Source organism: Nelumbo nucifera, chromosome 3, assembly GCF_055504915.1.
Source record: "Nelumbo nucifera cultivar China Antique chromosome 3, China Antique-T2T, whole genome shotgun sequence".
Classification (NCBI taxonomy): Eukaryota; Viridiplantae; Streptophyta; class Magnoliopsida; order Proteales; family Nelumbonaceae; genus Nelumbo; species Nelumbo nucifera.
In genome coordinates, this window is record NC_142651.1 from 80,327,184 (window position 1) to 80,399,272 (window position 72,089).

Sequence of the window (72,089 nt, forward strand, 5' to 3'; positions counted from 1 at the left end):
TTTGGTCGAGTTACAAATTTTTTATTTAGTTTTTTTTATTTCTGTTATTTATTTATTTTTCTACAATTTTCAAATTTACCAATATTAGAATTTTGTTTTAAGGGATTCCAATTCAGTTAATTAAATTTTGTGTTTCTGCAATCTCAAATCTTGTTATTTTGTTTGGATTGAAGTACGTAACAATTTTTCCCTCACTTCCCTGTTGATACGACCCCTTTCTCACCACTAATTGCGTTTTGTAGTTACTTTGAGAATCAGAAAATTTATAAATATTGAAACTGGTGTTACGAAGTGGTTAACGACACGCTTCCGGACACACCAATTTTTTTGCACCATTACTGGGGAAGCAACGGAGAAAAAAATTTTATTTGCTTTGTTCAGATCTATTTCATTATTCTTTTTATTTTCGTTTGATTACTTGATCTATAATATCATTTTAATTATAGTTTCTCTTTGATTTTGCATGACGTAATAGAAAAAGGTGGGGCACCAGAGCGTTGCCGGATTGCTGAAGAAAAGAGAAGAGAAGAGAAATTGGGATTGCGATTTAGGTGTAGTCGTCCCAATTTATTTTTGATTTTTCTTTTTATTTTTGAATTCATCTTGGTATATTAGTGTTCTCAAATATTTGGTTATTTATTTTTATTTTTATTTCTTAATGGATTCGGCTATATTTTTTGTGGATTATTTTTTTATTTTGTTTCAACTATAGATCTAGTTTTTATTTTTGTTTCAATTCTTGAGCGAACTAGATTTCTGTTTAGGATTGTTAGGGTTTGTTGGATTAGAAACTCATTTCATTTCATTTCTTGGATTTTTATTGTTGCATACTCTTTTTTTTCTGTTTAATCTTTAGAGTAGCGAACTCCCTTCTTAATCTTCAGTTCTGTAGTATTAATTTTTTGCAAAATTAGTTCCTTTATTTTTCTGCTTTCTGTGATTAATTGTTGTTATAATTAATTGCTCCTTAATTAGTGGTTTAATTGAATAATTGATTGTTAATTAGGAAATTATTCAAAATTTGGAATTTCATTTTAAATTTCAAAATTTGAATTTGAAATTGAATTTCAAAATTTAAATTTCAAATTTTGAAATTCAAAAATAAAATTAATATTTTAAAATTTTGCATTTGCATTCCAACATTTAGGGTTTGATATGTTCAAGAGCATGCATCATATAGGATTATTTAATTGCTGAAATTATCTTATTAGTTGTTAATGTGTTAGAGTTTTTCATTCTTTCAATTGCTCTCTTTGCTGAATTAATTTGTTTTATTATTTTATTGTTGAATTGCATATTAGAGATAATTGTTAATGCATTGTAATTAGTTGCATTTATTTTGTTTATTGTGTTTTTCCGTTAATCCATTTAAGGGCAATCTAATTTCAATAAGATAAGGTGGGGATTTCATCACCCTTCCTTGGCCTAAAAACCACCACCCTTTCATGTGCGGTTCACCCTAAACCTTATTTAAAATTTGGATAGCAAGATCCTTTAGGGGGCCCCACACATTTGGTTCAAAAGGGTGCTGAATTTTAGGGAAGCTTGTAATTACTTTCCATAACTGGCGGTTGGTGTCTAAGGAAAGAGGCTAACCGGCTAAGCCTAAGTGGGTTTTGTGGTTACTTAATTAGGTGCTTACGAGAGCAAGGGGAGCCTCCCACATCCCCACCTCTCACATGACTAACCAAAGGAAGTGGCATAATTCCAAGTGAACCTAAGAGGATTCACATTAGTTGAACCACAAGTATAGGAAACCTTAGTTCAGCCCCTAGGACGTGTGTTTTGCTTGTTTATGGTTAATCCAAAAAATAAAACAAAATAAAATGAATTCTATGGCTGGAGTTTGTGGAATGAGAAACTACTTCCAACCTAAGCCACGAATAGATTGGAACCATGTGTCTCAACAATTGGATAAGATTAATGGGATGGCCTAAAAGCTTGATCAATTCTTCACTTATAACTAGCAACTGGTCCCATTTACACCTTATCCTAAAGTTTGTTCCATTTGTGCCAGCCCAACCCACAAAGTTGATGATTATCCAACGGTGCCCTAGTTTCCGCCGTTTATCCAAGAACAGGTTCAGGCAGCTCAGAGTTTCTTGAGACCTAATAATAACCCATTTTCAAATACTTACACCCATGGGTGGAGAAATCACCCTGACTTTTATTGGACAACACATCAACCTAACACATAGTCCTACCAGTACCATCCATCTAACTCCATGGCCTAGCAATTTCAGAGGCCACAAGTGCAGAGCCAATTCTAGTAGACTTACCCTAGGAACCAACCGGTCCAACCTTATTAGGTTTACCCACAACCTTCTTAGACCAATCTAGTTGGTGACAAATTCATGTAGTTTCAGCAGCTGATTCTAGATCAATAGCAGTCCATCGCTAGATTAGAAAGCCAAATAGGACAGCTAGCCGAAGCCAATGAGAAGAGAGAAGTAGGACAACTATCGAGTCAACCGGTTGCAAATCCTAGAAATCAGCCACTGGGTTTTCCTCCATAGAAGGTTCAACCACCTCCTAAGAACCCTCAGTTTAAAAATGCTAAGGCTATTACGACCATAAGGAGTGGGAGGATTTTAGAGAACCCGTACGAGAAAAAGAAATTTGAAAACATCAGTGAAGAACAAAAGGAGCAAGAAGACCTTAAGTTGGGGGGGAAGAAAAAGGAAAGGAAAATTTAGAAGAAGAACCTATAGTGAACTGACTTGTAGTTCTCTTTCCAACCACACTCACAGTCAGGTCGTTGTGAAAGACGAAAGAGGATTGCAATGAGGAGATCAGGGAGTTAATCAAGCAAGTCCATATTAGCATCCCTCTCTTTGACGCAATACAACATGCCATAGCCTACGCCAAGTTCTTGAAAGAGCTGTGTACTCAAAAGTGGGAGCCATGATCGGCCCCACAAAAAGTGATGCTCTCGGTAGATGTTAATGCGGTCCTAAACCAACTCCCCTAGAAAATGAAAGACCCTGGTGGTCCTCTAATAAGTTGGGTTATCTCTGGAATCACTTTCGATCAGGCCCTATTGGATCTTGGGGCCAGTGTAAAACTGCTCCCCTCTATTATTTATGAAAGGTTTAGGATCGACGAGTTAAAACCTACCCCGGTAATTTTGCAATTCGTTGATCAGTCAGTCAAGACTCCATGAGGTGTTATTGAGGACGTCATTGTCAGAGTAGAGGATTGTTACTTCCTAGTGGATTTTATCATCCTAGACATGACCCCAACCGAGGAATTAAACCATAACCCAATAATCTTAGGACGTTTGTTTCTAGCAACTGCTAATGCAAACATCAACTATAAATCAAGAGAAATGGACATTTCATTTGGGGAGCAGGAAGTCCGATTAAATGTATTTAGTGCCACTAAATATCCAAACCTAGGGGAAGATGAGTTCAAGGTTGATGTAGTGGATGACCTTGTAGATGCCCTGTCTACCCTTTGGTTAGCCCAACCTGATCTTTGTATGTGTAAAGAAGAAAGCGAGTCTGGAAGTGTAGATGTGAGAAGTGAGTGAATGCGTCTGGATGAAGACATTAAACTTAGCGCTGGTTGGGAGGCAACCCAATATAGTTTTCAGTTGCTTTTGCTTTTAGGATTAGAGTTTTGTTTTCTTGATTTGAGACTAGTTAGCAGACCTTGAACCCCTTGGGAAAACCCTCTTGATTGTTCTCTTTGGCTCAAGTCCCTTGGTAACATTCTAGTCATGCCATTAGGGACAATGGCACTTAAGCTAGGGGTGAGGAAATAGAGATAAAAATTGAAAAAAAATAATAATAATAATAGCTAAGCCTTTAGAAATGCAAAACTAAAAATTTTACTAAGAAAATTCCAAGTGTTTCCACTAAAAGATATTGCAAAAATGAAAAAGTTGAGGAAATTGATAGAAGAATATTGAATTTTGTAGAAATTGGTGTCAAAAGTGGTCTTATTTGAATATTGTCGAGACCGTTTAGAAATTAGAAAATAGTCCCAAGTTTGCCCTGACAGGATAAGAAGAGAAAGAATGAGAAATTAGACAAAAATTCTTCAAATTAATAGAGATAGTGGACTACCCCGAACAGTGCTGAATTTTACACACAACAAAAAAAAAAAAGAGAGAGAATAAAAGGTCAATGGACACCCTAGACATAGTAACCGGGTTTCTTGACCTAGGTGCCGAGATTTGTGTCAAACGGGAAAGGGAATTCCAAAGACAATCACCTAACACTTAGTAACCGGGTCTCTTCACCTAAGGCAAGTGTCGAGATTCTCGTCAAACGGTGGAAAGTAGCAATAAAAATGTGTGTGTATATCAAGTTTAGGGGTAGAAATCCCTATTAGAAATGATAAGAAGAGTACCCGCTAGATTTTAAAAATCAATCTCATCTTATCGAGATAGTCTGCACATGGAAGAGTACTGGTTGGGAGATAACCCAACGTAATTTTCAGTTGCTTTTGCTTTTAGGATTTGAGTTTTTGTTTTCTTGATTCGAGACCAGTTGGCAGACCTTGAACCCCTTGGGAAAACCCTCTTGATTGTTCCCTTTGGCCCAAGTCCCTTTGCAACATTCTAGTCATGCCATTAGGAATAATGGCACTTAAGTTAAGGGTGAGGAAAGAGAGAGAAAATTTAAAAATAATAATAATAATAATAATAATAATAATAATAAGAGCTAAGCCTTTAGAAATGAAAAAATAAAAATTTTACTAAGAAATTTTTAAGTTTTTTCATTAAAAGAGATTGTCAAACAAAAAAAGTTGAGGAAACTGATAGCAGAATATTGAATTTTGTAGAAATTGGTAGCAAGTGATAGGAGTCAAAAGTGGTCTTATTTGAATATTGTCGGAATAGTTTAGTAATTGAAAAATGCTCCCAAGTTTGCCCCTGGCAGGATAAGAAGAGAAAGATTGAGAAATTAAACAAAAATTCTTCAAATTTATAGAGATAGTGGACTACCCCGAATAATGTTGAATTTTATACACAATAAAAAAAAGAAGAAAAAAGGAAAAGAGATAATAAAAGGTCAATGGACACCCTAGACTTAGTAATTGGGTCTCTTCACCTAAGTTAAGTGTCAAGATTCACGTCAAACGGGAAAGGGAATGCCAAAGACAATCACCTAACTCTTAGTAACTGGGTCTCTTCACCTAAGGCAGGTGTCGAGATTCACGTCAAATGGTGAAAGGTAGCAATAAAATTGTGTGTGCATATCAAGTTTAGGGGTAGAAATCTACTGTCATAAATGATAAGAAGAATACCCTCCTGATTTTAAAAATTAATCTTAGCTTATCGAGACAGTCTGCAAATGGAAGGGTATATAAGATTTTTAAGCCAAGTTTCTGTAATGTTCAATAAAGGATGGTTTTATCCCTTAAACCCAATACTGATTTATATAGAGTTTGAGAATTCTTGAATCAGGATACTTGGCTAATTTTGTGAGGGATGTTCTTGCAATGGGAATGATCTCTTTACTTTGTATAGTTTTAAGACTGCATTGTTAAGGGACTAGTAATGGTTAAGTTGGGGAGTGTGATAACTCTGTATTTTGATGCCTGAAGGGCATCACTTCAGGGGTATTTTAGTCCTTAGACTAGCTAATTTGTACCCTTTTTTCCAGTTAAATTCAATATTGTGACATTTGAGGATCCCTGTGCAAATTCTGGGTAAAAACTAGGAAAATTATAGAGTTTCCTACAGATTTTGGGAAGTTGTTGCGAATTCCAACTGAGAGAGGGGGTGTTTCTGTGAAAAACTAAGCATAGGAGGACACTTTCTATCTGCAAACCCAGATAGGTGCCCCTTCTATTGTATTAGCATACTCCCCTCTCCATAGCAAACCCTAGGGTGTCTCCCCACTCATTCTTTTCACCTCTAACAAACCCTAGCTGCCCTAACTATCAAATCTCCACCCTTCACTCTCTCCTAAATTGTAATCTCAACCATCCAGGCCATAGTAGCCCCTCATACCCTTAGATCTCTCCCTAAATAGCATCCTAGCCTTACACCTCACTCCTTAAACCGCAACCAATCACTTAGGGCACTACATCACACCAACCAATTACATTTCTCCAACTCTAGGCACCCAAATATGTTCCCTCCATTCTGAGCGCCCAAATCTCAGACCTACATAATATTGGGCACCCTTTCCTTCTCTTCTCAGCCTTAGGATCTCCTTAGAACAATCCTAACCCTCCATTCTCAACCCTAGCACACTCATATTTCTGCAAAAACCCAACTGCCGCCCCTCTCTTTCTCTCTAATCCCAAATTTATCCTTCCTTCTCTATAAAAATGACCCAAGAGGTCCTGAGAAGGGTTGGATTCTGCCCCAGGTAAGACGGAAGGTTGTTCTTAAGAAGTTCAAGGGTAGAGGAAGAGAACGCCCAGGCAAGAGGGGTTTCTGCTTGTAGTTCGCCTAGCCACTACTGCCACCTCTTGATCCGGATCCTAACCAGTTTTCCATAGTTTTAGATTTACTTCTTACGCATGTTTTTATTTTCCGTTCTTTAATTTCCGGTTTTTTATTTTATTTCTGCAACTTATTTTTATCAAATTTAATTTTTGTCTTCCTTTTTGCAAATCTGAAATTCGGCCAAGTAAGATGGAGGCCCAACTCGAGGAGTTCGAGGGTCAAAGGATAGATCCGGAGATTGCTACCTCTAACCGATTTGCTGATTTTTTATTTCTATTATTTATTTATTTTTTGTGATTTTTACTTTCAGCATGGTTAGAATTTTATTTTAATGGATTCCAGTTCAGTTAATTACATTTTGTGTTTCTGCAATCTCATATCTTGTTATTTTGTTCGGATTGAAGTACGCAACAATTTTTACTTTCAGCGTTTTGTAGTAATTTTGAGAATTGGAAAATTTATAAATATTGAAACTGGTGTTCTGAAGTGGTTAACGATACGCTTCCAAACACACCAGAGAACCTCTGAATGTACTATAGATGAATGTATTTTTTTGATGAAGTAATGAATGAATGAAGCAAAGTTCCTCTTCAGCTCAATGCTTAGCGTGTGTTCCCACTAAGTCTTCATGACCCCTGATTTTGCGACTGGCCGAAGTGCATAGCCTCTCTCGAGTACATTACACTCATGCCAGACCGTCGCTAGGGCATATTGCTAATAGCGAACACCCTAACTAAACGCCTTGCCAGAGTATACCAGGACAACCGAGGCCTCACACGCCTCATCACCTACCTCGGCGGCAGTTGGCCTCTTGATCTTCCACACTTAGCGCCATTGGCTAAAGACGGCAACCCTGACCAACTCGGCGGTTCACCTCGGCCTGAGACCCAGACCTTCTCGGAGAGTCAGCTCAACCTCGTCGAAGTAACCACTTGGAGACGAGAGCCAGGTGAGCCTCAGCTTTCCCTCGGCCCCTCCCTCGTAGTTTGACAGGCCATCTCGAATTTTCCTAAGCAACCACAGGAGGAAATAAGCTGGGTAAGCTTCAGCTTTGCCTCAGCCTCTTCCCCACACTTTAGTAGACCACCTCAGCCTTGCCTAAGTGGACACTTAGAAGGAATTAGGCCAGGTAAGCTGCACTTCGGTCGCGCAGCCTTACCACGGCCCCTCCCTCCTAACAACCTAAGGCGTGCGTGTAACGAGCCAATACAAACTACTTTTTGTGTGTGCACTGTGGTCTCATCATTGGGAGGGGTAGGGACCCCTCGGTAAAAAAAGAAAAAAAAAAGAAGAAAGAAAGGGATAACACATTATTGCACAGAACAAAACGAGCACAGTGTAAGAAAAGAATGCTTGATTTTGTCATTACACTTCATCAAATTTTGAGTCTTTATAAAAAAATTTTGTGGCCTCTTAGGCCGAGCACATTTACATCAAGCAATAGAAAAAAAAATAAAAAAGAAAATGGAAGAATGCCCCACTTGGCCTCACCGCCAGCTGGAGGAAGGGAAGAGTCCGCGCCACCATCGGCAACCTTGGCGACCTCAGCAGCCTCCTCGGGAGAGTCCGGAATCACCTTCAAGCTCTCGACGTCGAAGTCCGGCAGCATCTCCTTGAGGACTTTCTTGGTATCCTCGATACCGTCTAGGTACATCCCAGACGCGCAGTCGGCAAGGCCCTCTGTCCGCTTCTTTGCCTCCTTGGCTTGCTTTGCCACTTCGGCTGCCTGCTTCAGCACCTCAACAGTTTTCCCTTTAGCCTCTGTCACCTTCTTCTTGGCCACGGCTGCCCGCTTCAGCGCCTCAACAGCCTTCCCTTCAGCTTCAACCGCCCGCTTTGCCACCACGGCTGCCTTTTTCTCTGCCTCGGCTGCCCGCCGCTAGGCCTCGAAGATGCTACTCTCGAGGCAAACCCTCTCCTCTTGCTCCTTGGAGAGGTCCTTCTGCGCCTCCTCCAACTTCTCCTCGGCTTTTAGCCGAAGCGCTTGCTCATCCTTGTGGCCCGCCCTGAACTTGGTGAGTTTCTCCTCGGCAGCGGTGGCAGCTTTCTGAAGCTTCTCTTTCTCCTTCTCAAGCCTATCCAAATGAACCAAGCTGAGTCTCATCCGGTCCCCCAAACCGACAAAGTGAAGATAGGCCTGCAACGAGAACCATCAGCAGAAGCAATAACAAAGAAAGAACAAAAGGACACAATGATGAACGCAAAATGTACCTCGGCTAAGTGGTGCAACCCCTCATCGTAGATGGCCCACGGTGAACTCTACATTATTCAGTAGCGATCCCTCAATAGAATCGCCCCGTTCACCAGGGTCTAGCTGACCCCTTCCTCGGTGATGGAGTCCCTCTCGCGAACTGACCACCGTGGGTGAAAAACCTTGGAGGATTGCTCAGCCCCCTCGGCAAGCTCCTGTGTAGATGTGGGGGCGGTAGAGGGCGCCGCAGTGCTCCTTAATGGGAGGCCCCTTCATCATTGCGTCTCTGGTAGGATACTCACCGTGGGCTGCCTTCTTCAGTGGCTGTTCCTTCAAGGCCTCCTAGGCCCTTCCCTTTGGCTAGGACATGTGGAGTTGTCTCTTTGGCAAGGACCTTGGCAGATGTACCCTTAGCATGAGCACGTTCTATAAACATTTTCTTGGTTTCCATTGGCACCTCTACAAGCAAAAGAAAACAGATCAGTATCACAGGACGAGGATGAGGGGCCTCCTCGTCCCGAAGCGGAAGGGAGGGGGACACCTATTAACTACTACGCTGGCCTCTCCCCACCTCAACCTGAACCTCCAACCTTCAAGGTAAGAGACATAAAAAGACTTGTCCTTCCAGCCGTGGATGGACGAAGGGTTGTAAACTGGTCTTCCCCTCTGAGGATGGAAGTAGTACATGCTGGCCTCAGAAGCATGCTTCCTCGGCACAAACATGGCACAGAACTTCTTTGAAGTCAACTCCACATCCTGAAGCCGATCCCACACCAGCATGGCTATAATGGTCCTAAGGGCGTTGGGGATGAGTTGGCTGATTGTGATGCCATACCACTCCAGCAACTCAGAGATTAAAGGAGGAAGGGGAAACCTAAGGCTAGGCTCCAAAAAATGTTGGTATATGCAAATTTCCCCCTCATCAGGGGTCCACGGCCGCTCACCGATGCCAGGAACCCTAAACCTCCTAGCTAAAGACCTAACCGGGTCCACCTCTAAGGAGTTATCAAACTTCGAGCGTGGAAGGTCAGCTACGAACACCCTTTGGGCTGCGCTCCCAACCACAGGCCCTAGGGTGGTCTTCGGGGCCATCTCCCCCTCGGCCTAACAGGACCTCTCGAGCTCCCTCAACAATACTGATGCGGCGCTCTCATGGGGAGAGCCATCGCCTCGGCAGCCGCCCTTGGCAACCTTGGAGGCTACTCTTTCCCTTAGCACCATCACCTCTTGCCGAAAGGGAACAATGGCTAGGGGACCCAATTAAGAGAAAGGAGAAGGGGTCCGAGGAGTGCTCCCCTCTGAACCATTCGGAAGTTCATAGAACACGGGACCAGAGTCTAAGAAAGACGTGTTTTCAAGGAATTACCTAGAAGATGGAGGAAAAAAGAGAGAATATGAAGTTTGTTGTCGAAGGTCTAGGAGCAATTCACTCGATAACAAGGGTGCCTAGAAACAAATGATGCCACAACTAAGCCCTCTATTTATAGGAGAACGGAAGGCTCAGATCTTGCCAAATCCAACAACTACAAATCTCCCATTGCTAGACCTCGGGAGACAAAACGATGCTCGACTAACGCTTAGCTTCGGGGAGACAAAACGGTGTCTGATGACTGACACTTAGCTTCGAGGAGACGAAACGACATCTGACAAATGACGCCCAACCTCGAGGAGACAAAACAACATCGGGTGAACCAGCAGATCCGCCTGCTGCAACCCACCAGCCCACGCGAACAAACCAAGCGGACGCACAAACCGGTTCACTCGAAGGCGATCGTCCCCCTCATGGAAGGTTCTCCCCGTGCCGGACTCGTATCAAGCACGACCCCGTGCCGCACATGGCCCCAAACTGTCACCGCATAAGTAGGAAGTGTGGAATCGGCTCCGTCGAACCCCTTTCACCCCAGGCTACCTAGTCGAGGCCAAAGCCGAGGCATCCATAGCTTCACTCCTCCACGAATTGAAAATCAGGTGAATGAAAAAGCGAGACGAAGGCAACGCCACTACAGGTTATACTCTGCTGAACAAGGCCCAATGGCACCTATGGTATTGACACTCCCCTCAGCCAAAGCCGAGGCCTCTTCTTAACCCCCACCTCGGCCTTGGGAGTGGGGGGCAAGTGATGTAGGCACATTTGGCTGACCTATACTGAGCGAACGTATGTCGAACTAGAGGGCGCCAGCCTGAGCGTACCATGGGGACACTCAAGGCTCAGGCGTAGATCGGACGGACTCAATCCAAGAGCGCCGCGTGGCTCTGGCAGAGGATCATGCTAGGCCCTCGTACGGCTCGTATCTAGACCATCCAGGCCCAACTACTCCCAGGCGACTCCAGTTATAAATGCGAAGCACCCCCCACAAGGTAAGGGGGCTAGACTCTCTGGACTTGATTTGGAGCTTGAGTAATCTCTAAGCACTACTTCCCTCTAGAGAACTTAAGTGATATTTAAGTCCTCGTCTAGACCCTTCGGCTCTAGACCTTTGACTCACTTAACGCTCATACTAACTTGATCGTCGGCCTCGGGCACCCACCCGAGGCCTCTAACACCTTTGTTCTTGCAGGACCTACTTTGGACCCCTCGCATATCGCACTCGGTACCAGCCTTCGGCTCCTACGTTATCCAAAGAGACCTTTCACCTCGGACATAGTCCTCAGCCGCAGCTTCCCCTCCTTCGGATCTTCGAAGCTCTTGGCCATCTCCACCAAAGCTTGGGAGAAAAATTAACTTGTTGTCCTTGGCCAATCCGAACATCAATAGTCACAATACCCATCGGCCTCTTAAATAGTCACAAAACCCTCTCTCTAACCCTGTTGCATGATTGCAGACCCAGATTAGCATGGGAAAATTTAAACCTTAATCTATCATTTCCAACACTTATAGGGGAAAACACTGGCATGTGAACGATGTGTAGAATTGGCTCCATGAGTGGTGAGGACGAGTTCGAAAACTGCTTCAGAGAGGCAATTTGTTGCAAACCCAGATTAGTGTCTTGGATGATTGTCAGATTGAGAAAACTAGTTTTCTAGTGAGTTTCTACTATAATGATAAGATAAATTTCATATTTCCCACCATTTTCCCTTCTGGGTTTTCAATTGCAGATCTATTTTAGGATTTATCCATGGTAATGGGTTTTCGGTTTTAATTTAATACCTCTAAGTCACTTAAATTATTTTTGTTTGTTTAGGGAGTTAACGGTTCTGTTTTTCCTTTTTTGGTGAAGACCAAGTATGTGGGAGATGGACAAGAACATAAAAGCGTGCAATGGAAATAATGAATTTAATGAACAAAGGAGTATTTGTTAGAGGTGCAAGGATTGGTTTTAGTATTTGGGATGTTGGAGGTATGTTGATTTTTGTTGGACAAGAACATTTCATTCCCAGGATACAACAGAGCCTTGGGCGAGAATCTGCAACCAGCAAAGTTGAAGAGTCTCCAGAGAAACCTTCTGTGAGACTGTAGCAGACCGAACTGAGAGAGAGAGTGAGTGAATTTCGAAATTGTGTGATTTGGATTCTGATTCATGCTCCTTAAATAATTTGTTAAGAGGTATGAAGAAAAGGTAGGTGCTGGTTTAGAGAAGGCACCTTGAATAGTCACAACTTCAAACATTGTGACTGTTTAAAAATTAGTTAACAGTTGGTGACTGTTAACTTTGAATTGTGCCTCTTGATCACACCCGATCGAATCATGATCGTTGATCTCATCAACGGTCATCAACGCACCAAAACTAGAGCCGTCCATCACGAGCCACGCGGGTGCGCGCAAAGTGCGAGCAAAGTGTGCCTCATTGCACCGCACACACGCGTGCACGTGCGTTATGCAGTATCGAATCCCCATACTCTCCTCTACTAATTCTAAGGAGTGTAAATCAGTTCCTATTGAAATACTAAAAACAAAACTTATAATTTTCCAATGTGGGACAAGTTCAAAACTGGGTTTTTGTAAGAGAATACTGATTTTTCAATCAAGTGTGCAAGTGCAATTTCTCATGTAATTGACCAATCAAACCCATTGGATTTAATCTCTTATGAGATTAAAATCCAACAATCCCCCACATTGATTGATCAATTACATAGTTCTCTCTCAATCCAAACTACTATGACATAGTTATGCATACAAAAGGTGTTTATCAACTTAAACCTCTTGTTAGTATAGTTATCTCAGAGCCTTGTCAAAGTTATTGGTGGTAAGACCTTAAACCAATTACTCTCAAGACAGACCGGAGACACCTATACACACAAAAATGTCTAGTCTCTGCAAGAGTTTCAAGTTTTGCTCAGCACTGTTATGGCCATGTGCTTCTTTCCTGGTTTCATGAACAATCCTGAGAGCAAACCCAAACCCTCATGAGAAGCGGCCCCACTTCTATGTTCACATAGGTGAAGTTCCACTATATGCTCTATTATTTAACACATTTCAGAACTTCATTAAGAGTTTATCTCAACCTCTCATCATAACGGACAACACTGTTTATGTTGTGATGGGAAAATTCTCAATGTCAGTGCTAACAGTCACATTGCTGTAACTTGTTGTTACCCATTAAACCCAATACTGATGGTTTTTCAGTTCAGGTTGGGTTACCATTACAGGTGACTAAGTAAAGGATTTTAATCTCATCTCTTTGGTTGTCATTCTTACCAATTCTCTGGCTAAACTCTTGGTAAGAGGATCAACCAAGTTTTTACTTGACCTCACATAGGTTATAGTGATGACTCCATCTTGAATCAGTTGCCATACAAATTCATATCTCAGACTTATATGTCTGGACTTACCATTATAGGTACCACTGTAGGTCCTTGACAGGGTTGCCTCACTATCACAGTAAATGGAAATTGGAGGCATAGGACTAGGCCAAAGTTTTATATCTAATAATAAATTCCTAATCCATTTAGCCTCTTTTCCAGCAGCCGCTAAGGCTATGAATTCAGATTCCATGGTCGAGTGAGATATACAAGTTTGTCTCTTGGATGCTCAAGAGATTGCACCCCCACCAAGGACGAAAATCCATTCAGATGTGGACTTGTTATCTCCATTACCGGTAATCCAACTTGCATCAGTGTACCCTTCTAGTGAATCTGGATAATCACAATAAAACAAGCCAAGTTCTAAGGTTCTCTTGAGATACACAAGAACTCTCCCAATTGCCTTCTATCTACACTGGGATTATTTGTAAATCGACTGAGTTTACTTACTACAAATGCAATATCAGGTCTGGTACAAAGCATAGCATACATCAAGCTCCCTACTGCACTAGCATACTCAAGTTGTGCAATTGCTCTACCAGTATTTTCTACTAGCTTTATACTAGAATCATATGGCGTGCTATATTCTTTAAACCCTAAATGCTTAAATTTCTCAAGTACTTTATCAATATAATGTGATTGACTTAATGCATAGCCCCTACTGTGCTTTTTAACTTTTATTCCCAAGATAGTATCTACTTCTCCTAAATCTTTCATCTTGAAGACAGAGGATAAGTAGTTTTTAGTTTCATTTATGCCAAACATATTCGTACCCACAATAAGCATATCATCAACATAAAGACACACAATTACTCCATAATTTTCAGTGAATTTAGAGTAGATACATCTATCAGCACTATTATGTTTAAAACCAAAAGCTAGGATGCAAGAATCAAATTTCTCATGCCACTGTTTAGGTGCTTGTTTTAATCCATATAGTGATTTAACCAGTTTACAGATTTTCTTCTCGTTTCCAAGAAGAACAAATCCTTCTGTTTGTTCCATATAAACCTCTTCATTTAAATCACCATTTAAGAAAACGGTTTTAACATCCATTTGGTGAACAGATAAGTGATAAATGGATGCTAATGCTAAGAGATGTTCTAATGGAAGTTGTTCTAGCCATTGGTGCATAGGTGTCAAAGTAATTAATCCCTTCCTTTTGACTAAATCATTTTGCTACCAATCTAGCCTTAAAAGTTTGTACAGTTCCATCAGTGTTGTATTTTCTTCTAAACACCCATTTACATTTTATTGGTTTTGATCCTAGAGGCAGGTCTACTAGTATCCATGTGTTATTTGACATTATTGAATCCATTTCATCATTTATAGCTTCCTTCCAAAAGGCAGCATCTCTAGAGGTCATGGCCTCATCATAGGTTTTTGGATTATTTTCAATGTTTAGGACAATAGGTATCTTATTTAAAATCTTCTCTCTATCAGCCTCAACCAAAAATACAATTGACTGAGTAGAGATAAAATCTGAACCTAAGTATTTCTCTGTTCTTTGTCTTTGACTTCTTCTAAGTCCTATTGTAGGTGTTATAGTTGTGACATTTCTTCTTTCAGTCTCATTATTATCAACATGTATTGAGATCTGTGTTTCTCTATCATTTTCTGTGCATTCATTTTCTGTAGGTTCAGAACACTGTTTATTTTCAAAGAATCCAACATCTCTAGTTTCAATTATTATGTTGGACTCTAAGTCTAGAAGCCTATAGGCCTTGCTATGTTCTGCATATCCAACAAATATACTTTTCTTAGCTCTGAGTTCTAATTTGGTTCTTTTAGGATCTGGAACTCTATAATATGCTAAGCACCCCCACACTTTTAGATATGCTAAATTAGGCTTTCTTTCTGTCCATAATTCATATGGGCATTTGTTATTAACTCTAAAAACAATTCTGTTATGTAAATGGCAGGCTGTTAGGAGTGCTTCCCCCCACAGGTTTAAGGGTGCATTAGCTTTTAACAACATGCAGTTTATCATTTCTGTAAGTGTCATATTTTTCCTTTCAGTCAGGCCATTCTATTGAGGGGTATAGGGAGCAGAACATTGATGTATTATTCCAAATTCTTCATAGAAAGAATTAAACTCATTTTTAAAGTATTCAGCACCCTTAACACTTCTAAGGATTTTAATTTTCTTTTCTAGTTGATTTTCAACTTCAGTCTTATATAGTTTAAACATGTCAAAGGCTTCATCCTTAGTTCTCATAAGGTAGACATAAGTGTACCTAGAAAAGTCATCTATAAATGTTATGAAGTAACTCTTACCTCCTCTAATTAATACACCATTGAGTTCATAGATGTTAGAATGGATTAGTTCTAGAAGTTGAGAATTTCTCTCAACACTAGGGAAAGGTTTCTTAGCCATTTTAGATTTTATACATATTTCACATTTTTCAGTTGATTCATTACTGTAAGCAATTATACCTAATTTGCTCATGTTCTTTATGGATTTAAAATTCAATTGTGCTAATCTATCATGCCATAAAGAGAAAGAATCAACAATATAAGCAAAAACTTTTCCTTCATTAATATTTAATTTGAATATACCATTACAACCATATCCCTTTCCAACAAACATCCCATTCATTAGTTTGTTGGATTCAAAGACAACTTTGAATCCCCTCTTACAAACAATATTTACTAAGACCAAATTCTTTCTAATGTCAGGAACATGGAGAACATTCAGGAGAGTCAGTGTCTTTCCGGATGTGAAGTTCAATTCTACGTTGCCTCTTCCAGCAATTTTGGCACATGTTTGGTTTCCCATCTGTACCTCCTAGCCATCAGTCACTTCTTCATATGTCTTGAACAAGGACTTGTCCTTGCAAACATGGACTGTAGCGCCTGAATCAAACCACCATCCAAAAGGTGATTCTGCCATGTTGACTTCAGTAATCATGACCACAAGATTGTCTTCTACCATGTTTGCAGACTTGGTTCCGCCTTTCCGATGTCGGCAGACTCGAGCATAATGCCCCTTCTTTCCACAAACATAGCAGGATCCTTTCTTATTGTTGCTCTTTTTGAAGTTCTCATCCTTGTTCTTTGCTTATAATGCAAGGTTAGTCTTCTTCGATCCGTTTTCCACAAAATTGACCTTAGAGTTCAGCATATCGGCCAGGGTCTTATCCCTACTGTCTCTAAACCGAGACTCTTCTTCTATACGAAGGTGTTACTAAATTTGCTCCAAGGTAAGTTCTTCAGCCTTGTGCAAAAGCTTCTTCCTGTAATCCTTCCAAGAGGGTGGAAGTTTGGCAATGATTGCTCCCACTTAAAAAGATTCAGGAAGGATGATGTTAAGGGATCGAATTTTATTGACTATCACCTGTAGTTCATGAACTTGCTCTAGTATGGGTTTATGGTCGCTCATGGTGAAGTCAAAGTATTCTGTAATAAGATACTTATTCGTACCTACTTCTTGCACCTTGTATTTGAATTCCAGGGCCTTCCAGATTTCTTTTGGAGATGTAAGTTCCTTGTAGAAGTTGTAGAGACGGTCTGATAAAGCATTTAGTATGTGTCCTCGACACAGAAGTGAGTCATCTTCTCGTTTTGCTCTTTCCTTCTTTAGTTTCTCTGAGTCTTTGTCAGTGGGTTCAGGAAGTGATTGCAGATTCGGGTCCAGCAGATAGTATATTTCAATGTGGTCAGAAAGAAGATCATCTTGTCTTGCCATCGGCTGAAATTTGCTCCATCGAACTGGTCTAGTCGAACAAGACCTTGGTTCATCATCTTGATCGAAGTCATGCTTGCTTCCGCCTCCATTGCAAAATAACGTTCTAAAATTGTTGGAGAAGAATGGGGTCACTGTAACTTTGGAGGAGAAGCTCTTAGGCGCGTCTGAAGACACTGTCTTTAGAACGTTATTTGCCCCCACTCAGTTTCACTGAGTTTGTTATTGGGTTACAGGCAAATTCGTTCCCAGGATACAACAGAGCCTTGGGCGAGAATCTGCAACCAGCAAAGTTGAAGAGTCTCCAGAGAAACCTTCTGTGAGACTGTAGCAAACTGGATTGAGAGAGAGAGAGAGCCAATTTCAAAATTGTGTGATTTGGAGTCTGATTCATGCTCCTTAAATAATTTGTGAAGAGGTATGAAGAAAAGGTAGGTGCTGGTTTAGAGAAGGCACCTTGAACAGTCACAATTTCAAACATTGTGACTGTTTAAAAAGTAGTTAACAGTTGGTGACTGTTAACTTTGAATTGTGCCTCTTGATCACACCCGATCAAATCGTGACCGTTGATCTCATCAACGGTCATCAACGCACCAAAACCAGAGCCATCCATCGCGAGCCACGCGGGTGCGCGCAAAGTGCGAGCAAAGTGCGCCTCATTGCGCCGCACACACGCGTAAACGCGCGTTGCGTGGTATCGAATCCCCATACTCTCCTCTACTAACTCTAAGGAGTGTAAATCAGCTTCTATTGAAATACTGAAAACAAAACTTATAATTTTCCAATGTGGGACAAGTTCAAAACTGGGTTTTTGTAAGAGAAAACTGATTTTTCAATCAAGTGTGCAAGTGCAATTTCTCATGTAATTGACCAATCAAACCTATTGGATTTAATCTCTTATGAGATTAAAAACCAACAATTTTGTTTCTGTTTTTTTCTTTTCTTAGATGACTGGTTTTCAGGAAACAAAGGATAGATAACTTGAACTTTTTTTTGATGCAGGTGATCATAATAACTTGAACTTTTGGATCTAGTCGATGTACTTTGAATAGGTTTGTTCAGAATCATTTTGATGTCCGACTTAAGCATTCTGTTTTTGTTTTTTTCTTACTAGTCGATGTCTCTTTTTTTCTTTTTTTTTTTCCCTCTTCCTACCGTATAAAACATGAATTAAAATGCAGACAAAAGAAGCTTACTTGAAGAGGTGGAACAAAACCTCGATAGGCACCTTCAAACACTAACAAACAAGACCCAAGTTTCTAGAGACTTGAATTGAGATCAATGAGGCTCTCGAGCAAGAATTGAATCCAATTCAAACCAGCACGAGCAGAACCAATGGAAAAAGCTGCCGGGTCAAGCTCGAGAAATTGTGGATCAAGAATGAAGACCGGATAAAGAATACCCATTGGCTTCTTGAATAGTCGCGAAACCTTCTCTGCTCCCCTCTCTCTCTCTCTAACCCTGTTCTCCGTTCATCTTCTCCAATCATGCAACAGCCAACCAACATCTAGCAGTATAAAACAGTTCTGCTAGATATTCTTGTGATGGGCTTTGCACATAGTAGATAGGCCTCCGAGGGGATCTAGTCGGAGAAGATGGGGCGAGACTCGTTACCTCTGAGTCTTTCTAGATATTCTCTCTATTGTACTCGCAGCCGATCTGGGTGTCAAGCTGGGTTCCACCAATGTTTCCAAAAGTGAAGTTAAAGGCTTGATGTTCTATGGCATTGAATCCTTGCAGGTCTGAAAGGGCGATCAAAAAATATATGGTGATAACTAGATAGAGGGAATGTTTGATCACTGATCTCTCATTTTGTTCTAGATTCTTATTGAACAATAAAGGTATTTTAGAAATTTTAAAATAATTACGTGATATCATATGTGAACGAAGTGTGACAGAAAATTAACAAGGAAGATTTTAGACAATTGTTAGAAAACTTAAAGGTACTTTAAGACAATAGCTAAATAGTAAGTGTGGAGTTAGTCAATTAGCTAAATAGTAAGGATAATTTAAGGAAATTGATACTATCAAATAGGGCTTAGGATCAGGTCGAGTAAGGATAATTTAAGGAAATTGATACTATCAAATAGGGCTTAGGATCGGGTCGAGTTTTCTAAAAAAGCCTGAGCAAAAAGTTAAGTATAGTGTTTTGGACCTGCACCTAAACCTGCAAACCTAAATTCATGTCCAAGCCCGACTAAGAATGGTTTGGCCTGTCAGGCTACCCAGCCCATTAAGAGGTCTAATCATCATCATCATCATCTTCATCATCAAAGCCTTAGGTTTAATGTTAATTTTTAAAATGCCCTTGAAAATAGAAAGCAACTTGGGGTTTCCATAATTCCATTACCCAAAATTTCCAAAACCCTAGGATCCCTTAATCCCATTTCTAAAATATACTCAAATTCACATAATTCCATTTCTAAAATATCTCTTAGGTTTAAAAGTGATTGCCTCAAGACAGGGAAAAGTCGGGAATTCCTTATCCCCGGATGAGGTTGTTAGACAGTTTTGTATGCCCTTAGCTCCAATCAGTTTTGATGTACTTTTGACATTTAGTGTAAATGAATAAAGTGCATGTTTGATTCATGTTGTGTGGTATGTTTCTGTGTAAGACCCTTAAACTGGACACTTAATGAGACTCGTGTTAGTTTAGAATGTTCACAACCGTTGGATAAGTCTGGGGAGATTTATCCTGCCAAGGCTTACACTAGTGTGCTGCCAAATGTTGGGGTGGCCTGTCTCAGCCACTAGGGTGAGTTCCGAAGCACATGCAGTGTAGGATTACTTGAATCTTTGAACCAGACCAGATTTTCGGTATTGCCCTGGACCTTGGAGATTGATGGGCAAAACTAGAAAGTTACACCTGACCCCTAGACTCGATTATGATACTGCACTAGGTGTCGGATTGGGCTGTCTTCGGTATGCCAATCAGTGAGATCCTTAGAGGGGGTCAAAACCTGGGTATGTTGGGACAGTTTGAGAATTCATCTGACTGGGTGATCATAGTGACAGGATCAGCCCCTTTGTCGAACAAAGGTAATGATCGGGGACACACTCTCTCTGATGGAAACCAAACTTCCGGCAGTTGATTTCAATCATTGGAATTTTGTTTTGCAAAATTTATATATAAGATATATAGATATGTATGGTTTCAAAATGTTTGCAAATGGTTTTAATTCCCAGGATCCATGTGAGCAGAGAGTGCAACATTGTTCCTTGCAGCCGAGGGAGAGGTTCTCTCTTGTCAGGCAGTGTTTGATCATTATGGGCTAAGAGATTAAGTGTAAGACCATTTAGGGTTACACCTGATGGGCTAATCTTGCATCTGCCCACAGTCCTTGGGTTTTTATAAGATGGCTTGGCCCAGTTACCACTTAGTGTAAGTGTTGGGCCCAAAGAGTCCATGTGATGGGCTCAAGGGGTTCACTGGGCTTTCTAGTGAATTCGGCTAGGCCTTGTAACAGAGGCTGGGCCGAACCCATGTGGCTGATGTGTAGATCAATGCTTGGATCACACGCCATACAAAGAAGCCCCACTGGGCAACAGTTTGGAAGCCTGTTGAGCACTTAATACATATTGGGCCTAAAGCCCACTTCAAACTAGCTGATTTAATTACCCACTTAAAGGGGCGGATCTGAGATTAGGGCAAGCTAAAGGATTGGGTCTTGACCCTATCCACTCTTGGAGACCAAATTCAAATAAAAATTTGAATCTGGTAACCTCCTGATAAGATCAGGAGTGGGTTAACCTAATCTGTAGATAGGATTAAGATAATTCCCTATCCAAATACATATTTGGATTGGGATAACTCCTAATAGGATTAGGAGGTTTCTTAATCATTAAGAAAGAGGAGAAACCCTAATCTTGATTTACCAGAATTCGAACCAAGGGTTTTGAGCGGAAAAATTCTCCTACGATTTGAGATAGGATCTCAGAGTTCTCCTCCAGCCGCCGCCGTCATTCACTGCCTAGTTTGATCTCTCTGAGAGGGAAAGATCAAGAAGGTGTTCTTGATATCAGTCTTTGCTGAAAGGCTAATTGTGTACGGTGCTCTTCGCTTCCATCGAATTCTTGTGAAGAATTTGGTTCGTAGGACGAACACTGCTAGTTCTGCTCCAGCATCACTGCATCATCTTCAGTGGGAGCAGATCTTGGGAGTATTTTTTGGGCGTGAACACCAACGTTGGGAGATACTGACTCTCCGTATCAGGTATAACTCTTCCCTTTCTCTTTGGTTCAGATCTGGTTTGGTTTTGGTTCGATTAGATCCTTGAATATTGTATTCTAAAATCATGGAATATGATTCCCAATTGGAAGGTAGGAGAGAAATTTTTGAAATTCACCCACCCTATTCCGCTACATTATTGGCGTCCATAGTCCATACGATGGATCTCTCCCTCCTTTCAGAGGTTGGGGGTCAGATCTTTGCCACACTACCAGCGATGGAGAGGACTCGGGGGTTGGGGATTTTGGCCATGGGGCAGGAATTGGTGGGAGGTACCCACCCTATTGCCATTCCTAACAACAAAAAATCTTATCCAAAGGAATTGGGTGATTTCAACGTTTCATTGTGATTTTAGAGGACTACAGAACAGAACGCAAGATCAACCTTGACTGAAATAACAAAATAGACCAAAAGCAAGAGTAATGAAATTGTTTCGATAAAGGCATCAAAGGAATTTTCATCGCTTGTCTCTATGACTCATTCTGCCCTCACAACTCTCCATGTGTTCCCAAGTTCTAACCATCGCGGGTGCCAGTGACAACATGAATTTTGATTTCAGACAAGTTCTTAGCTGCCTGATGCGTCTGTGATGTTTCTTTCTACCATTTTGTTTATAATAAGTCGATCCATTAACTGCATCAGTAAGCCAAGATTTCGGAATTCTGTAGTGGTCTCATGGTCACAGACTCAAAGATCAACCATTGACAAAACACATGACATTACTAGTCTTATCCCCTCACTCAGACTGCAAAATGCACTTCAAACGGATTCAGCAACTGACACTACATTAATGATTAAGCCTTCCACTGATGCAAGTATGAAAAATCATCAATATTGACATTGACTAAAATATGTTGATATACTACAAATACAAAGTTCACATCTTACATCCCCTTCCTACATTAATGCTACTACTCTGACAACAGTATTCTTTCAAGCTTCAATTGCTCAACAATTTCTTTCTCAAAACACAAACAAAAATAAATTGTTTTACTGTACCCATTTGTTCCTCTTTTTTTCTTTCTTTTGTTTTTTTTTTTGACAAGTCATTTGTTCCCCTTACGCATACACTTCTGCTTACTCGGACTCCTTACTAAGACTATCCTTCAAAATTGATACCTCAGTTACCATGTTAGACTGCTTGCAAGGTGAACAACATAATGTTATTGTTTGCGTACAAAGGCCAATATTCTTTGCCATGTTCTGCTCACAGCAGAAGGTGCAGAAATCTGTGCTTCAATAATATTTTCTGCTACAGGCCCCATCTCATGTACAAATTGGACAGATTCTGAGAGTCGATTGAGTAAGTTTATCAGGGCAATTACTTCATTCCGTTGTAGTTGCAGCTGAAAGGCCAAAGGCAATATAGAAAAAAAGTAAGTCATGATTCAGGAACAAATGAGAGCTATTTACTCATCCTTTGGATACATTGCCAAGTGTATGCTCCTGGTCAAAGATGCAAGATGATCCAATAAAAGTAGCTAAACTTGTTAGAAACAATTTCCACCCTACTAAATCAGGGTTTGTGTAGGAGGAATAAGAAAAATTATGTTTTAAAACCAGCATTATGATTAAGAAACTTACAGGCTGGTCCAATTTGTCATGGCCATCAACAGAGAAGAGAATCTTCAATGCAGTTCCTAGACCAAAAACTTGAAGCTTTCCCCAGAGTCGACACTTTTCACATCCAATGCAATCCATCAAGGCACTAGAATATGTAGAGTTGGTTATTTAATTACTAAAGATACTAGGAAAGCATATTAAAATGAAAAAAAAAAAGCATAGAGGAAAATCATAGCAAAATGGAAAACCATTCCTCACTTGACATCCAAAAAAATTTTAGACCAAGTACACAAGTGGTGTATGGGACTGCTTTGACCAGAACATTGCATGTATTACTAATCCAGATATTATGCCATCATACAGGAGGTATGTTTTGGGGTGATGCATCACCTAGGTGGTGTGTAGCGGTGTAGGCACATCTTGGGGCTCGCCTTGCCCAAACGCTATATGATTTATATATAAACTCTTCAAAGTTTTATATATTTCTCATATTTTAATATTTTAAGTATATAATACAAGGATAGGCATGATACACCAAATCATTATTTTTATTTCTTTCATAAGATAATAAATTTTTTCATTAGTTTCTCATTTTGTTAGGATTCTGATAGAAGGATATTCAAGACCTTGAAGAAGAAACGAGTTCAATAGATATCCTCGTCAAGGTTCAAGTGATACACTAAGGCCCCATTCGTTTACCGGTAAATAAGCTTGGGAAAGTTGGTCAATGGGTATCCTTTTCCAATTAACCAACTTTACAATGTTCTTTTTGCATTTACTAATGGACCCCACGGTAAAATAAGCTCCACTTCCCTGGGTAAAACTTACCCATCTCCCTGGTGAGTAATTTTCCCACCTGGGGGGGAATTTTATAAAGCATAATGGGATAACTTTGTCCATTTTTATATTAGCTTACCTGGGAATCCTGGAAATCAAAAGAACATGGGTAAGTGCACTTACCCGAGTAAGTTACAAAGATGCAAACAAACAAGGCCTAAGTATTTGAAGAAGCAAGGGAAATCAATCAATCATAGAAGGTATGCTATTTTCACAGGTCTTCTCCTCATTCTTCTTCTGGGAACAAAAGAAGGGTGGACTAGAACAAAAAACAGGGGCTCACAAGGGTCCACCCCTTCTTTTTCCTTTTTCAGAAGAAAAATTCTTCTTCATTCTTTTCTATAACTAAAATAGGGGCTCTGTCCCTTCTGCTACTTCTATTTCTATGGCAAAAATATGGGTTCATCCCCTTGTTGTCCTGTTTCTTTTTTGAGACATTAAGCAAACACCTAAGCAACTAGGTGACTAAGCGCTCCCCTCTCGCTTAGGTTCACTTTGGTGCCTTGAAAACTATGGTAGAGAATTGTTACTGCAGGGTTCGGAGCTTGCAGGGACATAATTGATTACCTTTCTCCATGAAAATATATAACAATAGTAATGCTTTACTCAAGAATAACCAATAATTGAACGAAAGAAAGTTATGAAATATACCTAATGTTTCTGAATTGTTTTTGAATCTGCTGCTTCAGCTCAGGTCCACTTTGACCTTGCCATAACTTGGCTTCATCAAATGGCAGAGGGCATGCTGCTTGTAATTTGGGATTATAGAGCATCTGCCTCATCAAGGAACATGTTTTTAGGTCCTCTTCAGGGTTGCCAGTGTCATACTCGGCTTGTTCCAAGTAATCTTCTGCCTGAAATATAAAGAATAAAAGCATGCATTCAGAAGAAATGTCTTTCTGAAACATTAACAACTGCAATTTCCAAAACTTTAATGCAGCGTTAGGACTCACTTTTGTCACAGCTCGGAGAACAAAGAGGAAAGTGAAGTACAGGTTCCTGACACGCTCTGGATATCTTAACACCCGGTCATACATCAACTCGAGATTTTGGCCCCACTGAAATTTCAGCAGAAAATAGAACAGCAAATACCACATTTAGATATCACTCAATGTCCTCATTTTTCAGAAGAATTACACTGAAAATCCATGATGGACACAATCTGTGCCCTTCTTACTGAATGAATCATTCAGTAATACACTGTTAAATTAAAGGATTACCCCAAGATCACATCAAGCAAACAATAATGAAGCAGTGTAAAATAAAATGCATTCGGGGACAAGAATAATTGAAAATGTTGACCTAGATTTGGGTCATGACCAATCCAAGAAGTGCCCAAGGACTGACCATATTAGGAATTTTGGTTGGTAACAAATGTGTCATTGTAAAGGACACGAATTTTGTTATCATCAAGAAAAATTTCTCTCTAAAAGAAACAATATGTTGCAGGATGTGAGAAAAATATGACAACCAGATTGGTAACTTCATCAAGGAGATAATCAGCAGCTATGTGAATTGAAATGGAGGAGTGAAGTCCAGAAATCAACTTGTATAACACTCTCTCTGCACAGAACTCTTCAGATGGATCTGCACAAAAATCAACAGAAAGATGGTTGAATCAGTCAAACTCATCAACATGCTAAATTCCAAGTATAATAAATACAAACTAGCAATTGCATGCAATATACAGAAATACCATGGAGAAGTTAAAACCTGTCACTAAAGAATTAAACAAAGCTGAGCAACCAGTTACAATTATCAAGGATACAAAGGTTCTTATTCTCTATAGTACTGGCATCTGTAGTTGAAAAATATGGTACAAAAAACTAATTCCAAGAAATAGGCACAAGCAGGCCCAACATCTTTTTTTTTTTTTTGAACTAGCAAGAAACTTGTCAATAAAGAATTTAACAAAGCTGACCAACCAGTCATCACTATCAAGGACACAAATTTCTTACGCTCTATAAAACTGGCATCTGTAGTTGAAAAAAAGGCACAAAAAACAAATTCCTAGCAATAGGGCATAAGCAGGCCAACAAGATACAACACAGCATGAGTGGTGACCCTAAAAGTATTACATGATTTACAACATAGCCCAAAATAAGCTTTCCCCAAGGGTCCCTTGCTTTGCCTAAGTATCAGCCAAAGCATTGGCTGACCTCTTTACCCACTTGAAGATTACTCCAGCTTCCCTTGGTAAGCAAAAGTTCTTCCTCCTTTGCGTCTAAAGGTCCATATCCCAAAGCATTTTGTCTGCAGCCATCCTATTAACGGTTTAGAGTCTCCCTCCACCTCAAAATTTTGAAATCCCCACAGCTTGGCCAGCCTCAAACCTTGAAGTAGGGTGATAATCTCAGATTTTAAAGAGCCTCCCACATCTATAGGACCAGAGTATAGCGCTGTCAGCCTGCCCTCCCTGTCCCTAAATACTCCGCCAAGTCCCGAGGGCCCCGGGTTGCCATTGAGCTTCCATCAAAGTTCAGTTTTTACTCTTTGTTGTGCTGCAGGTGTCCATTGAGACTGAACCACAATCCTTGCAGTTGAAGTGTTTGCCACTATCAACCACCCCCTAAAGATATCCTCAGCTGAAGAATCTTTGAATAAATCAATTGCTTTCAGCCAGTCTATGACCTTAACAAGTATGCAGTCGATGACTTGGTCCTTAGTTCTCTCTGCCCCTTGGAAGAGTCTATTATTCCTCTCTTCCCATAGTGACCAAAGGATAGCTGCTCAAGTGGCTCTCCACATCACCCTGCCCCTTTTCTTTGGTAGTGTGAAGAAACTTGATTCAAAAAGACTTTCCATATCCAGAGGGATCCAACTACAATCAAAGAGAGAAGAAAACAAATTCCACACAAAAGAAGCAAAAGGACAACATGATAGCAGATGTCTAAATGACTCACCACAGCCCAAGCAAAGACAAGTAGACAACAAAACTTCCTTTGTGGGAAAAGATTTTGCCAAGTGAGAGAACTCAAGGAAGCTAGTTAAGAAAGAAGCAAAAGTAAAAGAACTAGAAGGGGACATTGACCAGACTCAGCTGTCCAAACAAGAAGAAATCCAAGAAAACCATGCTAAGAAGGGATATAAATTCATCTACCAGACCCATTTCAGACTCGCTTAACCCTCTCCTCAGTCCCAAATCCCAAGAGGAAATTACCATTACCAGACCCGTTACCATACTCGGAGGAAATTACTCTCCCATTGTATAAAGATAGGGAACAAATAAACAGAAATCTATCTTTAAGAGAGATATCTCCAAACCAGATATCTTCCCAAAAACACACTGTCACCTGCACAAGCATCAAACCTGATTTACAAGAGGAAGGAGGGCAACAAACTATTAATTGCCTTCCAAGGAGACAACCGAGATGCCCTAAGATCAAGCCCAACATCCCACCCATTGCTTGCCATGCCATGAATGCTCACAATCACTTTATGCCACGAGTTCTATTGTTCCAATGGAAATCTCCACAACCATTTTCCCAACAATGCCGAGTTCCTTAGCTTAATATTGCCTATCCCCAAGCCTCCACTATCCCTACTCCTAGACACCATCTTCCCACTTCACCAAATGATCTTTCTTTGTATCTCCTGGATTCCACAAAAAAAATCCCTCATTAGTTTCTCCGATTGATTGGCCACTTTAGTGGGGATCCTAAAAGTTTATAAGTAGTAGACTAGCAAATTAGTCAAGGTTGATATTATGAGAGCTATTCTCCCCTCTAAAGAGATATAGTTTTCTCTTCCAACTTGCAAGCCTCTTTGTAAACCTTTCCACTAATGGGTACTAGAAGCTATCAGAGTATGGGTCCCGCCCCAAGGGTAGTCCCAACTCCCAAGTAATGTAACAGCCATTCTCCTAAGCCATGCAGTGCATGGGAATGAAGCGTTTGAGGAAAAAAGTCATAAAATATCATTCAACTATAAAGCCAAATAAAAGATAAAAAACTGCAAAACATGAGTGAGAAGATTTTGAAACCTAAACAACCCACCAAATCTTTGATGAGGGGTTTGTATAGATTTAAGAGGAGAGGAGGTTAAAACATTGATTATTGGAGAAAGAGGAAAAGAAAATTAAAAAGATTTTGTTAGAGATAGTTATGATGAATTTTATTAGAGAGAATCAAGACTTCAGAGGTTTTATATTGTGATTTTTTACATTTTTATTTTAAAATTTGTTAGAATCGGCAGTATAAGGGTAGTTTGGTCATTTTCCTTTAATTAAAGATGTGTTGTCTATTTTATCTGGGTTTAAGTTGTGTGTCCCATACTTAATGAGGGACAGAGTTGTCTTTTGTATTCTAATGCAAAGACCATAAATATAAGGTGGGTCAGCTGAGAGTGATTGACTTTCTTTTCTCCCCTCTCTTCTTCTTCTTCTTCTTCTTCTTCTTCTTCTTCCTTTCTTACTCCAAACCTAGGACTGAACTAGTGTTAATCGAACCATTCACATGGCATCAGAGCACTAGAAAATCAGTCTAGAATTCAATTTCTCCTTTCCTTCTTTTCTCCTTGGATCGCCATATCAGACCTGTTTTTTGAAATAACTCATAAACCAATTGGAGGCTCGATGAGAGACCATAAAGGAGTGGTCATTTTTCCTTCTAGGAGGTGGCTATGCCTCCAATTGCTGTGGTGGTCTTTGTTTTGGTGGTTTGCTAGAAACCCTCTAAGCAATGACTCGAAGAGGGCTGGTTGTGGACAAGTGGCGAACAGAACCCTATAGTCAGCTGATAGCATGGTGTGTTCTATCTCTTTTGGACTGGATTTCGACCATGTGGCAATTCTGGATGTGTGTGACAGCAGTAGTTTTTTTTTTTTTTTTTTTTTTTTTTTGTGCTGAACCTATGACAGCATAGTGTCTTAACAACAATTATTTAATTATGGTGTGGTGTGTAGTGTGTGGTGTAGTGCTGAGTAGTGAAGGGTGATTTTCTTGTAGTTGAATTCCTTCTTTCGTGGTGTGTCATGACCTTTTTTTTACAATGGCAACAACTGGAGAGAGTAGTGATAATAAAAGTGGTGTTATGATTTCCCCCAATTACCTAAATGTACAAATAACCTCCACCAAATTGAATGGTGAGAATTATGTGCTATGGGCTAAATCGGTGGAAGTGTTATTGAGAGACAAGAAGAAGGTGCAACATGTGAGGGAAGAGAAACCCTCTTCTGACTCTCAAGGGGTATAGTGAGTGGGAAGAGGAGGATGCACACAAATTATGACTTGGTTATGGAATAGCATGCAGCCTAAAATTAATGTGAATTTTATGTTCTTGGGTACAACTAAGGAGATCTGGGACCATGCTAAGAAACTTTATTCTAGACAAGATAACACCACTAGAGCATACCAACTTTTTATTAGGAATACTTTAACCTGAAGCAGGGAAATCAGAATCTAGAGTATTATGCAAGTACAAAAAATCTTTGTTATGAGCTTAATGTGTATCATCACCCTTTGACTTTGAATGTTAAAATTCAGTAGCAACAACGGGAGCAGCTTGATGTGATAAGGCTTTTAGTGGGATTGACATCTGAATATAAACCTGTTCAGGCACAAATATTAGGTGGATCTGCTCTTCCCTCTCTTGAGGAGGTGTTTGCCCGGGGCTCCAGAGCATCTATTGAACCTATGAAGCATTCCACTCTCTCAGATAGGTTTGTTTTTGTGGTGGTGAAAGGGGGAGGTCGTGGAAATAGAGGTGATGGAGGTGGATGTGGATTTCTAGGGAACCGAGGTGGTCCTATGTTCAACTGTACTAGTAGTCGTAGTGGAGGTCAAAATTCAGGGGGAGGTCGTGGTAGAGGATGGAATATTGGTCCTAGGAGTTGCACATATTGTGGAATAGAGGGACATACTATTAACTTCTGTTATGACCTACCATGGTGGCATGGTCCACCCAATACTTGGGCCAATCGTGCTGTGACTAATTGTGGTGGCGCAGTTAGTGATAACCAACGAGCTTATTAGACACCCTCTACATCTACAGGTACTTCTGGGAAGGAAATGGTGAGTGTCCCACATGATGAGTATGAGAAATTTCTTTAGGTATCCTCTCATCAGAACACTACTCTTGCTCATTCAGGCATAGCTTGTTTGGCATCCAAACCCTCACATCGGATTATTGACTCTGGAGCCTCTGATCATATGACTGAGACTCCAGGTGTGTTTTCTTCTCTTTCCCAGTCTTCTACATCCCAAACAGTTACCCTTGCTAATGGTTCTACTTCTCCCATTTGTGGTGTTGGTAATGTTGATCTCACATTTTATCTTTATCCTTTGTCTTATATGTACCCAAATTTCCTTTTAACCTCATGTTTGTTAGTAGATTAACTAAATCACTTAATCGTTCTATAACCTTTTATCCCTCTTCTTGTGTGTTTCAGGATCTCAAGATAGGGATGAAAATTGGTGAAGGCATATGAAGCAGGTTGATTGTCCTTGATGGTGGTGATCCGAAAGTAGCACTTCAATCATCTCTTACTCCTCTCCAGTGGCACTACGGACTTGGTCATTTGTCACTCAAGGCCCTGAAGTTACTTGTTCCATCTTTAAGTCATCTTTCGTCTTTGGATTGTGTGTCATATCAATTTGGAAAACACCATAGAGTCTCTTTCAGTCCTAGGGTTGATAGTCGTGTTTTGTGTCCTTTTTCATTAGTTCATTCAGATGTTTAGGGCCAAAATAAAGTAGTGCCGTACAATGACTACAAGTACTTTGTAATTTTTGTTGATGATAATTCAAGGATGACATGGCTTTATCTTATAAAAGACAAAAGTGAATTGTTCTCTATTTTCTAAAAGCTCCATGCTGAAATTCATATCCAATTTGGTGTCCATAATAAGATTCTTCGTTCGGATAATGCAAAAGAATACAATGCAACACCATTTCAGCAATATTTAGAGCAACACGGGGTAATTCACCAACTTCTTGTTCATATACCCCACAACATAATGGTGTAGCTGAACGAAAGAACTGACACTTACTTGAAATTGCTTGTTCCATTATGCATGATATGAATGTTTGGACCCATTGAGTCCCCTGCCTTTAAACTGGGATTTCGGTTTTCATAGGGGTTTGAGGGATGGTGAGTTGATTTGTATCACTGAGCTTCTTCATTTACCAAAGTTTGTTTGTTTGGACCCCACTTCTTCTGATCAAAGAGTCTGGACTCCCCTTCCTAAAGGTGTTTTCACTTGCTCTTCTTTTCAAAAATCCCTCAGTTCCAACCCCATCTCCCAAGGGTTCCCCTTCAAAGAGATTTGGGCCCAACCTATCCCTCCAAAAATTGTTGTATTCTGTTGGGAAGTTTACTACGGGAAAATCAATACCTTGGAAAACTTGCAGAAAAAGAGACCCTCTCTATGTCTCTCCCCGAATTGGTGTTTCTTGTGCAAGGCCCAGAATGAGGACTGTTTCTATTTGCCGATTTCCTGCTCCCTTCCTACAGACTTATGAAGTTGGAGCCTTAGTTTATTTGGAGGGAGGTGGTCTCCGCCAACTGATTTGAGGAAATGTGTCAGGGCAGCAACCTTATGGACACTATGGGAGGAAAGGAATGCAAGAGTTTTCTTAGAGAAGGAAAGAGGATTAGAAGAAGTGAAGGACTACATTCTAACAAGAGCAATATATCGGCTGAAAACCTTGGAGATATTCGATGATTTCTCTTTTGATGATTTGTGGAGGAATTGATTAGTAATAGCTAATACTGCTACAAAGAAGAACAAACGCCTATCAGAATGGGATCCGCCGTCAGAATGTATCATCAAGTTAAATTTTGATGGAAGTAGCCAAGGTAACCCTGGGCCATCAAGTATTGGGGGTGTCCTGAGGAACAAGGACAGCAACATTATCTCCTTATTCTCAGGATTGGTGGGAGTGGGGGACTCTACGAGGGCGGAAATACTAGCTGCAGTACAAGGAATTCAGATTGCCAACCAGCTTGGGGTGGAGCATCTCCTAGTTGAAGGGAACTCTCAAGTGGTAACGAGGTGGCTGCTTAACCCGGATGCTACCATTTGGGGCTACAAAGAACTCATCAAAAAAGTAAAGTGGTTAACTAGGAATATGAGGTTTGAGGTAAAATGGGTAAGTAGGTTAGCTAATACTATGGCTGATTCTCTGGCTAAACAAGGGGCACCCAGGGAGGTCCTTTTTTGTGCTACTTTGTAAGTTGTTATAATATAGTGGAAGTTGTACTTAAACTAACCAAAAGAGGTTGCATCTCGTGCCTCTCCTTGGGACATTGTACTATTCTCCTCTGCTGATTAATAAATCTCATTCATTTATCAAAAAAAAAATTATGCATGATATGAATGTTCCAATGCATTTTTGGAGTGATGCTATCCTTACATCATGTTTTCTCAACAATTGGATGCCCATGTCTATCCTTGGATGTCAATCCCCTTTCTTAGTCTTGTTCCCTACTCTTTCTCCATTCCCTCTTACTCCTAGAGCTTTTTGTTGTGTTTGTTTTGTTGATAATTTAGGGCTTGGACTAGATAAGTTAGATGCGCGTGCTACAAAATGCATCTTTCTTGGCTATTCCAAAACCCAAAAGGGGTATAAGTGCTACAACCCTAATTCTCATCAGTCATTTGTGTGTTTTGATGTTACTTTCTTTGAGTCTGTTCTGTTGTATTCTAGTTTTGATGTTCCTCCTTTTTTGTTTCCTCTTCCAGTTCTAGTTGAGGACCCCATTCCTACAGTTCCTATTGTGTCTCAGCCATCGTCTTCTCTAATGCATGTTAGTACTGAAAGGCCACCAATCACGCAAGTGTATACTATTTCCTATTATGTTTCTGTTGCTCACCCTTTCGCTTCCCATCGACAGTTTATATCTCTGTTATCCTCTGTTTCCATTCCTAAGAATGTCTAGGAAGCCATTGCCTCTCCAGGGTGGCGGCAAGCAATGAAAGAGGAATTGTCTACACTGGCAAACAACCACACATGGGAGCTTACCACTCTCCCTCCTAGTAAGCATGTTGTTAGATGTAAGTGGGTATACACAATGAAATATCTTCCAGATGGCAGTGTGAAACAGTTGAAAGCTAGGTTAGTGGCAAAAGGTACTCTCAGTTGTATGGTGTTGACTATATGGAGACATTCTCTCTTGTGACTAAGATTGGTTCAATTCGGGTGTCGATTTCTTTGGTAGAAATGTATGATTGGCCCTTCTTTCAACTTGACATTTAAAATGCTTTCTTACATGGTGATCTTCTTGAAGGGATATATATGGAAAAACCGCCAGGGTTTGTTGCTTAGGGGGAGGATGGTAAATTTACAAACTTGGGAAGGCAATTTATGGGCTAAAACAATCTCCATGTGTGTGGTTCGGCAAATTCAGTGAAATAGTGAGGGACTTTGGCATAAAACAGTGCCAAGTAGACCATTCTATGTTCAACCATGAATTAGATGCTGGAAAGATTTTGTTAGTGGTGTATGTGGATGACATTGTCATAACTGGTAATGATAGCAATGGGATTGACAGGTTGAAGACCTTTCTGCATGATCTCTTCCAAACAAAAGACTTAGGTAAGCTGAAATATTTTTTGAAAAGAAAGTATATCCTTGATTTGCTTAAAGAGATAGGATTGTTAGGTGCCAAACTAGCTGAAACACCTATGGAACCAAATGTAAAGTTGAGTACTAATGCAGGTGAAAAGTTTGAAGATCCGATGAGGTACAGGAGGTTGGTGGATGAGTTGAACTACATGACTATTACTCAGCCAGATATATCATTTGCAGTAAGTATGGTGAATCAGTTTATGCCTAAGGATTGTTGGATACTTGAAGGGAGCTTTAGACTGTGGACTGTTATACAAGAGTAGAGGAACTTTTGAGATAGAGGGGTACACAGATGCTGATTGGGCCGGATTTGCGTCTGACAGGAAATCCACTATAGGGTATTGTACCTTCCTTGGTGGCAATCTGGTGACTTGGAAGAGAAAGAAACAAATTGTAGTAGCAAGAAGCAGTGTTGAAGCTGAATATAAGACCATGGCTCATACTACATTTGAACTAGTGTGGCTGAAAAACCTTTTGCAAGAAACGGGGTTCTCAGTTTGCTAACACTACAAACCTACAACAAGGTGAAGATTGGATTAGTTGGAGAGGTCTACCAGTGGAGCTCTCTCTTGTAAATGACCAACTTAGTTGAAGAGACAGAAGGCAAAGTGGGAGTGAGTATTCTACTCTTCTAACTGCTGGTTGAAGATTTCCAAGGCCACCAAAATTCAAATTTTTATTTGGTTATTGGAAAATGAAAGACTACCCACAAATGCTACCTGAGGAACAAGAACATTTTCTTGGATGACCAATGCTACTACTATGGTGAGGAGGAAATCATCCGGTACTTGTTAGTGACCAGTGGAGCTTCTACGCAAATCTGGATACTGTTCCCTCAGCTCTACAGATAGCTTTATATATAATGCCAACCCTCTAAAGTTATCAAGGATCGTTATTGAGGTTAACAAAATGGAAGTCCTTCTGGGAGTTATGGTTGACTGAAGTTCTGATGGAGCAAAAAAATAGAAATTCCCAAAATGACTTTGCTTGTCCTATGTGGTGGTTCGTCAAACTTCTTATGTCATGGTCCCAAATAAAGGAGACTTGGAATAGTGGCACTGGTTCTGCAAGCATCTTATACAAGAAAAACTAAAATAATGCTATGACAGGTTCTAATATGTTAATATCCAACCATATTTTGGTGGATTTGTGAGATTCAGAAAATATGCCTTTTCTTTGAGACCATGAAGGGATATTTATTGTTTTAACACAATTTAAGAAGCCTGGTCTGCTCTACATGACATCCATCTTGATAGGTTGTGTGGCTACTGGAAAACCTGTCAAATTGGAGGCAATTGGTATTGGGGGAAATCACCCTAGTATCACTCAACATATCATCAGTAATATTCAATGACTAAATCAGCAACATCTTGACATAGTCAAAATTTTGCATTCCTTTTGGGGTGGTATAACATCAATCTAGTTGACTTGAGATACAATTATCAGGGCCTCCAGTTCTTGCAAAATCAAGTTGTTCAATCACTGTGAACAATTGCAATAGATCTTAATGGACAGAATAACCCCTTCCTTGGGAAGGGTGTTTTGTTTACCGAGTTCTTGTACCCTCTCCAAATAAAAAAGAAAAGAAAAAAAAAGTAAAATATAGAAACAAAACAGCTACTGCACGAGCATACAACAATTTTTTGGGAAAGGATTAGAAACTTATTTCACAATGATCAAAGTCTCCACTAATATCAAATACAAGGAATATACTCACATTTTGGACAATTCTCCATGTAAATTGCATCCCATATCCTCCTAGCTGATGGTCCACTGTAGCCAGTGTAACGTTCAGGGTTTAGCTGGAGATTTACATATGTCATCTCATCTGTAAGAGAGAGAGAGAGAGAGAAGACATCAGTTGGCCTTCAATTTTGTCCATCAAAAAGAATTACAACATTCCTGTTACTCTTGTATTGAAAGGAACTAGAAAATGGCCCTGCTAGCAATCAATTGAAGAGAGTTGTAAATCTTGCATTTGCCACATCAAATTTTCCATGCATTGCAAAGGCAGTCAAAATAGAACATTGCTTGGGCGATGGTAAAATATAGGGCCAACAAGTATGAGAATGTGAATTCAAGTCTAAGAGCAATCATTTCGTACAAAAATACTGGAGATTAGGTTTGTACCCAGTCCACCTCCAAGACTCTGGATGGCCTGGACCAGGATTAGATAATGGGCTTTTGTCTCAAGGGCAGTCGTAAACATTGAATCTCACAAGCTTAAGTAAAACCTTATCATAATTAAGGCTTATGTGAGAAAGTGGTTTAAGCATCATAAAGTTCACATAACTGCATCATGTAGATATTAGTTAGTAGTTACAGCCAACAACATTCAGGTTGCCCCAATAATGATAATGATTATGCAACAATAATATTACCAATATCTGCATCAGAAGTAATGAGGATTTACCATTATCAGTCTCATCATCTTTTGTCCATGGATTGTCTATATCTACCCAACCTCTGAAAGCTTTGGTATCTAGTGTTCGGTCAACAATAGCCTGTGGCTTTCCCTCTTGACATATTAAATCATCAGATGAAAGTGAATGACGAGATGGCTTTTTAAATGGTTCAGGAAACTCATTTGCAGGGCATTCACAGACACTGCAATCCCGTAAACGGCACATGCCATCATCAGGCCAGAAAGGACAGTCACACCACAATTTGACCTATCACAGAAAAAAAAATCAAGAATTTTCAGTTGAAAATCATTCAAATTCCAAACATTTCTTATGCATATAGTCACCTTAAAAAATTAGAAGGATAAAATAAGAAATACAAAAAAAGAATATTACATTGTTTAGATTCAGATTTGGATAGATACTTGTATCTTACTTTGCACAATTCCTTGTCTAGGGTTCAGTATAGTTATGCCATGTTTGTTTCATGATGGTCCAACTCTAAACTCAAAAGACTACATGAAGCAAACTAAAGCAGCTTTTATCTTACAACATAATATCCAATACATTTCAATTTTGGTAAACCACACTGCACTTTATACAGGGGATATTGTTGTGTATTTATTACTATATATGCCACAGGGGCATTACTGCCTTTTTACCTGTTTTTTATTATGTGTACTGTCACCCTACTATATATACTAATAGAGGCACCGCCAGCTTGATTTTTTGGCCCTCACTCTCTTCTCTTCTTTTCTCCTCTCTTCTCTCTCCTCTCCCCTCTCTCCCTTGCTCTCTTGGATCAAAACACATCTACAGGTTACGGATCTGATCTGAGATGACCATAGGGCTCTTCATTCACTTTTCCTCTTGGTCATGTGCCAAGAAAACCCAGAAACTTAGAAATCTGATGATGTGAAAGAGATTAGGAACCTCATGTGGATCCCATCTGTCTCCTCAGTTTTACGCAATGGAGTGACGTCAAAGTTCTTCCAAGCTTATAGGGGGCTGAGACAGGGGGATCCCATCTCTCCTCTGTTTGTGCTGATTATGGAGGTTCTGAATCTGCTGCTAAACAAAGGGGTTCAGCAGGGCCAGGTTGAAGGTTTTAAGGTAGGGACAGAGGGTCCTTGCATCTCCCACTTACAATATTTTGATGATACATTCATTTTCCTAGATGCATATGTGGAAGTGGAACAGGTGTTGAATTTAAGAGCAATTTTGGCCAATTTTGAGTTGTTGTCAGGGTTGAAAGTGAATTTAGGAAAAAGTCATAATTAAAGTAGGGGAAATTAGTCAAAAAGAAATGACTCAGCTTGCAGTAACCTTGGAATGTCAGATTGGGGACATACCTTTTTCCGTATTTGGGCCTCCCAGTTGGGGCTAAATCAGCCTCAAATAGCAATTGTAGACCTCTTATAGAAAGAGTGGAGATGAGGTTGGTAGGATTATACTTATTAAGAGTGTATTATCAAGCTTACCCACCTATTACCTATCCTTGTTGAAAATACCAACTGATGTGGCCAACAAGATAGAGAAACTGCAAAGGGATTTTCTTTCGGAAGGGGCAAGGGGGATGAAGAAGTTTCACCTAGTAAAATGGGTAAAAGTATGCAGGCCAAAAAAGCTGGGGGTTGGGGTTTAGGAGAATAAAAGTTTTTAACAAAGCCTCCTAGGAAAATGGCTTTGGAGGTTTGGGTTGGAGAAGGAAAAGGAGTCTTTGTCGAGAAGGGTGGTACCGTGGTAGTAGGGAAGTATGGGGTGGTAAGGTTTGGGTGGGAGCCGAGAGAGGTGTCAAGCTCTTATGTGGTTTGTGTACAGAAAGTCATTATGAAGTTCAATAAGGAGTTCAGGGGTTTGGTGAGTTTTAGTGTGTGAGATGAGGCTAGAGTAAGGTTTTGGGAAGATGAATGGTGTGGTTTTGGGAAGTTGTGTGAACTTTGTCCAAGACTGTATAGGTTGACCGAACAACAAGTGGAGATTGTGAAGGGATGAGAGATCCATTCTATGGACGCCCAAAGATTGCGGAATAAGGGGCGAATTTCAAAAATTTTCTCTCTCCCTTCAACTGGGAATCGTATTCCCTATTTAGAAAATCATATTTTCAATGATCAATCTTGAACCATAAACTGAACCAGATCTGAACCAAAACGAGTGGGAGAGGATTATACCTGATACGGAGAAATACTATCTCCCAATGGAGGTGTTCACGCCCAAGGAAGGATCCAAAATCTGCTCACACTGAAGATGGCGCAGTGAAGGATGGAGCAGAATCAGCAATGTTCTTCAAAAGAACTTGACCCTTCGCAAGAATCAACTGGACGGCTTGTGAGTACAGCTCCAATCAATCTTTTCCCAAAAGATTGAAATCAAGATCCAATCTTAATTGCTCCCAAGAACTGGAGATCGAACTGAAAGAATGGCAATGGCAGGAAGGTGGCGACAGAAGAGAATTCGCAGTATGCAGGAAATCTCTCAATCTCTCTTTCTTTTAAAGAAAAGAATGCTATTGATGATCTTGTGTCCTTCAAGGCTGCCGCCCCCTTCCCCTTTTATAATCTTAAAGGGATCAGTTCCTAATCAGATTAGGAGTTGCTAATTCCAAATCATATTTGGGTTAGAAGTCCCTTAGTGATAAGGGATAATCCTTATCTTATCTGCAGATCAGATCAGCTGTCTCCTAATCTAATTAGGAGGTTTCCATATCTAAATCTTATTTAGATCTTGGACTCTCTGAGTGGATAGGGTCTAAGCCCAATCCTTTTAGCTGACCCACTTCAGAATTCGCCCCCTTTAGATGACTGATCAAATCAGCCCAGTTCGAAATGGGCTTAAGGCCCATTTAAGGTTATGTACTCAAAAAACTTCCAAATTGCTGCCCAGTTGGGCTTCCTTGTATGGCGTGGGACCCAAGCATTGATCTACACATCAGCCACATGGGTTCAGCCCAGCCTTTGTTACAAGGCCTGGCCGAATGCGCTGCTGAAGACAGTATACCCCTTGAAACCCATCAAATGAGCTCTATGGGCCCAACACTTACACTAAGTGGTCCCTGGGCCAAGCCACCTTGTAACACCCAGGGACTGTGGGCAGATGCAAGATTAGCCCATCAGGTGTTATCCTCAATGGTCTTACACTTAACCTCTCAGCCCATAATGATCATACACTGCCCGACAAGAGAGGACCTCTCCCTCAGCTGCAAGGAACAGTGTTGCACTCTCCACTCATATGGATCCCGGGAATTAAAACCTTCTTGCAAACATTTTAGAAACCATATATATATACTTTTATATCTTATATAAAATATATTTTGCAAAACAAATCTCAACGGTTGAAATCGGCTGCCGGCAGTCTTGGTTTCCATCAGTGAGAGTGCATCCCCGATCATTACCTTTGTCCGACAAAGGGGCTGATCCTGTCACTATGATCACCCACTCAGATGAATTCTCGGACTGTCCCAACATACCCAGGTTTTGACCCTCGCTAAGGATCTCACTGATTGGTACATCAAAGATAGCCCAATCCGACACCTAGTGTAGTATCATAATCGAGTCTAGGGGTCGGGTGTAACTTTCCAATTTTGCCCATCAATCTCCAAGGTCCAGGGCAATACTGGAAATCTGGTCCAGTTCAAAGATTCAATTAATCCTACACTGTATGTGCCTAGGGTCTCACCCTGGCAGCTGAGACAAGCCACCCCAACCGACTTGGTGGCACTACAGTGTCAGCCTTGTCAGGATAGGTCTCCCCAGACCGACCCACTGGCTGTGAACATTCTAAACTAACACGAGTCTCATTAAGTGTCCAGTTTAAGGGTATTACACAGAAACATACCAAGGGAACATGAATCAAATATGTATCTTTATTCATTTACAATAAACTCATAAAGTACATCATTCTGATTGAAACTAAGGGCATACAAAACTGTCTAACAGATTGCTCAATGCCATGAGACTAAAGGTGATCAGTTAATCTGGTGGCCTAAATTCAGAAGACCTCAGTTGGATCAAGAGGTGGAGGAGTGCATCCTATTGTTGGACAAACTAGAACATTCTATTATCAGTATCTTCTAGTGATGATTTGTGGTAGAAGGAATGTAGGGATGGAAAGTTCTTGGTGAAATCCTTTTATCTGGCTCTAATCAAAGAGGATTTGACTTCTGACTAAGTAGGTGGAGTGTGGGGGAATCTTGTTCCCCCAAGAGTGGAAGCTTTCACCTGGCTGGTTGCCTTCAATGACATCCCAAAAACAGACCATCTGAAGTGCAGAGGTTTTTTTATGGCAAGCTACTGCTACCTATGTAACAAGGATGAGGAATCTGTGTGGCACCTGTTCTTTTCCTGAGAAGTGGCAAATTTCATATGGCAGTACTACTTTTTCTTGTTTCGCATGCCAGTATTTCAGCCTTTCTTACCTGAAGAAATATTCTCCTCTTGGCTAAGGTTCAGAGGAAGCAAGAAAGCAAGAATCATTTGGAGTTGTATCCCCTTCGTGGTGTACTGGCCATTATGGAAGGAAAGGAATAGAAGGCTATTCGAAGATAAATCAAAAGGCATTGAAGTTTTGGTGGCCCCAATCAGAAAGATGGTTTCAAGCTGGGTTCTGGTCTTTCCAGAATTTGAGCAAGTAAACAGTGCAGATTTGGTGGAAAATTTTTGGGATGTTTTTGAGATTCAAGCTTGTAATGTAAACTTGTTTCCTAGTGACTAACTGGTGTGGTGTGTCATCTTGACACCTAGTCAGCTTATACCTTCCTTTTTATTTTAATAAAATTTCTTCTTTACTCTTCAAAAAAAAAATGGTTTGAAGCAGTCACCAAGGTCTTGGTTTAGCAGGTTCCATTTAGCTTTTCAGCAAATAGGATTTAAACAATGCTAATCAAATACACACTCTTTGTGAAGAGGGAGCAAGGAAAGATTGCATTGTTGATAGTTTATGTTGATGACATGTAATTACAGGTGACTAGACATCAGAAATTCAAAAACTGAAGGAGTTCCTGACTACTCAATTTGATGTAAAGAATCTAGGCCCCTTAAGATATTTTCTTGGGATTGAAGTTGCCCATTCACAAGAATCTTCATTTCACAAAGAAAATACATCCTGGCTCTATTGAAAGAAACAGGGAAGTTGGGGTGAAAGCCTACTAACACTCGCATTGACCCAAACTATAAGTTAAGTGAGAGTAGTAGTGATCCTATAAAGGATGCTAAGCAGTATTAGAGACTTGTTGGGAAACTTTTATACTTATCTATTACCAGGCCAGATATTGCTTATGTTGTGAGTGCACTTAGTTTATGCATGCCCCTAAAGTTGTTCACTTAGAAGCTGTCGAGAGAGTCCACAAATATCTCAAGAAGTTTCCTGAAACTAGGTTGTTGTTCAAGAAAAATGGCCCCTTAAAGGTAAAAGTACAAACTGATGCTAATTGGGCTAGATCAGTTGATGACAAGAGGTCTACCAGTGGGTATTGTACCTTTGTAGGAGGTAGCATGGCCACTTGGAGGAGCAAAAAGCAAAGTGTGGTAGCCAGGTCTAGTGTAGAGGCCAAGTATAGGGCCATGTCCCATGGAGTTGCAAAGATCCTACGGATAAAGAATATGTTGAAAGAATTGGGCTTTGATGTCAATGGTCCTATACCACTCTATTGTGACAGCAAAGCCGCCATTAACATTGCAGTCAATCCAGTTCTACATGATAAAACCAAGCACATAGAAGTGGATAAACGTTTTATTAGAAAGAAGCTTGAAAGTGAGGAGGTGTATATACCTTATGTAAGTTCCAAAGACCAATTGGCAGATGTACTTACAAAGGGGCTTTATCACTTGCAACATAATGATCTTTGTAACAAGTTGGGCATGATAGATATCTATGTCTGAACTTGAGGGGGAGTGTTGTGTATTTATTACCATATATGTTGCAAGGGTGTTACCATCTTTTTACCTTTTTTTATTATGTGTATTGTTGCCATACTATAAGTAGTCGATCAAGACTACAATCTGTCTTGAATTTAAAAAGAAACATATGCAAAATTTGAAGAGAAGAAGAGAGGAGAAGAAGAGAAGAAGCACACGAAGAGAATTTCAGAAAAGAGAGAGGGAAGATCATAACATCTGCCAACCCACTCTTAAGATTTATATAAATGTTGGCTAATTGTAAAAGGGCTGAATTACCCTTATTGCTTACATGGCAAAAAGAATAAAAGAAAACTAATAATAAAACTGAAATAACTAGCTGAAATAACTACCAACTAACATTGTCATAACTAACTGAAATAATGCTACCATACGAACACAGTAGGGACCACATCAATGGGGCCCACATCAGTGTTCTCTACACTCCCCCTCAAGTTGGGAATAGATATTTGTCATTCCCAACTTGCATAGGTCTGCCTCTAATTTCTTCATTGGAACAACATTGGTGAGAAGATCTGCGAGCTGCATGTTGGAGGTGATATACGGAAGACACACTTCTTGAGATGAAACCCTTTCTCTAACAAAATGTTGGTCTACTTCAATATGCTTAGTTCTATCATATTGTACCAGGTTATGTGCTATATTAATAGCAACCTGATTATCACAATACAGCATTAAGGGTTTCTCATAAGTAATACCCAACTCCTCAAATAGTGATTTCAACCATAGGATTTCAACCACACCATTTGCCATGGACCTATATTCAGCTTCAGCACTAGAACGAGAAACAACACTTTCTTTTTTACTCCTCCAAGAGACAAGGTTACCTCCTACAAAAGCACAATATCCAGAAGTGGACCTTCTATCATCAACACTCCCAGCCCAATCAGCACCTGTGTAAACCTCTATTTTCATATGATCATTATTCTTGAATAGTATACCTCTACCTAGGCACCTCTTCAAATATGCTAATATCCTCTCAACTGCAAATAGGTGAGTAGTTCTAGGAGAGTGCATATACTGACTGACAACACTGACTGCATAATTGATGTCCGGTCGTGCGAGACAAAGATAGAGGAATTTTCCAACTAACTATTGGAACATAGCTTTATCTTCAAGTGGCTCACCACCCTCTACACTGATCTTGTGATTCTGTTCAATAGGTGTGTCTGCAAGCTTAACACCCAACTTTCCAGTTTCTTCCAACAGATCTAGAACATACTTTCTTTGAGAAACAAAAATCCCATGTCTAGATGTAGCTACCTCAATACCCAAGAAGTATCATAGCTCTCCCAAATCTTTCACCTCAAACTCTTGATGAAGGAGTTGTTTAAGAAACTCAATCTCACTGTTATCATTCCCTGTCACTACAATATTATCCACATATACAGCTAGCAAGGTCAAGGAAGAGTCAACTCTCTTAATGAACAATGTATGGTCTGATTGGGCATGTACATAGCCGAATTTTTCAAGGGCTTGTCTAAATCTATCAAACCAAGCTCTGGGGGACTGTTTTAGTCCATACAAGGCTTTATTCAACCGGTAAACCTTCTTTCCTGTTTCTGCATCATAAAATCCATGAGGCAACTGCATGTAGACTTCTTCCTGCAAGTCTCCATTGAGGAAGACATTTTTAACATCCATCTGGAACAACTGCAAGGGATAATAAAACTCTAATAGTGGTCATCTTTGCTACTGGAGCAAAAGTCTCCAAGTAGTCTATACCATAAGTCTGAGTAAATCCCTTTGCAACTAACCGGGCCTTATACCTTTCAATGGAATCATCAACATTATGTTTTACAGTAAACACCCATCTACATCCAACCGGTTTCTTCCCTTTAGGCTAGTCAACTAGCTCCCAAGTATTATTCCTCAGAAGAGCATCCATTTCAACCTTCATTGCATCTTTCCACTCAGGAATTGACATGACTTCCTGCACTGTTTTGGGGATAGGAATATCAGCAATGGATGTGAGAAAGGACTTGTAAGAAGGGGACAGGTGATCATAGGACAAGAACTAGGAAATGCAGTGGGTTGTGGATGTGGTGCAACGCCATTTGCCTTTACGAACTGCAATGGGGAGGTCAAGGTCATCCAAAGGAGGTAAGGGCTCAACAATTGAAGGTATCTCAGTGGAACTTGGATCTGATAAAGGGACTGTAATACCTAGATTTGGATCCATAGAAAGAACTGGGGTTGGCCTGGACTGTTGATGACCGAAATCAACCTGCATCCACTACCTATGATAGACTCTCAAATCCCAACACCTCTGACAACCCTCCCCATTACATCCCTCATTACTCAAAGGAACAGGTAAAGGAACTTCTGACGAGTTAACCCCACACTCACTACTCTCCCCCTGAGGAAAAACCCTAGGATAATAGGGTACATCCTCAAAGAAAGTAACATCCATAGAGACAAATCTCTTCCCAGAAGTGGGTTCATAGTAGCAATATCCCTTTTAAGTTTGTGCATAACCAAGAAAAACACATTTGGAGGCCTTAGGATCAAATTTGGAACGATGAGGTCCAAGAATCTGAACAAAGCAGGTACAACCAAAGGTTTTAAGGGGAACAGTAAACAATTCTGTATCAAGATATAGAAGGATAAATGGAGGCTTCATGCCAAGAACCTGTGAAGGAACTCAATTGATGAGATACACTGTTGTAAGAATAGCATCTCCCTATAAACGAATAGGCACATTGGAGTTAAACATGATGCTTCTAGCCACCTCCAATATGTGTCTATTCTTCCTCTCAACAACCCCATCCTGTTGTGGTGTATGAAGACAAGTACTCTGGTGGATAATCCCATGATCAAGCAAATAACAGGCTAATGGGTTAGCAAAGTATTCTTTCACATTATCGGATCTGAAGATTTTGATTTTGACCCCAAATTGCATTAAAATCATCTGATGAAAGATCTGGGTCAAAGCAGGAACCTCATCTCAAGAACGCAAAAGATAAACCCAAGAAAAATGGGTATAGTCATCATCAAACAACAAGAAATATCTGTATCCCCCCATAACAATGATGTGATTAGGGCCCCAAACATCAGTATGCACAATATCAAAAGGATTACTACTTTTTTTTTTTGATAAATGATTACTTTTATTACTCAATGAATAAGATGTTCTACAATGCTTTGCAAGCTCACAACTCTCACATCTCAAACTGGACATCTGAACAGATTCAAATAAATTATGAAACAAGCTCTTCAAAGACCGAAAAGATAAATGACCCCACCATTTATGCCAAAGCATAATCTGACTAACAGACTGAGAAACAAAAGACTTCCTATCTTCACTATCTTCCCAATGAAAACTCTCTCCAAGCAAATAGATCTCATTCGTCTCATGGCCAGTCCCAATCACCTTCCTTGTCTCCAAGTCCTGAAAAACACATCGATCAGGGAAAAAAGTAACTAAACAATTCTGATGTTTTGTAATGCTACTGACTGAAAAGCAAGTTAATATTAAGCTTAGGAACATGCAAAACTGAAGATAAGGAAATGGTATTAGATAACTTGATGTCTCCCTTGATAGAAATGGGAACAAGGGAACCATCGGAAATGGACACTTTATCTCAAACAGAAGATAAGTGATAGGTAGTGAATAGTGATGGCAAGCCAGTCATATGGTCAGATGCACCTGAGTCTATTACCCAATAATGTTCAGTGTTACCTGGAGCTAAAGCATGATAAGTTGAGGCCCGAGTACCTGAATGAGCAAAAGCTGATGTGGAAGGAGCTGATGGCGACTGAGATGATTGAGTTGAATTGCCAACTTCCTTTTCCAATTGAGTCAAGGCAGCCCGAACAGCAGCTAGGGTGTATAGATGTATGCCTTTTGTGCCCGATGAGGATGCACAATCAGTATTAACAGCTATATTAGCATTACCCCTTTTGTTCCTGAGTTTTGCTAGAACTAGATGAGGGTGCAGCTTCCAACAGGTGTCTTTAATATGCTTAGGTTTCTTGCAATGTTCACATACTAGATCCCGTTTGTCTTCTTTATATCCCTCTCCGTATCACCCCCAGACTTAGGTTTAACTATTGCCAAGGCTGGTGGATAGGGCTGATGCCACATCATAACCTTTCTCCTAGTCTCTTCACTATTCACTAAGGAGTAGGCTTGTGATAGGGTCACACCATCTCTTGTTAGTAGTTGTTATCTCACAATATCATACTCAAGATTCAAATCAGCTAGGAACTCAAAAATCCTATTAGTTTCAACCTACTTTCTATGAGTCTATGCATCCTTCTGACTCTCCCACTAAGTGTTTCTAGGTGGCCAATTTCATGCCACAAAGATTTCAAGGTAGAGAAGTAAACCGAGACTGGTTTCTCTCCTTGCTTAAGGTTGTTAACCTCACATTTCAGCTCATAGGCCCTAGCAACATTAAGGGGTTGGGAGTAGGTCTCTTTCATGACATCCCAGATTTTTTTAGATGTTTTTGCCCACAAATAGTTCCAGATGATATGTGGCTGCATAGAGTTGCACAGCCATGTCATAACCATGGTTTCAAATGTCGCTAATGTCGCCCGACATATGTCAATGTCGAGGCTCACCGACATGATGGATGGTAATATAAAAATTACATTATGTCAATCAACATTTCCTATATTTCGGAAATGCCGACCAAATCGGTCCAAATAACCAAAAAAAACACAGTTTTTCCTATTATGTCTACAGGGATTAGTACATTAAAAATATAATATATTAGTATATTATATTAATACAATACAATATATTAATATAGATTACTCCATTAATAATTTCTATTTAATATTTCAAAAAAAATTTATAAAAAGAATTAACAAAATATAAAAACAAAAGAATAAATTAATTACTTTATAATATAAAACATAAAATATTTTTCAAGTAATAAAATATTAACTAGTTAGTATTTTTTAAAATATTTATTAAAATAAGAAAATGTTTATTAAATTTTATAATAAACCATATTCTACATTTAATATAAAAAATCAGAATAAATTTAATAAAATTTATACTAAATCATAATTTATTATAAATTTAGTATTAAAAATCATAATAAATTCGTTAAGTTTTATAAGAAATCAGAATTTATCATAATCTTAATACTACAAAAAGGAGAATCAGTTTATTAAATTTATAATAAAACATAATGCATTATAACTTTAATATTTAAAAATCAGAATAAATGTATTTCTATTTACTAGTGTGAAATAAATATATTAGAATTTATAATAAATCAGAATTAAAAATAAGAAAAGAAAATATCAGATAACCTTGTAAAAACATCAAAATGCATAATAAATCAGTAAATCGTCATTTACTAATTTGTTATTGATCTTAGTTTCTTAGCTTTATATAACGGTTAGGAATAAGATAATAGTCTAGAAATATGTATTAATGCTTCTTTTATCATTTTACAAAATATCTTTGCATATTTCCACAATGACTCTAATTTTTACAATATTTCCCCTTGACATTTCCGACATATGTCCTATATTTTGGTAAGCAACATTTCCATCAACATCGACATTTTAAACCTTGGTTATAACCAAATAGTTCTCCTGAACCCATTTGGTATAAGTTTGGTCCTCCTTAGTTGGTTCTTTCACATCTCCCAACAAGTAGCTCAGTTTTCCTCTACCCCGATGGCCATCATGGCCGATTGAGCCCATTCTAAGTAATTTGATCCATCAAACTTAATAGTTGTAATCTGAAAGGTATTCTCAGACATGTTACCAGAATTGCTAGTCCCAAAAACACCTTCCCCTTGATTCTTGAACTCCATTCTTGATCAAGAATTAATAAAAAACCCTTTTTTTAACTACTGTAATAAGAGAAACAGCACCCAAACAACTGATAACAGCCGGCCTGGGTCTTCCAATGAACAAAAAACACAGTTCTAAATGAAACAAGTTCAAATTCTAATCTAAAACCAACAACAGTTCTGAATTTTAGGGTTTTCTCTCAAAACCCTAAAGAAAACACAGGGAAAAAGCAAAGATTTTTCAGCCGCACCTCTCAAAATAAACCAAGATGATCTTTTCTAAAGTCAATCTCAAGAAAAAAGGCTTACTTTATGAAAAAATCTCTGGCCACCAACTTCTAGCTGATGCAAAACCCTAATCTTGAGGATCCAAAGCTTCTTCTGATTCTTCCTGATCACTGGAACTCTCCTAGGCTTCTACAATCTCCTTAGTAGCAGCCGCGCACTACCAATAACCTCCAAGAATCAGCCGATCCACCTTCTCTGTTGAAAAACTTCCAAACCTAAGAGGTTCTCATGTAGTCGGCCTAATTAGACTACCATAAGAGCTCATAGGTTGGCTCTGATACCAAGTAGTCGATCAAGACCACAATCTGTCTTGAATTTAAAAAGAAACAGATGCAAAATTTGAAGAGAAGAAGAGAGGAGAAGAAGAGAAGAAGCACACAAAGAGAATTTCAGAAAAGAGAGAGGGAAGGTCATAACATCTGCCGACCCACTCTTAAGATTTATATAAATGTTGACTAATTGTAAAAGGGCTGAATTGCCCGTATTGCTTACATGGCAAAAAGAATAAAAGAAAACTAATAATAAAACTGAAATAACTACCAACTAACACTATCATAACTAACTGAAATAATGCTGCCATACGAACACAGTGGGGACCACATCAGTGGGTTCCACATCAGTGTTCTCTAAACTATATATACTAATAAAGGCTCCGCTAGCTTGATTTTTTGGCCCTCACTCTCTTCTCTTCTTTTCTCCTTTCTTCTCCCCTCTCCTCTTACCCTCTCTTCCTCTCTGTTTTCCCTTCTTTATTGTTGATAATAGATATCTAATACTTTGTCTTAGCTAAAACCCAAGTCCAGTAAAATCTTAAGTTATCTAAGTCGTGGCAAACTAATATTCTTGTTCAAGCAACCAACATTAAGGTTTCAAATTGGTCCTTTAAATTACATTCCAATGCATTTGACTAATCGAGGTAATCAAGTATTTTTATTTCTAAATTTGAAAACTTAGTGTACCAGAATATAATTTTTGTTGCTCCACACTTTCCGCAAAATCACAAGGTCAAACAAACAGGATATATCCTCCATGATATTGGTTTGCTACACTGCTATCTTACATAATTCTAAAACATGTCAAGGAAAAATGAAGTGTTCACTAAATGCAACTTCCAAGAATCTCTCTTTTTTTAGATCACAAAATTACTATTCTTTAAAATCAGAAACTTATTCTGAAATAGTGAAATTTCATATTTCATCATGAGTAAATGGAAAACGTGATTATGATTTATAACTACATAATTTGTGCAACCTAACTATCCCTAATAACCCATTATACATTTTTATAGGTGACTTAAATTTCATTAATTAAGATGAATATTAAATATATACAGATGCACAACTCCAGCCCCCATGGGCTGACCACACAGCAACCCTGTTTCAATTCCTCTGTACAAAACTAATTGTATGCATCTCTTTTCCTTGTCTGTACAGCATCAGAAGACTCCCCAAAAACGACGATTTCTATTGACCCAATCCCTTTCTCAAGAAATCAGAAAAACCAATTGCTGATCTCAGACCCATGAATAAATTGTTCCATAGTGGTCAGGTCCTTTGCTATCTCTTTGCATCCAACCCACTACAACCTTTGAGTCCCCCCCCCATTCATGATCAAGGTTGTGATGTTAAACAGCCTTGTTTAACCTTACCTTACCCCTTGTCAATGTTATTATTCCCCTTGTATAGTGACCCATCATTGGGTGTTTAATTATAGACTGTATCACATATCACATTGTAGCAATGTGATTATGACCATGAGGAAAATCTATCCTATAAAGAAAGAAACAGAAAATCTATAATCATTCAATGCTTAAGAATGGAATGGAATGTAATACAGCTAAAAGGTAAATATATAAATGGAGATGTAATACTGAAAAAACAAAATAATTTCCTATAGAAGAAGTTTGGAGCTGATAGGTGCCACAAAAAATTAGGGCATGTTGTTGAGAGGTGTACCATGGGAAAATGAAAAAAACAACACTTGTAATATCCTTTTGAGGAGAAGATCAAATTGGTGCTTATCTCCACGTTAGTGTTTTTTTGCAATGCAAGAAGAGAATCTATTTACAACTTACTAATCTCCTCTCTACTTGTGTCTAGCTTTTGGGAGTGGGTTTCTTCTCTTTCAGGTTGTAGGTGGACCCCTTCTTTGGACATGGAAATTTGTTTCAACCCTCCTCTTTTACGTTTCCAAGGAAGAGAGGAAGGATTATGTGGAGATGTATATGGACAGCAAGGACTTAAGACAATGTAGGATGAGAGGAATGAAAGGATATTCAAGGAGAAAGTGTGCAGCAAGGAAGCAACCATGGAAAGCAATCCAGTCAAAGTAGTGCAGTGGGTTAAAACAACAAACATTTTTAAAAATTTTCATGGATAACATCTTTAGAGAATAGACAAATGTAGTGTGGTCATCAACAAGAAGGGCAGTTTCAGCTGTTTGGAGGACACTAGGTGCTATCCAAATTAAACTAAACTTTGATGGATGGGCAACCCAGGACCATCAGGTATAGGAGTATTTAGGGACCAACGTGGTATATACTAGCCATATAGTCAGAACTGGTAGGCTTTGGGGATTCTATATAGGTTAAGAGTTGGAACTTGGAAGATCACTAAACTACAGGAAAATAGTGGAAGAAGTGGAACAAAGCTGGTTGTGGGATGGATGAAACACAACAAGCAAGGGTCTTGGCAAAGTGGAGACATTATAAAGAAGCAAAGATATTTTGGCTAGGGAGATGTGGACCACTTTCACTTGGGTCTATGCTAGGTCAGCAAATGGCTTGGCTGATGTGATGGCCATACAAGGGGCAAACAGGGATCACTTCTTTGGGACCAAACTTAATGTAATATGTAACTAGTCAGGTTAGGTGGCTACCTGCCAGCCTAAATTGGGTTGGCTCTGGCTGTTTTGTACATAATTCATTCCTTTACTCAATTAATAAAATGTTCTTTATTGTTACTGATAAAAACAACTCAGACCGCATATTGGTGATCAAATAATTCAGACCTTGAAATATCGGAAAAAAGGGGTTGCGACAATCTCTTTTAACAGGGGATGTAACACTTCCTTATTAACAGTGTCGACAGTCTCATAGTCACAGCAACAATCCTCCACAATGCCAGTGTACTTCCGTGAATCCTGCACACAAGTTCCATGGGAGGAATAAAACCCATTAGAAGAACAATAGACTGACAAGTCTGAATTGATCAAAGATAAATCCAAATTCACATCCACAAATTATTTCATTAGAAGTACCGTATCAGAGTCAGTATATCAATACCTTCACTTGGACACTACTGTTGTTCTAAGAGAGATGACAAAAAGAATAATAGACTAATAACACAAGTTCCACATTCTCAAACCAGCAGATAATCAATGTTCTGAGGAAAATAAAGATCACATTACTGAATTCAGATAACTAAAATAAATATCACGTGGAAAAACACCAACAGCTCTTGTTCAAGTTTTCCACTAAATGTACAAATTTTGAAAAGAAAACAAGTAAATTCAAGAAAAAGTGTATTCAATCTATTTTTTCATCATCCACTAATCCACAATGACTCTAAAAATGTTCAAAAGAAAATTAAAAAGAAATCACGAGCAATTAAGGAAAGCAAACAAAATTCCAAGTTCAATGAATATAGAGAATCGTCCTCAAAATTTATCAGATTCATGCCAGGGGTAGGTGAACATTTAGATATTTGAAGGATAATACAATGAGGAAAAAGATCCCTTTGTCTGGAGTTTCATATCCTTTTGATCTGGTACAGAACAAGGAATCCACAATCAAGGAATTATGAAGTGATCGGATGACAGATTATATGGGTGCCGAGGTTACACTGGAACGTCAATGACTGGTAGGCTGATTCCTTGATCAGCTTGCTGGAATCTCTCATCAGAATTCACCTTCAAATGGGCACTCAAGATTTTAGAATATGGAGGGCAACCAATTCAGGGTTCCTTGGGGCTTTGAAGAACCCGGCTCAAGCCCACTTCCCCTGGATGAAGACTTGAAAAGTCCAGGTGCCAACCAAGGTTGCTCTTTACAATGTGGCCTACCCCAATGGTTAGGATTCTGGCCATCAACAACCTAATTTCTTAAGGATTAGTATTAGATGATCGACGCGGCTTATTTGGGCAAGGTGTAGTATCATCTTTGGCTCCTCTTTGACGGTATAAAAGAAGGGTTCGGTTATGTACGTTAAGCATGTTTTGTTTTGATTTCATTCTAATCGTTTTCCTGCCTTGAAAGAATCTCTCCCTCAGCATTTCATCAATACAAATTATCACTTATTATAAAAAGAAAGAAAGAAAGAAAGAGAGAAAACAAATCGGAATTGAGAAAAAAGAAATGCAGGTCATACCACACACTTGCAATCCTTATTATTCTGCGCAAAGAGTGAGATCTTCGGAGCGCTTCTTGACGTCGCTGCAGTCGCGAGTAACACAGCAATCAGAGCTCCAACCACCCACCCCCATCTCCTTCTTCGACCATTCTCCCCAATCTCCGAGTTCGCCATTACTGATCAAAAGCCCCCACTAACCCCCTCCGTAAAACCCTAAAAATCCTCAGAAGTTTCCGGAATGCATCGGAACAGAAAAAAGGGAAGTTGCAATGAATCCTTTATCCATTAAAGAAACCTCTGCAGAAAATAAAAGTCGATAGACTTCCGCGTCAACGGGCGGTCAATGCAAAACTCAACCACGTGCTGTTAATTCTCTCTCTCTCTCTCTCTCTCTCTCTCTCTCTCTCTCTCTCTCGTGAAAAGTCAGCTACCGTCGCCGTCTGGTTTCTCTCCTTCCCAGTTCCTCCGTCAACGGGTCCAGGATTGGTATGAGACGTAAATATATCAAAAAATGAGGAGAAAAAGAAAAGGCGGTTTTAGAAAATCAAGACAAACGCCAACAATGGGATTATGGGACAAAGCCTAGCGTTGCCACGTGGCTAATTGGACGCGGTAACCGGAGAAAAACTGTGTTTGTTTAAACGTTCAATCATACCATTCCGTATCTACTTCAAACAATGGCGTGGGTAACGGGCTACGTAACCAATTAAGAAAGGAAACGTCAGTGAACTCTACACCTAACCACACTATATGTCAACGGGTCAGTGATGTGTTCATTTTTTATTGGTTAAGTGACGTTGTTTTACCATGCTTGGCACCCGATTGGTACACATACGTCACATATATTGTGGGGACATGCTCTCACGTGCCCATATGGGCTTCCCCGCAACGCAGAAGTCGGTTCTGACATGTTTATGATTGTCAGATCAGATCCGAGTTCGACCGGAACACCTAAACCGTTTTAGACGAACAGTCCGGCCATCTGGTTCGAATCGACTGAATCCAGAAAACCGTTCATGAATGCTCCGATCGTCCGGTCCAAACTGAATCTGACGACATCTATGATTGAATATTTGAATCAGAACTTCGTCACTATATTCCACGTAAGGTGGTGGAAAATAAGATGAGAGAAAAAAACGAATAAATAGTTATAAAATCTAAAATAGGCTCAATAATACTTCTGAAATTTTTCAGGATAAAACTCATTCCTTTATATTTAAATTTATTGATAAAAATGAAGGCAAATAGGATAGTTGGTTATTAATATTAAATGAGTTGAAAAGAGGTAATTTTAAGATATTCAATGCTGATGGAGGGTGATTTGACCCCACCTATGAAACGGTGACACATGGACATTGAATCAGCACGAGCGACAGCTCAGCGTCGCAACGTGGTACGACCAAGTGACGGGCCTGCAAAGCAGCTTGCTACGTTCTAGCTTGCGAAAGGATTTCTCCGCGACGCGAACCCCAAGCTCCTCGAGCTACCTTTGAAGAGATACTCCGAGGCAACCTTAGCTCGCGAGCTAAAGTTATTAGCTCGTCCGAGCTCCCAAGTAGACAAGTCGTTCCGAGGACCAATTCCACTGAGGGTAATCCTGGAGTGTTCCAAGCTTGCTACAAAACAGCTCGCGAATGAGTCGTACGAGCACCTTTTAGGAAGCTTCTAACTGACAGATCGTACCGGTCAGATTGCGTCATATCCCTTACTGACGGCGCAGTCCTAGTCCTTTCGGCAGTCTGCGTCCACGTCTCTCAGCAGGCAAAAGCGTGCCTGCCACTTTGGAAACGTGTCACTCACCCGGGCGAGACGTACGCCACAACGGCCACCTGCGCAGCCCTAGCAGGTAACGGTTGTGGCAAGAACCCAGTGGCGGTTATGCCCGACCTGATGTGAGTGTCCCAATAAAAGCCCTCAGGGCAGAAGAGAAACTTCTTCTAGAGACCTTTAATCTTTCAAGTATAGTGAGAACGCGCTATCTGCACTCTTAGCCTTTGTCTCCTTCTTGCTTCTCCTTCATAGTACTAACTTAAGCATCGGAGTATCCCCACCGGGTAAACCCCCCGGGGATTCTTCTTCTTCCTCATCCCAGGTGCCTTCCAGGAGCCACGTGAGTGCCAGCTAGGAGTGACCGGATCGTGCTACATCATTTGGCGCCGTCTGTGGGAAACGCTTCGAAAAGCCTTTCTCTAAACTTTCACATCTTCTTACTCTCCAAAAACTCAATGCCCATGGCTTCCTCTAGCAACATCGGACGAAGCACGGGGATGAATAACTCCACGGAACAGCCCCAGCTCCCTATTGTCTGTATCGGACAGTTCATCGTCCCCCTCTCAGCGGACGGGATCCCTAGTTTGAACGTGCCTCTTGCAGGGGCACCCGTCATTGCTCCACTCCCTACCATAGTCGGAACAACCTTCACTGAACCCTCGGTTGTGCCCCCAGCGGCCAGCCCGAACCAGCTGGAAGTGTTGGTGCAGTGCATGCGGGCCATGTAGACTCAAATGCAGCAGTTTCAGCAGTTTCAGATCTATCAACAGCATGTGCTGCACCAGGTCTCTCAGTACCAGTATCAGCAACAGTTTCCCCTGCTACCGCAACCTCAGCTTCAGCAATCCCAACTCCCTCCTCGGCACCCAGCCTCACAGCAGGTTAGGTCTCATCGTCAAGAGGAGCACCTTCCCCGCCAAGGAAAGGTCCCCTAGAACCCTCCAAGGAGCCAGGCCTCCTCTTGCAACAGGCAGGAAAGGCCGGTTACTCCAGCCTCGCCACAGGAGGTCAGGTCGGAAGGACCCCAGATCGCCAAGCCGGCATCGTCTCAGCCCTCCAAGCCCGATACCCCGTTCCTAGAGAACCGGTTCGAGATCCTGGCCGTAGGCTCCAAGCAGGAGCCCTCGGTCCGTAGCCATCACCAACGGCCTGAGTTGCTTCCTGCACACACCGTTCCAGATAGTACAGAAGTGAGCAGCACGAATGCCGAGCCCGCCAAGAAGCAGAGACGACGCCGCTGAGCTCGCCGGTCTGCCACCCACAACCTGTCCGAGCTCGGAGGCAAAGAAGAAGTATGCTCGGGTGAAGCCAAGGCCCCCATCCTTTCAGTTCAATCCCCCTATCTCCCGAGCTCCTGACAGTCCTAATGCCTAAAGATTTTAAGCTCCCCCCTCTTGACAAGTACGACGGGTCGTTCGACCTAAATGATCACGTAGATACCTTCCAATCACAGATGCACCTGGCAAGAGCCAGCGAGTCGTGCATGTACGTGGCCATCTCCACCACTTTTAGAGGAGCAGCTCGTATGTGGTACCGGAACCTGGCACCTGGGTCGATAAGAAGTTGGGCGCAGTTCGCACAAGCTTTCACGTCCCACTTCGTTACCAGCAAGCGGTGTCCGCGAACTAAAGAGAGTCTCCTCAACATAGTGCAAAGAGAGGGAGAGTCTATCCGGGGCTACATCAAGCGGTTCAACGACGCTTGTATGCAGATACTGTGCCTGGACCCCGCCGTGCGCCTTGCCACAACCAAGAAAGGCGTGACACATAAGGAGTTCAAGTGGCACATGGTCGTCAACCAACCAACGACCATAACCGAATTTCTTAAGCTCGCGGACAGGTTTATAGCCATCGAGGAAGAGATCAACCAGAACGGCGAGAGCGCGCCCAAAAAGAGGAAGAGGGAAGGGGAGCCTTCCAGCAAAGGGGACAGCCGAAAGAAAAAGGATGCAGGTCGGGGGGCCAAGCCGGGTCAGTCATTTCGAGCTCCCGCGGCGAACCGAACTGATTACACCCCATTGAATGCGAAGCAGGCCGAAATCCTGATGGCGATCAAGGACGCCCCATACGTGAAGTGGCCACCTCGTTTGAAGGGGAATCCCAATGAAAGAAAAAAGAATCTGTACTGCAGTTTTCATAGAGATCACGATCATAGTACCGAAAATTGTAAAAACCTTCGCGACGAGATTGAGAAGCTCATCCGTCGCGGGTATTTAAGAAATTTTGTACATAATAATAGTAATAGTAATAATAAAGCAGGTCGGCAAGGGGAGCACAGTAAGGATGCTCCCGAGTCCAGCAGCAGGCCGGTCGAACAGCCACAGAGGCAGCCTCCGGAAGAGAGGCCGGTTCGGGGGACCATCCACATGATAGTGGGAGGCTCGATCGTTGCGGGTTGTACTTCGACAGCGGCTCGGACGTCAGTTCGTGAGGTCGCCCGAGAAGAGCAGAACCCTCCAAAGTGGTCGAGGATAGAAGAGCCAATTTTTTTCACAAAAGATGACGCGCGAGGGGTTCACTACCCCCACGATGATGCACTTGTGATAAAGCTGAGGATCAACGACTTCGAGGTCAAACACGTACTTGTCGACTCAGGCAGTTCGGCCGACATCCTCTTTAAAGCTGCGTTCGACCAACTTCAACTGCAGAGAAGTGACCTGAAGTCTGTGGACACTCCTCTGGTGGGCTTCAGCGGAGAAGAAGCCCGGCCCCTAGGGAAAATAACAGTACCTGTGGATGTCGGCACGTAGCCTTGTGTGGTCAGATTCAAACACGACTTCCTGGTGATCGCGACCCCCTTCCCCTACAATGCCATAATCGGTCGACCAATCACCCATGTCCTATGGGTGGTGGTCTCCACCTACCATTTGGCAATGAAGTTCCCAACAGACTTCGGCGTGGGGATAGCGTGGGACGACTAGCTCGAGTCCCGCAAGTGCTACGTTGCCGCCCTGAAGGGAAAGACCAAGGTGGCCGACAACCTCGAACTGGAGCGACCTACGAAGCAAAGCGAGGAATGAGCCACACCCATGGAAGAGACAATCGCAGTCCCGACCTCAGCGGCAGACCCAGCTCGGGCGCTTCAAATCGGTGCTTCCGTCCAGGAACCTCTACGATCCGAATTGGTAAGTTTCCTACTTCAAAATTTGGACATTTTTGCATGGTCCGCAACAAAGATGCCCGGTATAGACCCTGACCTTATAATTGACAAGCTGAATACTGATCCTGTAGTTAGGCCCGTTAGATAGAAGAAACGCAACCTAGCCCTGGAGCGGTGGAAAGTGGTCGACGAGGAAGTCGAAAAGCTCCTCGCAACTGACTTCATAAGAGAAGTCCATTACCCGAGCTGGGTAGACAACCCCATCCTGGTAAAGAAGGCCAATGGCAAGTGGCGCATGTGCGTCGACTACACCGACCTAAACCGGGCCTACCCAAAAGACTGCTTCCCACTCCCTAGAATTGACTGCTTGGTGGACGCGACCTCAGGGCATGAGTTGCTAAGTTTCTTGGACGCCTATTCGGGCTATAACCAAATCAAGATGGACCCGACGGACGAAGAAAAGACTGCCTTCATCACGGAGTTTGATCTATATTGTTACAAGGTTATGCCTTTCGGGTTGAAAAACGCAGGGGCAACCTTTAAAAGGCTTGTAAATAAGTTGTTTGCACCACTAATTGGCAGAAAAGTAGAGTGCTATGTAGACGACTTGGTCGTCAAAACTCAATTCTCACATGAATTAGTGCAAGACCTGCATTCTGAAATTTTGCGTAAGTTTAATATGAGGTTGAACGCAAATAAGTGTGTATTCGGTGTGACCTCAGGCAAGTTCCTAGGATACATCGTTAACTGGCGCGACATTGAGGCCAAACTGGACAAAATTAAGTCCATCTTGGAATTTGAAGGAGGTTCAGAGGTTGAATGGCCGCATAGCCGCCCTGAGCCGCTTCATGTCCAAATCGGCGGACCGTTGTCTGCCGTTCTTTAAGGAAATCAAAAGCAAAGGGTTCGAATGGACCCAAGACTGTCAGCTCACGTTTGACGAGCTCAAGAAATACCTCGCTAGTGTGTCAATCTTAACCCGGCCCGAGGAGGGTGATATTTTAGAATTGTACCTCTCGGCAAGCGACGAAGCGGTCAGTTCGATACTAATAAAAGAAGTAGATTGGGTTTAGCGACCCATCTATTATGTTAGTAAAGTATTGCAGGGAGCAGAGACGAGATACCCAGAGATAGAAAAGCTGGCTTACGCACTGGTAATTGCAGCCCGGAAGCTCCGCTCGTACTTCAAGGCTCACACTGTTATCGTTCTCACCGACAAGCCTCTGAGGCAAGTCTTACTTAAGCCCGAGGTCTCTAGTTAGACCGAGCTAAAGGATTGTGGGAAGATGAACTACCCAGCGTCCTATGGGCATACCGGACCACGGAGAAGATCGCTATGGGAGAAACACCCTTCAATCTCACCTACGACACCGAAGCAGTAATCCCTGTAGAGATCGAAGTGCCTACGCTGCGACAAGAAGCATATAGTGATCAAACGAACGAAGATGAGCTACGCACCAACCTCGACCTACTCGACGAAGTAAGGGACCTCGCGTACATCAGGACCGCAGCCTACCAACAGAGAGTAGCTCGGTACTATAACGCCAGGGTCAAGAAGCGGAACCTCCGCGTCAGCGACCTGGTTCTTTGAAAGGTTATGGTACCCGAGCCCGGTGCTGGCAAGCTTGGGTCTAACTGGGAAGGACCTTATCGAGTGAAACGAGTACTCAGGGAAGGAATGTATGAGCTCAAGACCCTCGAAGGGAGACAAGTACCTCGGACATGGAATATTGTCAACTTAAGACAATACTATTTGTAACAACCGAGCATGCCACGAGCCACTCCCAAAGCCTAAGGGCCAAAATACCGAGCTAACACGATCTCGGCGCAATAAAACCCGGTCGCCTTTAAGGCACGAACGAATTTTAAAAGTGAACTACAAATCACTCCCAGAGCCTAAGGGCCAAAATGCCGGGCTAACACGATCCCGGTGCAATCAGACCCAGTTGCCTTCATGACATGGGCGAACTTCAAGTGAGGAGTGTAAGCAGCTCAGGCTCAAACCCCGCCAAGAATAGCTTATTCTAGTACGATGATCGAACTAGAGAATAACCAACGAGCATATAGTTTGGGCACACGTGGTAATCGCTTTGTCGTGCACCATAAAGATGCCTTAAATGGTTTAAGGAACAGTTCAAGGCAACAATTATCGAGGAGTTCTACTTCGGGTACGTAGCTCTAATAGCTTGGGTGTTGAGATCGCCTTAGCAAAGATAAAGAGAGCACATCATACTTGGAAGAAACAAGGAAGAACTTCCATTGTCACTTCAAAAAAAAAAAAAGAAGAAAAAAGGAGAAAGAGAGAAGAAAAATAACAATGCGATAACCGAGCTAAATAGCTCGAGAAAGTTTGACTATCACAGCGCCCAACCGCCCAACCAAAGACTCGTGAAAGACTGGGTTTATGGCACTCGGAAGCCACCAGAAGTCCAGAGAAACACCGCCTCAGGGATCCGCCTCCTCATCCTCTGGGGAGTCAGGCTCCTCTTCCTCCGCTTGGTCCACCGTCTCAGGAGACAGACCCTTCATAGTAATGCCGTCGAGGTTGAGTCTGGAGAACTTCTTCCAAACCAGCCACCGGCAAAGCTTAAACCCAGAGCGGTACGAACCCGAACCATAATCCGCCTGGAGGTCGTGGAATTCTTGGGAGTTTAAAATCCCAGACCGCTTTCTCTCGTTCAGCCTCCACCATCTGATCGAAGTTTCGAGTCCGATTTAGAAGAGTGGACTCCAAGTCCCGCACCTGCTGCCTGAGGAGATCCCTTTCTCCCGCCATCCTCGACGATTCCTCCCTATAACGCGCACTCTCTTCAGAAAGCTGAGCGATTTGAGCTTCCTGGTCGTGGACGAGCAGCTCCTAAGACTCGCTCTCCTTGTGGGTATGATGGAGCTCACCTCGGATCCGATCGAGCTCGCCTCAGATCCTGTCGAGCTCGCCCTGGAGCTTCTTGTTAGCAGCCCGCGATGGATGTGTGTCTGGAGAGCCATGGCATGGATGGTGGAATTCACCTGCCGACAGAAGAGAAGATCAGAGGACAACAGAGAGGAGCAAAACAAGAGAGGAAAAGGGAAAGAGGTCACTTACTGATGAAGGATGATTTGACCCGACCTATGAAACGGCGACACGTGGACATTGACTCAGCGTAAGCGACAGCTCAGCATTGTGGACCAGTACAACTAAGTAATGGGCCCATAAAGTAGCTCGCTACATCGTAGCGCGCTAAAGGAGGAGCTCGCCACAACGCGAGCTCCAGGTTCCCCGAGCTACCTCTAAAGGGATATTCTGAGGCAACTTTAACTTGCGAGCTAAGAAAACCAGCTCGCCCGAGCTCCGAAACAGACAAGTCATCCCAAGGACCAATTCTACTAAGGGTACTCCTGAAGTATTCCAAGCTTGCTGCAAAGTAGCTCGCGAATGGGCCGCACGAGCATTCCTCAGGAAGCTTCTATTTAACAGGCCGTACCAGTCAGACTGCGCCATGTCCCTAACTGACAGTGCAGTCCCTGTCCTTTCGACAGTCTACGCCCATGTCTCTTAGTAGGCGGAGGCGTGCCTGTCACTTTGGAGACGTGTCACTCACCCGGGCAAGGAGTACGTCACAACGGCCACCTGCGCAGCCCTGACAGGTAACGGCTGTGGCAGGGGCCCAGTGGCGGTTATGCCCGATCTCACAAGAGCGCCCTATAAAAGCCCTCAAGGCAGAGGAGGAACTTCTTCTAAAAAAACCTCTAATCTCTCGGATATAGTGATAAAGCGTGACCTCCACTCTTAGCTTTCGTTTTTCTCTTTACTTCCCATACACAATACTAACTTAAGCATCAGAGTATTCCCACCGGGTAAATCCCCAGGAATCATTCCTTTCATCTTCTTAAGTGTCGCTTGTTGCCAACAAGGAGCCAGTCAGCAGTCAGCTAGGAGTGCCCGGATCGTGCTACATCATTTGGCGCCATCTGTGGGAAACGCTTCAAAAATCCTTTCTCTCTAAACTCTTTCAGTTCCTTCTTCTTCCTTGAAACAATCCAACGCTCATGGCTTCCTCATGAACGTCGGACGAAGCATGGAAATGGATAACTCTAGGGACAACCCCAGCTTCCTACTGTCTATAGCGAATAGTTCACCGTCCCCCTCTCAGCGGACGGAATCCCCAGCTTGAACGTGCCTCTCACAATGACACCTGTCATCGCCCCACTCCCTGCTACAGTCAGAACGACGTTCATCGAACCTTCGGTCGTGCCCCCAGCAGCCAGCCTGAACCAGCTGGGGGACCTGGTGCAGTGCATGAGGGCCATGCAAGATCAAATGCAACAGTTCCAACAACTTCAACTCTATCAACAACACGTACTACACCAGGTCTCCCAGTATCAGTATCAGCAGCAGTTCCCCCAGCTGCCCTAGCCTCAGCTCCCGCCTCCGCGCCTAGCCTCACAGCAAGCCAAGTCTTGCCGCCAGAGCGAGCACCCCTCTGGCCGAGGAGAGGCCCCCCAAAATCTCCCAAAAAATTAGGCCTCCCCCCACGGCAGACGGGAGAGACCGGCTACCCCGATCTCGCTGCGGGCGGACAGGTCAGGAGGACCCCAATTCGGCAGGTCCGCGTCACCTCGACAATCAAAGTTTGGAACCCCGATCCTTGAAAACCAATTCGATATCCCGGCAACATACTCCAAGCAGGACCCCTCTGTCCATAGCCACCACCAGCAGACCGGGCTACTCCCTGCGCAAACCATTCTGGACAGCGCGGAGGTGAGCAACACGAAAGTCGAGCCCATCAAGAAGTAGAGACGCCGCCGCCGAGCTCGCCGATCTGTCACCCACGATTTACCCGAGTTCATGGGCAAAGAAGAGGTAGGCTCAGCCGAAGCCAAAGCTCCCCTCCTTTCAGTTCCGTCCCCCCTATCTTCCGAACTCCTGGTAGTCCCGATGCCCAAGGATTTCAAACTCCCCCTTCTTGACAAGTATGACGGGTCGTTCGACCCGAACGATCATGTAGATGCCTTTCAGTCACAGATTTACCTGGCGGGAGCCAGTGAGTCATGCATGTCCGTGGCCTTCTCCACTACTTTTAGGGGAGCAGCCCGCACGTGGTACCGGAACTTGGCGTCCGGGTCGATAAGAAGTTGGGTGCAGTTCTTACAAGCCTTCAAGTCCCACTTTGTCACCAGCAAACGGTGCCCGCGAACTGAAGAAAGCATCTTCAACATAGCATAAAGAGAGGGGGAGTCCATCCGGAGCTATATCAAGCGGTTCAACGATGCTTGTATGCAGATACCGCGCCTGGACCCCGCCGTACGCCTTGCAGCAGCCAAGAAAGGCGTTAAGCACAAAGAGTTCAAGTGGCACATGGTCGTCAACCAACCCGCGACCATAACCGAGTTTCTGAAACTTGCGAATAAGTTCATAGCCACCGAAGAGGAGATCAACCAGAAGGGCGATGGTGCACTCAAAAAAGGAAAGAGAGAAGGAGAGCCTTCCAGTCAAGGGGACACCCAAAGAGAAAAGGAAACAGTTCGGGGTGCAAAGCCGGGTCAATTGTTTCGAGCTCCTGTACCGGACCGAGATGATTACACCCCACTGAACGCGAAGCGGGCCAAAATCCTGATGGCGATCAAGGACGCCCTGTACATGAAGTGGCCACCCCGTCTGAGGGGGAATCCCAATGAAAGAAATAAGAGTCTGTATTGTAGTTTTCACAAAGACCACGGTCATAGTACCGAAGCGGTCGAGGACAGAAGAGCCAATTTTCTTTACAGAAGATGATGCGCGAGGAGTTCACTACCCCCATGACGACGCGCTCGTAATAAAGCTAAGAATCAACGAATTTGAGGTCAGGCGTGTACTCGTCGACTCAGGCAGCTCAGTCGACATTCTATTCAAAGCTGCGTTTGACCAGCTCCAGTTGCAGAGAAGCGACCTAAAGCCCGTAGACACTCCTTTGGTAGGGTTCAGCGGAGAGGAAGTCCACCCCCTTAAGAAAATAGCAGTACCTGTAGAGATCAGCACGTGGCCTTGTGTGGTTAGATTCGAACACAACTTCCTGGTGGTAGCGACCCCCTCTCCCTACAATGCCATAATAAGTCGACCGATCACCCATGTCCTACGGGCGGTGGTCTCCACTTACCACTTGGCTATGAAGTTCCCAACAGACTTCAGTGTGGGAGTAGTGCGGGGCGACCAACTCGAGTCCTACAAGTGCTACGTTGCCGCCCTAAAGGGGAAAACCAAGGTGGCCGATGACCTCGAACTGGAACGACCCAGGGAGCAAGGAGAAGAGCGAGCCACGCCCACAGAAGAAACAGTCGCGGTCCCAACCTCAACAGCAGACCCAGCTTGGTCGCTTCAGATCGGCGCTTCCGTCCAGAAGCCCCTACGATCCGAACTGGTAAGCTTTTTACTTCAAAATTTAGATATTTTTGCATGGTCCGCGGCAGAAATGCCCGGTATAGACCCCGAACTCATAACTCACAAGCTGAACACTGATCCTGTAGTTAGGCCTGTTAGACAGAAGAAACGCAACCTAGCCCCGAAACGGTGGAAAGCGGTCGACGAGGAAGTCAAGAAGCTCCTCGCAGCGGACTTTATAAGAGAAGTCCACTACCCGAGCTGGGTAGCCAACCCCGTCCTGGTAAAGAAGGCCAACGGCAAGTGGAGCATGTGCGTCGACTACACCGACCTGAACCGGGCTTGCCTGAAAGACTGCTTCCCGCTCCCCAGAATCGACTGTTTGGTGGACGTGACCTCAGGGCATGAGTTGCTAAGTTTCTTGGACGCCTATTCGGGCTATAACCAAATCAAGATGGACCCGGCAGACGAAGAAAAGACTACCTTCATCACTGAATTCGGCCTGTACTGTTACAAGGTTATGCCCTTCGGTTTGAAAAACGCAAGGGCAACCTTTCAAAGGCTCGTAAATAAATTATTTGCACCATTAATTGGCAGAAAAGTAGAATGTTATGTAGATGACATGGTCGTCAAAACCCAATTCTCACATGAATTAAAACAAGACTTGCATTCTGTTTTCGAAATTTTGCGTAAGTTTAATATGAGATTGAATCCAAACAAGTGTGTGTTCGGTGTGACCTCGGGTAAATTCCTAGGATACATCATTAACTGGCGCGGCATTGAAGCCAACCCGGATAATGTTAAGGCCATCTTAGACATGAGACCACCCCGTAAGTTGAAGGAGGTTAAGAGGTTGAATGGCCGCATAGCCGCCCTGAGCCGCTTCATGTCCAAATCGACGGACCGCTATCTGCCGTTCTTTAAGGCAATCAAGAGCAAAGGGTTCGAGTGGACCCAAGACTGTCAGCTCGCGTTTGACGAGCTCAACAAATACCTCGCTAGTGTGTCGATCTTAACCCGACCCGAAGAGGGCGACGCTTTATAACTGTACCTCTCGACGAGCGACGAAGTGGTCAGTTTGGTACTAATAAAAGAAGTAGATTGGGTCCAACGACCCATCTATTATGTTAGTAAAGTATTGCAGGGAGCAGAGACGAGATACCCAGAGATAGAAAAGCTAGCGTACGCACTGGTAATTGCATATCGGAAGCTCCGCCCGTAGTTCCAGGCTCACACTGTTATCATTCTCACTGACAAACCTCTGAGGCAAGTCTTACTTAAGCCCGAGGTCTCTGGTCGGTTGACGAAGTGGGCCGTTGAGCTCAGCGAGTACGATCTCCAGTACAAGTCACGAACTGCCATTAAGGCCCAAGCCTTAGCAGATTTCATCGCCGAGTGCACATTCAGCTCTGAAGCCCCCAGGCCGGTTGAGCACGAGGCTCCCAATTCAGGTGAGCCCGAAGCACCGAGGCCGGTCGAGTCCGAGCCCCGTGAGGTAGTAACCAGTGTGGCATCTCTCCTAGTTCGACCAAGCCCGAGCTGGGGTGAGGAGCCCTGGATCCTTCATGTAGATGGTTCCTCAAACCAGCAGGGCAGCGGAGTCGGAATAGTTCTGCATGGCCCAAGTGGCACGAAACTGGAGTACGCGCTACGCTTCGAGTTTGCAACATCTAACAATGAAGCAGAGTATGAGGCGTTGATAGCTGGACTAGCTCTTGCCAGAGAAGTAAAAGCCAAGCACATCGTTATCTACAGCGACTCCCAGCTTGTGGTCAACCAGGTCACCGGCGAGTACGGAGCCCGCAAGCCAACCATGATCGCCTACTTAGCCAAAGTCAGAGAGGCCCTGCTCAACTTCCAGTCAGACTTTATCAGACAAATCCCTAGGTCAGAGAACGTCGAGGTTGACACCCTGTCTAGGTTAGCCAGCACCAGCGACATCACCATGAAAACCGTGTACATAGAGGACCTGTCTCGGCCTAGCATTCTCAGGGGGGCAGAGGAGGTCGCTCCCGTCATTCAAGCAGAGCCGAGCTGGATTGACCTGCTCGTGATCTTCTTGCTACACGGGACCCTCCCTGTAGACCGCAATGTAGCTAGAAGGGTGCAGCGCCAGGCAACCAAATATGTCATGATAGACGAACAACTATACCGGAGATCTTACACACTCCCCTAATTACGTTGCTTGTGACCTACCGAAGCCAAGCTCATACTCCGCGACACCCATGAGGGTCTATGCGGTGGGAACTTGGAGGGCAGGGCCCTCGCCCAAAAGGCACTCCGACAAGGGTATTATTGGTCAACAATGAAGGCAGACGCTATTGAGCTTGTCAGAAAATGTGACAAATGCCAAAGACATGCCAATATTCACCACAAACCGCCACCGACCTCAAGTATCTCACCGGCCTGTGGCCCTTTGCGCAGTGGGGCATCGATCTACTCGGGCCATTCCCGCCAGCAACGGGTGGAAGAAAGTTCTTAGTAGTGGCAGTTGACTATTTTACCAAGTGGGTAGAAGTCGAGCCCCTCGTGACGATCACAACCTAAAATGTCCAAAACTTCTTTTGGAAGAACATCGTGTGCTGCTTCGGATTACCTCGGGTGTTGATCTCCGACAATGGCAAGCAGTTTGAGGACATCAAATTTCATGACCGGTGCCGAGACATGGGGATCCAACAGAATTTTACTTCAGTCACGTACCCTCAAGCAAACGGTCAGGCAGAAGTCACGAACAGAGCCATCCTCCGCGGACTAAAGGCACGGCTGGATCGAGCTAAAGGATTGTGGGCAGATGAACTACCTAGTGTCCTATGGGCCTACCGGACTACGGAGAAGACCGCCATGGGAGAAACACCCTTCAATCTCGCCTACGGCACCGAAGCAGTGATCCCCGTAGAGATTGAAGTACCTACGTTGCGCCTAGATGCATACAATGATCAAACAAACGAAGATGAGCTACGTACCAACCTCGACCTACTCGACGAAGTAAGGGACCTCGCCTACATTAGGACCGTAGCCTACCAACAGAGAGTAGCTCGGAACTATAATGCCAGGGTCAAGAAGCGAAACCTCCGCGCTGGTGACCTAGCCCTTCGTAAAGTTATGGTGCCTGAGCCCGGCACTGGCAAGCTCGGGTCCAACTGGGAAGGTCCTTACCGAGTGAAACGAGTGCTCGGGGAAGGAACATACGAGCTCGAGACCCTCGAAGGGAAACAAGTACCTCGATCATGGAATATTGTCAACCTGAGGCAATATTATTTGTAAGAATCGAGTAGGCCACGAGCCACTCCCAAAGCCTAAGGGCCAGAATACCGAGCTAACATGACCTCGACACAAGAAGACCCCAGTTGCCACTTCGGCCTGGGAGAAATCCAGGAGCAGACTATGGGCCCCTCCCTAAGCCTGAGGGCCACAAGAGGACCCAGTCGCCTCTATGGCATGGGCAAACTCCGAGAGTAGGCCACGAGCCACTCCCAAAGCCTAAGGGCCAGAATACCGAGCTAATATGACCTCAGCACGACAGAACCCAACCGCCTCTATGGCATGGGCAAACTCCGCGAGTGGGCCACGAGCCCCTCCTTCAGCCCAAGGGCGAAAACACCGAGCTAACAAAGACCTCAGCGTGAAGAAAGACAGCCACTTCAATGGCGAAGGCAAGGTATGAAATATCAAAGGCGTAAGCAGCTCGAGTTCAAACCCTACAAAGCATAGCTCATCTCGATACGTTGGTTGAACTGAGGAATAACCAACCAATGCTTAGTTCGGGCATACATAGTAATCACTTCGCGGTATACCACAAAGGCCTTAAATGTGACAAATCGGGATAACGCCTATCGAAGAGCCCTACTTTGGGTGTGTAACTTTAATAGCTCAAATGATGAGATCGCTTTAGCAAAAATAAAGGGAGTTCATCATACTCAGAAGAAGGAAGAATCTTTCATTGTCAAAAAAAAAAGAGAAGAAGAAAGAGCAGAAAAGGAAAATAACAAGTGCAGTAACCGAGTTAAATAGCTCGGGAAATGTTTGATCATCACAGGGCACAACCGCCCAGTTGAAAACTTGTGAAAGACCGGGTTTACGGCACCTAGAAGCCACAGAAGCCTAGAGAAACGCCACCTCAAGGATCCGCCTCCTCATCCTCTGGAGAGTTAGGCTCCTCTTCATCCGCTTGGTCTGCTGTCTCAGGGGACAGACCTTTCATAGTAATGCCGTTGAGGTTGAGCCCAGAGAACTTCTTTCAAACCAGCCACCTACAAAGCTTAAACCCTAAGTGGTACGAACCCGAACCAAACTCCGCTTGGAGGTCATGAAATTCCTGGGAGTCTTTAAAATCCCAGACCACTTTCTCTCGCTCAGCCTCCACCATCTGAACAAAGTTTCGGGTCTGATTCAGAAGAGTGGACTCCAATTCCCTTACCTGCTGCCTAAGGAGCTCCCTCTCCACCGCCATCCTCGACGATTCCTCCCTATAACGTGCGCTCTCTTCAGTAAGCCGAGCGATTTGAGCCTCCTGGTCGTGGACGAGCAGATCCTGAGACTCGCTCCCCTTGCGGGTGTGATGGAGCTAGTCCCGGATCCGGTCGAGCTCGACCTGGAGCTTCTGGTTGGCAGCCTGTTGGTCGAGGGTGTCGACGCGATGGATGCGCGTCTGGAGAGCCATGGCAAGGATGGCGGAATTTATCTACCAACGAAAAAGAAGATCAGAAGACAGCGGAAAAGGGCAAAACAAGAGAGGAAAAGGGAAAAAGGCCACTTACCACCATGCAATGGGCAGAGGCGAACGCGGAGAGATCCCTAGGCTCCATGTTTCCCCACTGAGCGATCTCGTCATTATTGATTGCCTTCCAACTCCTACGACTTGATACCAGATAATCATTTACCCCTTTCTAGTTTCCCACTGGGAACCGGGGGTAAGGACGGGGCTGAAGGGGGTTAAGGCGGGCCTCCCCCGGCTGAGGGAGCTCGTTTCCCCCAGGGTTAATCCCACTAGTCCCCTCAGGAGGGGGCATCGGAACCTCGGGCAGAGGAGAGGGTAAGACCGGCTCGGCAGACCCGAACTTAGTGCTTCCCGAAGGAGGGGTCCGGTCGGGGCGCGTCCTCTTCACTTGGCGTCTCTGGCTGCCCGAGAGAAGGAGGCGCAAATCGGCACTAGACATGATGGCTGCCAAAGGACCACAAGATATTAGTCCGACAAGAAACAAAATACATGTGTATACAATAGTCACAAGGCGCTACGCGACCTAAAAGGTCGACCTACCCGGGCTCAAGCCTGCTTGCACGAGCTTCTCCTCAGCCAAGTAGTCCGAGCAAAGGAAGCCTACCGACGCCCGGGACAACATCATTTTCCGAATCTCAGGGTCCAGCTCGGCCCCGGGGTCCTGGATGGTGCCCCTCCAAGCAGTGGGAAAGGGCCACCCCTCGGGGTTACGGACCACAAAGTAGTCTCTCTTCCAGGCGGGAATCTTATTCGGCAGCTCGTACAAGAGCTTATAGTCACGACGGGGAGAGAGGTAATAAAAGCGCCTCTCCGGAGGAACCCCAGGAGCAGCGTTCTTTATACAAAGGAAAGAGACAAAAATGTCAAGGTCCAAAGGAAGGCAATACTAATGATACAGGGATATAGTCCCAACCATGTTTCGAACGGCATTGGGATGAAGCTGGTCAATAGTGACATTGAAGTGATTTAACACCTCCACTATCAAGGGGTGGAGGGGGAGACGCAAGCCGGCCTCGAGCTGTTCCTGAAAGATTACTATGTCATTGGGACCATGCTCCCAGGGGAAGTTGCCAGTAGGGAGGCTATAAACCAAGTCCCAAGGGAGGCGAAAGTAGCGGATCAGAGACCTGAGTCTCTTCGATGTAATTAAGGAAGGGCCAAAGGTATCAGGCTCCCTCCCCCTAGAAGTAGACGCCATGTCGCAAGAGGCCTCCCGAGCCTCCGGGATCTGCTCCTAGGCTCCTCCCGAGCTCGAGGGAGCATCATCATCCTGGCTATCGCCCCTGTGATAGGTATAGCGTGGCTACCCATGTTAGACAGTTTTGTATGCCCTTAGCTTCAATCAAGAATGATGTACTTTATGAATTTACTGTAAATGAATAAAAGTACATATTTGATTCATGTTCCCTTGGTATGTTTCTGTGTAATACCCTTAAACTGGACACTTAGTGAGACTCGTGTTAGTTTAGAAAGTTCACAGCCAGTGGATCGGTCTGGGGAGACCTATCCTGACAAGGCTGACACTGTAGTGCGACCAAGTCGGTTGGGGTGGCCTGTCTCAGCTACTAGGGTGAGACCCTAGGCACATACAGTGTACGATTAATAGAACCTTTGAACCGGACCAGATTTCTAGTATTGCCCTGGACCTTGGAGATAGATGGGCAAAACTGGAAAGTTACACCTAACCCCTAGACTCGATTATGATACTACACTAGATGTCGGATTGGGCTGTCTTTGATGTACCAATCAGTGAGATCCTTAGCAAGGGTCAAAACCTGGGTATGTTGGGACAATCCGAGAATTCATCTGAGTGGGTGATCATAGTGAAAGGATCAGCCCCTTTGTCGGACAAAGGTAATGATCGGGGATGCACTATCTCTAATGGAAACCAAGACTGCCGGCAGCCGATTTCAACCGTTGAGATTTGCTTTTGCAAAGTATATTTTATATGAGATATAAAAGTATATATTATGGTTTCTAAAATGTTTGCAAAAGGTTTTAATTCCCAGGATCCATATAAGTAGATAGTGCAACACTGTTCCTTGCAGCCGAGGGAGAGGTCCTCTCTTGTCGGGCAGTGTATGATCATTATGGGCTGAGAGGTTAAGTGTAAGACCATTGAGGATAATACCTGATGGGCTAATCTTGCATCTGCCCACAGTCCCTGGGTGTTACAAGGTGGCCTGGCCCAGGGACCACTTAAGGTAAGTGTTGGGCCCATAGAGCCCATAAGATGGGATTCAGGGGGTGCACTGTCCAAAACAGTGTATTCGGCCAGGCCTTGTAACAAAGGCTGGGCCGAACCCATGTGGCTGATGTGCAGATCAATGTTTGGGTCCCACGCCATACAAGGAAGCCCAACTGGGTAGCAGTTTGGAAGGCTAATTGAGTACATAACCTTAATTGGGCATTAAGCCCATTTCGAACTGGGCTGATTTGATCAGTCAATTATATGGGGCGAATTCTGAGATAGATTAGCAGATAGGATAGGGCCTTAACCCTATCCACTCAAAGAGTCCAGATCTGAATGTGATTCAGATTTAGAAACCTCCTAATGAGATTAGGAGAAAGCTAATCTAATATGCAGATAAGATAAGGGTTTATCCCTATCACCTAAAGAGAGATCTTATCCAAATATGATTTGGATAAGCAGCTCCTAATTGGATTAGGAGCTGATCTTTTAGGTTAACAAAAGAAGGGGGCAGCAGCCTAAGAAAAAAAAGACATCTGATTCTCTTGAGAGTTGAGAAAAATCACAGAAAGTGAGATTTCTGCACCCTGCGAATTCTCTCCTGCTGCCTCCTTCCTGCCGCCGCCATTGCCTTTAGTTCGATCTCCAGTTCTTGGGAGAAATCAAGATCTGATCTTGATTCCAATCTTTTGGGAAAGGATTGGTTGGAGCTGTACTCACAAGCCATCCAGTTGATTCTTGCGAAGGGTCAAGTTCTTTTGGAAGAACATTGCTGATTCTGCTCCATCCTGCACTGCGCCATCTTCAGTGGGAGCAGATTTTGGATCCTTCCTTGGGTGTGAACACCTCCATTGGGAGATATTGTTTCTCCGTATCAGGTATATACTCCCTCCTACCCCTTTTGGTTCAGATCTGATTTGGTTTATGGTTCAAGATTGATCCTTGAAAATATGTTTTCTGAAATAGGGAATTCGATTCCCTGCAAAGATGGGAGAAATTTTTGAAATTCGCCCTATCTATTCTGCAAGTTTTGGGCGTCCATGTGATGGATATCCCATCCCTTCAACCCAGACATGGCTGACGGCGATTGGAACTCACCAGAGTAGACGGAACGGAGTAGACTAGGCAAAGTACGCGACCTGAGAATCCAAAGGCAGCAAGATGGCATGGAAGAAGATAGGGCCCAAGGGGGCCCCCTATTTACAATCCCCATCCTTTCAAACTGACGGCCCAGATCAAAGCAGATCCAACGGTCCGCGGGCGCCCTGATCGCACGCCTTCTGAAAACCGAAGGCGATTGGCGGCACATCTTCCACGATTAAGGTAGTCGCAGCCGCACGACGTTCAGAATTAAAGGCCACTTCAGCACGTTTTCGGAATCTAAAAAGTCAGAGAAGTCAGAAGATCTCTTGATTCCTGCAAATGCATTTAATGGGGATAGTCAATCAAGTTTGAATTTCGGTCAAATCAGTTCATCGCGCTTCATAAACTCCCCACGCTAAGGCGATACTCTTAGCCCAAGGAATGGGGGGCAATTGATGAAGGATGATTTGACCCGACCTATGAAACGGTGATACGTGGACACTGACTCAGCGCAACTCAGCATTGTGGACCAGTACAACTAAGTATTGGGCCCATAAAGCAGCTCGCTACATCGTAGCGCGCTAAAGGAGGAGCTTGCCACAACGCGAGCTACGGGTTCCCCGAGCTACCTCTTAAGGGATATTCCAAGGCAACTTTAACTTGTGAGCTAAGAAAACTAGCTCGCCCAAGCTCCCAAACAGACAAGTCATCCCGAGGACCAATTCTACTAAGGGTACTCTTGAAGTATTCCAAGCTCGCTGCAAAGTAGCTCGCGAATGGGCCGCATGAGCATTCCTCAGGAAGCTTCTATTTAACAGGCCGTACCAGTCAGACTGCGCCACGTCCCTAACTGACGGCGCAGTCCCTGCCCTTTCGATAGTCTGCGCCCATGTCTCTCAGTAGGCGAAGGCGTGCCTGTCACTTTGGAGACGTATCACTCACCCGGGCAAGGAGTACG

The 72,089-nt window shown here is 42.7% G+C and overlaps 1 protein-coding gene across 1 annotated transcript; it reads right to left on the reverse strand.

Annotated features, from left to right (window-relative positions):
• Nucleotides 1–22,071: 22,071 nt before the first annotated feature.
• LOC104589463 (endoplasmic reticulum oxidoreductin-1) lies at nucleotides 22,072–52,402 on the reverse strand. Its single transcript, XM_010247810.3, has 9 exons — nucleotides 51,953–52,402; nucleotides 50,595–50,726; nucleotides 35,635–35,893; nucleotides 34,939–35,049; nucleotides 25,125–25,240; nucleotides 24,607–24,711; nucleotides 24,305–24,507; nucleotides 22,838–22,961; nucleotides 22,072–22,599 (listed from the first exon to the last, which is right to left on the reverse strand). Exons 1-9 carry the CDS (start codon nucleotides 52,106–52,108, stop codon nucleotides 22,417–22,419), a joined length of 1,389 nt encoding a protein of 462 aa, XP_010246112.1. The 5' UTR covers nucleotides 52,109–52,402; the 3' UTR covers nucleotides 22,072–22,416.
• Nucleotides 52,403–72,089: the final 19,687 nt, after the last annotated feature.

Coding starts and splice junctions, on each gene's coding strand:
- LOC104589463 (XM_010247810.3), bottom strand. CDS start 52,108: ATGGCGAACTCGGAGATTGGGGAGAATGGTCGAAGAAGGAGATGGGGG. Junction 25,241..34,938: donor CATGGAGAATTGTCCAAAAT/GTGAGTATATTC, acceptor ATTTTTGTGCAG/ATCCATCTGAAGAGTTCTGT. Junction 24,508..24,606: donor TTCTCCGAGCTGTGACAAAA/GTGAGTCCTAAC, acceptor TTTATATTTCAG/GCAGAAGATTACTTGGAACA.